This window comes from Arachis hypogaea, chromosome 16 (genome assembly GCF_003086295.3).
Source record: "Arachis hypogaea cultivar Tifrunner chromosome 16, arahy.Tifrunner.gnm2.J5K5, whole genome shotgun sequence".
Taxonomy (NCBI): Eukaryota; Viridiplantae; Streptophyta; class Magnoliopsida; order Fabales; family Fabaceae; genus Arachis; species Arachis hypogaea.
In genome coordinates this window covers 62,918,693-62,990,781 of record NC_092051.1, presented here as the reverse complement: position 1 = coordinate 62,990,781, position 72,089 = coordinate 62,918,693, and the positions used below count along the sequence as shown (strand labels likewise).

The window sequence follows — 72,089 nt, the reverse complement described above, 5'->3', positions numbered from 1 at the left end:
TCGTTCCCAATAGAGCCTGGGGAGTGGACTGACTATGCTTCATTGCATACTCTGTTGTTTGTCTCATGCGTATAGGATATCCCAGTGATATATGTTGCATGATTGTTTTTGTGTTTTTATTTTGGGAATGTTCACACTTGACTTGAAGTGTTAAGATTGATCACCTTAACAATGATTGTTTGGGGTGAACAGGACCACAATGGGTTCACGGAGACGAGGCGTACGAGAAGGAATTCTTAATGTTAACTACGAGGGGGAAAGGAAACGTTTATGGCTACCATGAACAACGTCGCTGAAGCAGTGCGTGAACTTGCGGTAGTAGCGGCTAGGGTTGTTGAACATCTTAGAGTGAGAAACGGGAATGAGAATGAATATAGAGAAGATAATGGGAATGATGAGAATAACTTAGGGCATCCTGAAAGACCTATGACCCTTGCTACCTTTCTGAAAGTTAACCCGCCTAAGTTCAAGGGTACACTCGTTGCGACTGACGCTGATAACTGGTTTCGAGGTATTGAACGATCACTGAGAGCGCAGCATGTTCCAGAAGGACAACATGTGGTGTTTGCTACTTATATGCTCGAGGGAGAAGCTGAGTACTGGTGGCAGGGGATACAGCGACTGCTACAACGTAATAAAGGTGACATTCCTTGGGATATTTCTAAAGATGAATTCTACAAGAAATATTTCCCAAGAGCAGTGCGTGATGCTAAAGAGATAGAGCTTATGTAGCTGAGGCAAGGGGATATGACTGTTGCTGAGTATGCTCGTAATTTTGATGACTTGTGTCGTTTCTCTAAGATTTGTCAAGGGAATCCTGCTGACTTTGAAGAATGGAAGTGCTTGAACTTTGAAGGAGGCCTTCGTGATGATCTGATGAGTTCAATAGTTCCGCTGGAGATACGTAATTTTGCTGAATTAGTCAACAAGAGCAAGTTAGTGAAAGAATGTATTAAGAAAGTGACTGTGGCCAAGGTGAGTCGCCAATGATTTCCACCAAGGCGTCTTAGCAATCGTCAGGCAGCTGGGAGAAGGGTGCATTTTAAAGCACGTGGCATACGACAGCATAAGAACCTACAAGTTGGTAACATTACTGATCACCGTACGGGTAAGAATGGAGGTAAAGTAAGGCAAGGCAATGGTAAACGAGCCCATCAGGCTTACGTAAACACTGCATGTAAGCAATGCGAAAAAGAGCATGATAACAGGTCTTGCCAGTTTGGATCACCTAACTGCTATGCTTGTGGAGAACTTGGACATATTGCCAAGGATTGTCCGAAGGGATTTACTCGAAATTCAGTCAGAACCCAGCAATAAGGACGAGTGTTTGCTATAATTATTGACGATGTTGTGTAATCGAACGCCCTCATTCATGGTCAGTGTTATGTCAAGAATCGATTTCTAACTATACTGTATGATTCGGGTGCATCGCATTCTTTATTTCTCTAACTGTTGCTCACGAGTTAGGATTATATTTCTTTAAATTGAATTTTCACTCGATTGTTCATACACCTGCATTCTAAAATACTTTGACCAGTTTAGTATACCTGCAAGTACCACTTGCTATTAGGAATAGGACTTTTATACATGATCTAATTTGTTTGCCTCTATGTGGTTTAGAAGCTATTCTAGGATTAGATTGGTTATCTAAGTATCATGTTTTCCTTGATTGCTTTGAAAGAACTGCTGTTATTCCATCCGATAGTCTACATACTAAACCGTTTCTATCCCACACCTTATATCTAAATTCTGTAAGAGTTACCTTAAACGGGAGTGATTGTAAGGGGTACGTTCTATTGGCGGCTAGCTCGAATGATAGTGAATTAAGCCTAGAACGGATCTGAGTGGTGAAGGAATTTCCTGATGTTTTCCCAGACGACATACATGATTTTTCCCCTCAGCGAGAGATAGAGTTCAGCATTGATCTAGTACCTGGAACCGGACCAATATCTATAGCACCATATCGGATGTCACCACTAGAACTTGCAGAGTTGAAGAAGTAGTTGGATGAGCTACTTGGAAAGAAGTTTATTCGTCCCAGTGCGTCACCATGGGGAGCTCCGATATTATTAGTAAAAAAAAAGAAGTCGGTGGAATGAGTCTCTGCGTGGATTACCGACGGTTAAATAAAGTTACTATCAAGAACAAGTATCAACTTCCATAGATTGATGATTTGATGGATCAGTTGAAAGGTGCAACTGTGTTCTCAAAGAGAGATTTGCGATCGGGTCATTACCAAATTCGAATAAGCGAGCTAGATATACCAAAGACGATATTCAGGACTCAGAAATGATGATGTTGCTGAGACGTATGGGAGTAGAGGAACCAAAAGCTGTGAGGCATGATCGTAGTACCCTATAGAGGTACAAGAACAGAATTTGTGTGCCTAACTCTGGAGAATTGCGACAAAAGATTCTTATTGAAGCTCACCAAAGTAGATTTTCTATGCATCCTAGAGTGGCAAAGATGTATCAAGATTTGAAACGAATGTTCTGGTGGCCGGGCTTAAAGAAAGAGGTAGTTGGTTCTGCCTCAAAATGTTTAACCTGCCAGAAGATGAAGGTGGAACATCAGAAGTTGTTAGAAACCCTGCAACCCTTAGAAATACCACAATGGAAATGGGAGCAGATCACTATGGATTTTATCACGATATTGCCAAGAACCTCAACAGAACGTGATGCTATTTGGGTGATTAAGGACAGGTTGACAAAATTGGCGTGTTTCTTTCCGATTCTAGTTGACTATACTTTAGAAAGGCTGGAACGAATATATATTCAAGAAATCATTGGACTGCACGGGATACCTTCGTAAATTGTCTCAGATCGAGTTTTGAGGTTTACTACTAGATTCTGGGGAGCTTTTCAGAAAGCGTTGGGAACATAATTGCACACGAGTACAGCGTACCATCCTCAGATAGATGGACAATCAGAGCAGACAATCTAGACGTTAGAAGACATGTTACGATCATGTATGATAGACAACCAAAGCAGCTGGGATAAGTATTTGCTGTTGGTCGAATACGTCTACAACAACAGTTACCAATAAAGTATCGGGATGGCACCATATGAAGCTCTCAACAGAAGAAGATGTCGGACACCATCATGTTGAAATGACGATGGAGAAGCTAGTGTCTTAGGTCCAGACTTAGTGTAAGAAACTACTAAGAAGACAAAGGAGATTCGTCGGAAGATTCGGACAGCACAAAGTCGTCAAAAGAGCTATGCCGATAATAGACGTAGATCCTTAAAGTTTAGTGAGGGAAACCATGTCTTTTTAAAAGTAACTTCGATTACTGGAATAGGTAGAGCCCTTAAGACTAAAAAGCTTAACCCACGATACATAGAACCTTTCCAAATACTTAAAAGAGTCGGTCTAGTAGCTTATCAAATAGCCCATCCTCCTTATTTATCAAACCTTCATGATGTTTTTCATTTCTCGTAACTTAAGAAATATGTTCCTGATGAGAGTCACATTTTACAACCAGAAACAGTACAGTTACGAAACGATTTGACATATCAAGCATCACCAGTTCGGATCGTAGAAAGGAGTGATAAGCAGCTAAGAGGCAAAACTGTTCGCTTAGTCAAAGTAGCTTGGGGACAAAGAGGAGAAGAAGAGCACACTTGGGAACTGGAAGATAAGATGAAAGCTGATTACCCGCATCTGTTCTTAGGTAAATGAAATTTTGAGGGCAAAATTCTCTTTTAGGAGGGAAGTATGTAACAACCCCGATTTTCGAGTACGTGAGATATTTTCTGAAAGTACGGATTTCTCCAGAAGATCATTAAGGGGAGAACCTCTACTATATCATCAAGAATCTCAATCCTCATTGTCATTATATTATCCTTAATTTAGGACCTTAGTGGAGATAAGCCCGACAACGCAATTGCGAAGAACCTAGTTTTTGAACCGTATCAATTATGAGTTTTGATCCGATTTTTCATAAATAGTCTCAGTTTGACGATCTCGATTCACGAGAGAAGAGAGATAATATGGTAATATTATCATTATATTAGTATTAGAAGCTTCTTGAATAATATTATAAGGTTACCTGGTCAGTTTTAGTTAAAAACAGAAAATCGGTTTAACCGGGTTCACAGTTTACTGGTGCAGCTTAGCACCAGCACTCTCTGATGACTTTAGCAATGCTAAGGCCTCATTATACATGTTTTATTCTCACAATAAATATGTTACCAGTGTCATTTATGCTAGTAGCTCAAAAAATATTTTTTAGAGATGTTTTTACAAGTGTTCCGATACATCTAGTTTTAGTAGTTATACACCTGAGATATTTTAATATTATTTTAATCCACCTCCAAGCCAACTAATCACAACTCACCCTACACCCCCAAGACACTCCAAGGCTGGTCATTTACTCCCTTTGGCCGAATATAACAAGAGAGAAAAGAGAGAAACTTTCATGAACACTTAATCTTCAAAGCTTGATTTCTTCTGAACTAACTCAAATCAAAATTCCGATTTCACCAAAATGATCCTCTCTTCTTCCTCTACAAAACCATGTAACTTATCAAGGCTGAAAATAAGGTGAGAAGGCTATTCCTTTCCCCTTTCAATTCGGTTTTCAAGGAAACATGCTTAAACATGTGTTTTCTTGATGTTCTTCCTTAGGAATCATGCTTAACTTGACTTGAGGGCCAAGAAACGTTAATTTTTAGAAAGTCTAAGGTGAGATATCCCTTCCTAACATGCTGTGAGATATTTGGTCAGTTGAGGGTTTGTGGATTTAAAGTTGTTCTTGATTTGATTTAGGAGGAAAAAATGCTTTAAGAACACTTCAAAGAGTAACCGGATTTGGAGCAGCAAATCAAGGTAGGGTGTCACGAAATTAATCTTGATTATTTGTGTTTGAATTGTGTGAATGTTGTAAGATTTGGCTGTGCTAAAAATTGGTTACATATATGATTGATTCTTGGTGAAAATTTGGTGAAATTTTGATGAAATTTGGTAAAATTCAAGCTTTAAAGTTCATGTTCTTGGGTCAGCTGGAAAAATGAAACCCTAGGCTTAAATTGAGGTTCAATTTGTGTTAAAATCATGTAGAAAAGATGGAGTTTTAGTGGCTGCTAATTTATTATGAATTATGGTAAAAATCGATTGCTGAAAAGACTGAAAAACGGGTAAAAATAGAGAAAGAATCTGAAGAATTTACGAAGAAAACCTTTTTGATCCATAAAAGGGCAAGAAAGTAAATATTTTGGGGTTTTGGGGGGGGGGGTATTTAGTAATTTCTAAAAGTTAGGGTGGTTAAAGTAGAAATATTAAAAGTTACCGGGGTAAAAAGTTAATTTTGAAAGTGAAAAGGTAAAGGCAAGGTAATTTTCAAAAATTTAATGATAAAATAATAAATAATAATAAAATATTAAATAATAATATTTAATTAAAAATAATATTTTAATAAAAATAATAAAATAATGCGGAAAATGCAGTTTTCTTTAAAAGCTTTAGAAAGACAACTTTAAGTGCAGAATCTCATAATTACCTTCATAAAACACTTAGGGAGTGGTAAGAACATATTAGTGAGGCAAAGATAAAAGAAAGATAAAATGTTAAAGGAAAGATGAAAACCAAAGAAAAGTCTGTAAAGTTTTAAAGACAGAAAACAGATAGAGATTAGTAAACGAACTAGGACAATATAGTTAGTCCTTGAGTTGCGACTAGGGTTAGGTATTATATGAAAAGTTAAACTGTTTCAGTATAGACTTAATGAACCTATACTTGGGGCAGAATAACTATTCATACCGAAATTTACATAAGCTTTTAAATACATACGTTAAGCAGAGAAATCAGAGTAAAGTAAAGAGATAAAGAGAAAAAGAGTGATATGGATACAGAAGAAAGAGTAATCAGAGAAAAGTAAAGAGATACAGAGAACAGAGTAACCAGAATAGAGTAAAGAGATACAAAGAGAAAAGAGTAATATGATAAAAAGAAATGGTTTAAGCCAAGATATTGTTAAAGTGAAACATGTAAAGTTTGTATAGTATGATTGAACAGAGAAAGAAAGAGATATTGCATAAGAATGTGAACGTGATGGCGAATAATGAGAATGATAATGAATGATGGTAATGAGAATGATTATGTGATGATTTGCTGCGTGAAGGCAGTCAGATAGATAGTGGTAGGACCACAGAACGTTTTCCAGTACTACACAGCTATTGAGAGCTATACCTGCAACTGATAACCTGGGATTACTTGCAGAGGATATTAATTTATACACGGCTAGAATGCCGCACCTGTAAGGCAAGGATTGCTTACAGAGGATATGATTTCATACACGGCTGGAATGCTGTCACCTGTAAGGCAGAGTCTGCTTACAGAGGATATGACACATACGTCAGTTAGTGAGAACTGTACCTATGCTGACTGGAAAACCATACCCATTTCAGCTGCTTCGGGTTACGTCGGGAGCGGGTAGAAACTGACAAATGAGCTCATTACCTGTGCTAGGGCTAGACATGCATCATACTTGGTTGCGCATTTCCTTTGTTATGATTGTGGTATGAATGTATGCTTTCCTCGTTTGTATTCTATTCTCTGTGTTTGTGTTGTATTTTCTTGTATTCTTCTGTTTGTGTTCTGTTTTCTATTTTCTCTATTTCCTCTATTTATCTTCATCTTCTATTTATTGCTTTTTGTATTTTGCTATTCATTTGCAAAACAACATATAATTAATGAACTTAACTAATAACCCCAACCCTACTAAGAACTCCCCAGTTCTTACCCTTTCTCTCTCCCTTCTCCCTTCAGATGGAAGCATGAGTACCCTTCCGTAGTTCGCTGACGATCGTTCCCAAAAAGGATTCCGCCCTAGGTAGTCTTCTGAGTCTAGGGTGAATCTCGTTTTCTATTTATATGTATATACTGTGAGACCAGCCAATGTCTGCACCCCGTTTGTACGTGAAATTTAACCTAAATCCTGTGTACGAGACTCCTGTTGCGTGGCTACTTGATGAGGTACCAGAGAGACGTCATATGGCAATGTCTGATCGTGTAGAGGAGTAACAAATGATGTTCTACCTTTTGATGATGTTCCACCTGACTTGAGTTTTGAAGACTTAGAACGTACTTTCCTTCGCTTTAGTAGTTTAAAGGGACTAGGTGAGTATAGAGTCTAGACTAGCCTGGGTGCCAGCTTAAGGACTTCTTGAACAGGTCAGGGCCTGGGATGTTGTATGTATATATATGTATATAGTTATTATCTAGCTATATCTAGGGGTGTTCTAACTAACAGTCTATACTGTAATAAAGGCTAAATCACCGAATGTTGTCTACTACTTGTGATGTATTTATGTGTGGTTGTATATAACTATTTTATCTGTTATTAATTGTGAATTGATTATAAATGATTCTATTTATTAATTCAAACGTTTTAAAAAAAAAAAGTACCTCGCAAACTAACTATGTTTTTAACAATGAATCAGGCTCATATAATAAATAATAGATAATAAATAGGATGACAAATTGGTAGCACTCAGTTTCCGGTGTGTCCTAGGCGTACTGAGAATTGGGTCGTTACAGCACGCATGATTGGATGAAGACAATAGGAAAGCAGAGGTTCAGAAGCAACAAAGCATCTCCAAACGCTTATCTGAAATTCCCACCAATGAATTACATAAGTATCTTTATTTTATTTTATGTTTTATTTATCTTTTAATTATCAAAACCTCATAACCATTTGAATCCACCTGACTAATATTTACAGGATAACCATAGCCTGCTTCAAGCCGACAATCTCCGTGGGATCGACCCTTACTCACGTAAGGTATTACTTGGACGACCCAGTGCACTTGCTGGTTAGTTGTGTGGAGTTGTGAAAAGTTTAATCACAATTTCGTGCACCAAGGTTTTGGCGTCGTTGCCGGGGATTGTTCGAGTTTGGACAACTGACAGTTCATCTTGTTGCTTAGATTCGGTAATTTTATTTTACGTTTAAGCTTTTTATTTTTAATTTCGAAAAAAAAATTTGTGTTTTCGAAAAATTCATTCAAAAATTTTTAAGAATGAATTCTAGAGCTTCATGAGATATGTTGAAACCTAGCTGGCTATTAAGCCATGTCTAATCTTTTGGACTGAGGTTTTCACTTTCCATTTTAGAAAGGACATGTCTGTATTTGTTATGCTAAAGCTTGGCTGGCCATTTGGCCATGTCTAATTCTTTTGGACCGAAGCTTTAGAATAACATTGCATGAGCCTTTGGATTCTTAAATCTGATATTGTTATTTACAGTGTTTTACTAAAGCTTGGCTGGCCATTTGGCCATGTCTAATCTTTTGGACTGGAGCTTTAGATTAACATTGCATGAATCCTGGATTTCTTATTAAAAATTTTGAATTTCTTTATTTTCCTTTTCCAAAATAATTTAAAAAAAAAAAATACAAAAATTTTTTAAAACCATAAAAACAAAAAAAAATTATGTTTCTTGTTTGAGTCTTGTGTCAAATTTTAAGTTTGGTGTCAATTACATTTATTTAATTTTCTTAAAATTTTTGAAAATTCATCATGTGTTCTTTCTTGATCTTCAAGTTGTTCTTGATGATTTTCTTTGTTTAATTTTGTGATTTTCTTGTTTTGTGTTTTTTGTTGTTTTTCATATGCATTTTCGAATTCATTGTGTTTAAAAGTAAAAAATTTTTAAGTTTGGTGTCTTGCATGTCTTTCTTTTCTTAAAAATTTTCAAAAATATGTTCTTGATGTTCATCTTGATCTTCAAAGTGTTCTTGGTGTTCATCTTGACATTCAAAGTGTTCTTGTATGTTCCATTTGTCTCAATCTTAAATTTTTATGTCTTGAGTCATTTTGTTGTTTTTCTCTTTCTTCATTAATTCAAAAAAATCAAAAATAATATCTTTTCCTTATTTTACTCATAAATTTCGAAATTTTGGGTTGACTTAGTAAAAAATTTTTAAAATTTAGTTGTTTCTTGTTAGTCAAGTCAAAATTTTAATTTAAAAACTTTATCTTTTCAAATCTTTTTCAAAAATAAAATCTTTTCCACTTTTCTTCTTAATATTTTCGAATTTCATTCTTAAAATTTTTTAAAATCTTTTTCTTATTTTTATTTCATATTTTCGAAAACTTTACTAATAATTAATGTTTTGATTCAAAAATTTCAAGTTTGTTACTTTCTTGTTAAGAAAGGTTCAACCTTTAAATTCTAGAATCATATCTTTTAGTTTCTTGTTAGTCAAGTCATCAACTTTAATTTTAAAAATCAAATCTTTTTAATTTCCTTTTCAATCTTTTTCAAAATAAAATTCAATCATATATTTTTCAAAATTTTAATTTCAAAATCTTTTTCTAACTTCTTATCTTTTCAAAATTTATTTTCAAATCTTTTTCAATTAACCACTTGATTTGCTTGTTTTAATTTTAAATAAGTTTACTATTTCTTATCTTTTTCAAAACCACCTAACTACTTTTTCACTTCTCATTTTCGAAAACTAACTAACAAGTTTTTCAAAAATCTTTTTAATTAATTAATTTATTTAGTTTTCAATTTGCTTTTATTTCTTTTCTTAAATTTCGAATTCTAACTTAATTAATTAAATAAAAATAAAAATATTTTCTTTTCCCTCTTCTTAAAATTTAAAACTCTCTCTCTCATCTCTTTCTATTTATTTATTTATTTACTAACACTTCTCTTCTATTCATAATTTGAACCCTCTCCCTCTCTCTGTGTTCGAATTCCTCTTATTCTCTCTCTACCTCATTCTTCTATTCTTCTATCCTTTCTACTCACATAAAAGAATCTCTATACTGTGACATAGAGGATTCCTCTTCTTTTCTGTTCTCTTCTTTTTTATATGAGCAGGAACAAGGATAAAGACATCCTTGTTGAAGCTAATCCTGAACCTGAAAGGACTCTGAAGAGGAAGCTAAGAGAAGCTAAAGCACAACACTCTAGAGTGGACCTTACAAAAATTTTTGAAAAAGAAGCAGACATGGCAGTCGAACCCAACAACAATGGTGGAGATGCAAGAAAGATGCTTGGTGACTTTACTCCACTAACTTCTGACTTCTATGGAAGAAGCATCTCAATTCCTACAATTGGAGCAAACAACTTTGAGCTTAAGCCTCAATTAGTTTCTCTAATGCAGCAGAATTGCAAGTTTCATGGACTTCCATTGGAAGATTCTCATCAGTTCTTAGCTGAATTCTTACAAATTTGTGACACTGTTAAGACCAATGGGGTTGATCCTGAGGTCTACAGACTTATGCTTTTCCCCTTTTCTGTAAGAGATAGAGCTAGGATATGGTTGGACTCACAACCTAAAGAAAGCCTGAACTCTTGGGAAAAGTTGGTCAATGCTTTCTTGACTAAATTCTTTTCACCTCAAAAGATGAGCAAGCTTAGAGTGGAAGTCCAAACCTTCAGACAGAAGAAAGGTGAATCCCTCTATGAAACTTGGGAAAGATACAAGCAATTGATCAGAAGGTGTCCTTCTGACATACTTTCAGAATGGAGCGTCTTATGTATATTCTATGATGGTCTGTCTGAATTATCCAAGATGTCATTGGACCATTCTGCTTGTGGATCTCTTTATCTGAAGAAAACACCTGCAGAAGCCCAGGAACTCATTGAAATGGTTGCAAATAACCAGTTAATGTATACTTCTGAAAGAAATCCTGTGAATAATGGGATGACTCAGAAGAAAAGAGTTCTTGAGATTGATACTCCGAATGCCATATTGGCTCAGAATAAAATATTGACTCAGCAAGTTAATATGATTTCTCAGAATCTGACAGGAATGCAAGCTGCATCCGGTAGTACTAAAGAAGCCTCCTCTAAAGGAGAAGCTTATGACCCTGAGAATCCTGCAATGGAAGAGGTGAATTACATGGGAGAATCCTATGGAAATACCTATAATCCTTCATGGAGAAATCATCCAAATTTCTCATGGAAGGATCAGCAGAAGCCTAATCAAGGCTTCAATAATAATAATGGTGGGAGAACTCAGTTTGGAAATAGCAAGCCTTTTCCATCATCTTCTCAGAAACAGACAGAGAAGTCTAAGCAGAGCCTCTCTGACTTAGCAACCATAGTCTCTGATCTATCTAAGACCACTCTCAATTTCATGACTGAAACAAGGTCCTCCATCAGAAATTTGGAGGCACAAGTGGATCAGCTGAGTAAAAGAGTTACTGAAATCCCTCCTAGTACTCTCCCAAGCAATACAGAAGAGAATCCAAAGAGAGAGTGCAAGGCCATCAATATACCCAAAGTAGCCGAACCTATAGAGGAGGAAGAGGCAGTGATTTCCAGTGAGGAAGACCTCAATGGACGTCCACTGACCACTAAGGAGTTCCCTAATGAGGAACCAAAGGAATCTGAGGCTCTTACAGAGACAATAAAGATTTCACTGAACTTACTATTGCCATTCATGAGCCCTGATGATTATTCTTCCTCTGAAGAGGATGAAGATATTGTTGAAGAGCAAGTTGCTCGGTATCTAGGAGCAATCATGAAGCTGAGTGCCAAGTTATTTGGTAATGAGACTTGGGAGGATAAACCTCCATTGCTCATCAATGAACTGAATGCCTTGGTTCAGCAGAAATTACCTCAGAAGAAACCGAATTCTGGAAGGTTCTTAATTCCTTGCACCATAGGCACCATGACCTTTGAGAAGGCTCTGTGTGACCTTGGTTCAAGTATTAACCTCATATCACTCTCTATAATGGAGAAACTGAGGATCTTTAAGGTACAAGCTGCAAGAATATCACTAGAGATGGCAGAAAAATCAATGAAACAGGCTTATGGACTTGTTGAGGATGTCTTAGTGAAGGTTGAAGGCCTTTACGTCCCTGCTGACTTCATAATCCTAGACACTGGGAAGGATGAGGATGAATGCATCATCCATGGAAGGCCCTTCCTAGCCACAGCAAGAGCTGTGATTGATGTGGACAGAGGAGAGTTAATCCTGCAACTGAATGAAGACTACCTTGTGTTTAAGGCTCAAGGATATTCCTCTATAACCATGGAGAGGAAGCATGAAAAGCTTCTCTCAATACATAGTCAAATAGAGTCCCCACACTCAACTTCTAAATTTAATGTTGGGAGGCCACCATCATGCTCTGAGTGTCTGTGAAGCTCTATAAGAGCTCACTGTCAAGCTATTGATATTAAAAAAGTATTTATTGGGAGGCAACCCAATCTTATTTACCTATGTTAATTACTTTTTCATTTTATTTTCTATTGTTATTTTATGTTTTCTTTAGGTTGATGATCATGTGGAGTTATAAAAACAGTTGCAGAATTAAAGCAAAATCAAAAATAGCATCAAAAACAGCACACCTTGGAGGGCAGGCTTACTGGCATTTAAACGCCAGTAAGGATAGCAGAATGGGCATTTAACGCCCATGTAGGTAGCATTCCTAAGATCCGGAAAGTCTAAACCTTGTCTGTGGTATTCCGAGTAGGATCTGGGAAGGATGACTGTGATGAGCTTCAAACTCGCGAATGTTGGGCGCAGTGACAGTGTGCAAAAGGATAGAGAGATCCTATTCCGACACTAGTGAGAACCGATAGATGATTAGCTGTGCGGTAGCTGTACCTGGTATTTTTCATCCGAGATGAGAAATCTGACAGTTGATTAGCCGTGCAGAAACTGTACCTGGTATTTTTCATCCGAGAGGATCATACAGCTTGCCATGGAAGGGAGCACGCATGATTGGAGGAAGACAATAGGAAAGCAGAGGTTTAGAAGCAACAAAGCATCTCCAAACGCTTATCTGAAATTCCACCAATGAATTACATAAGTATCTTTATTTTATTTTATGTTTTATTTATCTTTCAATTATCAAAACCTCAAAACCATTTGAATCCGCCTGACTAAGATTTACAGGATGACCATAGCTTACTTCAAGCTGACAATCTCTGTGGGATCGACCCTTACTCACGTAAGGTATTACTTGGACGACCCAGTGCACTTGCTGGTTAGTTGTGCGAGTTGTGAAAGGTGTGATCACAATTTCATGCACCAAGTTTTTGGTGCCGTTGCCGGACAGCATTCTGGGCGTTCAGAAAAACGTCCAGTAAAGAAGGATTCCTGGTGTTTAACACCTGCCAGGGTATCTGGTTGGGCATTAAAATGCCCAAAGAGGCAGTCTAGTGGGCGTTAAATGCCAAAATGGATAGCATTCTGGGCGTTTAACGCCAAGAAGACACAAGGCAGGTAATTTTGTTTCCGATTCGAATTTTTTCAATTTTTCATGTTTTAATTCATAATTTGTTGCATCAAACATATTTAAACATTCATCTTTCAATTTCTATTTTCAAAAATTAATAATCTTTCCAATTCTTTTTAATTCTTTTTCAATTTTTTTTCAACTCCTTCCAAAACGTTTTCAAAACTTACATATCTTTTCAAATTCTTTTCAACTCTTTTTAATTTTTCTTATATACAGTAATAAGTTTTCAAAATTAATTGCATCATTCTTCTTCTACTCTCTTCTATCTTATTTTTCTCGAGGACGAGCAAACCTTTTAAGTTTGGTGTGGAAAAAATCTCTGCTTTTTATTTTTCCATAACCATTAATGGCACCTAAGGCCGGAGAAACCTCTAGGAAGAGGAAAGGGAAGGCAGTTGCTTCCAACTCCGAGTCATGGGAGATGGAGAAATTCATCTCAAATGCCCATCACTAGAAAGAAGATGGAGGAAACAAGAGAGCCCACTCATGGACCTCACTAAGAGTACTCCATCATCCTCTATGAAATCAGAGAGGACCAAAAGACCATGAGAGAGGAGCAACAAAAGTAAGGAAGAGACATAGAGGAGCTCAAGAACTCCATTGGTTCTTCAAGAGGAAGAAGAAGCCACCATCACTAAGGTGGACCCATTCTTTAATCTCCATGTTCTTATTTTTCTGTTTTTCGGTTTTTATGCTTTATGTTTTGTCTATGTTTTTGTCTTTATTACATGATCATTAGTGTCTACTGTCTATGTCTTAAAGCTATGAATGTTCCATGAATCTTTCACCTTTCTTAAATGAAAAATGTTTTCTGAAAAAGAAAAAGAAGTACATGAATTTCGAATTCTATCTTGAAAATAGTTTAATTATTTTGATGTGGTGGCAATACTTTTTGTTTTTTGAATGAATGCTTGAACAGTGCATATTTTTTATAGTGAAGTTTATGAATGTTAAAATTGTTGGCTCTTGAAAGAATAATGGAAAAAGAGAAATGTTATTGATAATCTGAAAAATCATAAAATTGATTCTTGAAGCAAGAAAAAGCAAGCAGAAAAAGCCAATAGCTCTTTAAACCAAAAGGCAAGAGCAAAAATCCAATAACCCTTTAAACTAAAAGGAAACGGTAAAATGGATCCAAGGCTTTGAGCATTAATGGATAGGAGATAAAATCCTGGCCTAAGCGGCTAAATCAAGCTGTCCCTAACCATGTGCTTGTGGCGTGAAGGTGTCAAGTGAAAAGCTTCAGACTGAGCGGTTAAAGTCATGGTCCAAAGCAAAAAGAGTGTGCTTAAGAACTCTGGGCACCTCTAACTGGGGACTCTAGCAAAGCTAAGTCACAATCTGAAAAGGTTCACCCAATTATGTGTTTGTGGCATTTATGTATCCGGTGGTAATACTGGAAAACAAAATGCTTAGGGTCACGGCCAAGACTCATAAAGTAGCTGTGTTCAAGAATCAACATACTGAACTAGGAGAATCAATGACACTATCTGAATTCTGAGTTCCTATGGATGCCAATCATTCGGAACTTCAAAGGATAAAGTGAGATGCCAAAACTATTCAGAAGCAAAAAGCTACTAGTCCCGCTCATCTAATTGAAACTAATCTTCATTGATATTTTTGAAATTTATTGTATATTCTCTTCTTTTTATCCTATTTTGGTTTTAGTTGCTTGGGGACAAGCAACAATTTAAGTTTGGTGTTGTGATGAGCGGATATTTTATACCCTTTTTGGCATTATTTTTACATAGTTTTTAGTATGTTTTAGTTACTTTTTATTATATTTTTATTAGTTTTATGCAAAAATCACATTTCTAGACTTTACTATGAGCTTGTGTGTTTTTCTATAATTTCAGGTATTTTCTGGCTGAAATTGAGGGACCTGAGCTAAAGTCTGATTCAGAGGCTGAGAAAGGACTGCAGATGCTGTTGGATTCTGACCCTCCTGCACTCGAAGTGGATTTTCTAGAGCTACAGAAACCCAATTGGTGCTCTCATCTTGTACTTTCCAGAAATATATAATGGTCTATGCTTTGCCCGAGATTTGATGGCCCAAACTGGCGTTCAAACGCCAGCCAAAGACCCTTTTCTGGCGTAAAACGCCAGAACTGGCACCAGAACTGGAGTTAAACACCCAAACTTGCATCCAAGCTGGCGTTTAACTCTAGAAATGGCCTATGCACGTGTAAAGCTCAATGCTCAGCCCAAGCACATACCAAGTAGGCCCCAAAAGTGGATTTCTGCACTATCTGCACTTAGTTACTTATTTTCTGTAATCCCTAGTAACTAGTTTAGTATAAATAGCACTTTTTACTATTATATTCACAGACACTTTGGAATCGATCTTTTGACCTTTGAGGCTGGCCACACGGCTATGCCTAGACCTTTTTCTCTTATGTATTTTCTACGGTGGAGTTTCTACACCTCATAGATTAAGGTGCGGAGCTCTGCTGTTCTTCATGAATTAATGCAAGTACTATTGTGTCTCTTTCAATTCACGCTTACTTCTTCTCCAAGATATACTCTCGTACTTAATTCAGTTAAGTCAGAATGAAGGGGTGACCCGTGACAATCACCCACTATCTTCGTTACTCGCTTAGCCAAGATCCGCGTGCCTGACAACCACAAGCGGTCTACATGATGTTCAACGTAGTCATTGGACGACAGCTGGAGTATATTCTCATGGGTCTCTAATCCACGGACCGAGTCCGTGAGATTAGAACCTTCATGGTAGAAGCTAGAACCAATTGGCTGCATTCCTGAGATCCAAAAAGTCTAAACCTTGTCTGTGGTATTCTGAGTAGGATCTGGGAAGCGATGACTGTGACGAGCTTCAAACTCGCGAATGTTGGGCGCAGTGACAGTGTGCAAAAGGATAGAGAGATCCTATTCCGACGCTAGTGAGAACCGACAGATGATTAGCCGTGCGGTAGCTGTACCTGGTATTTTTCATCCGAGACGAGAAATCCGACAGTTGATTAGCCGTGCAGAAACCGTACCTGGTATTTTTCATCCGAGAGGATCATACAGCTTGCCATGGAAGGGAGCACGCATGATTGGATGAAGACAATAGGAAAGCAGAGGTTCAGAAGCAACAAAGCATCTCCAAACGCTTATCTGAAATTTCCACCAATGAATTACATAAGTATCTTTATTTTATTTTATGTTTTATTTATCTTTTAATTATCAAAATCTCATAACCATTTGAATCCACCTGACCAAGATTTACAGGATAACCATAGCTTGCTTCAAGCCAACAATCTCCGTGGGATCAACCCTTACTCACGTAAAGTATTACTTGGACGACTGATGTTCATACCCTAGGTCGAGCTGTCTGACCCGGGATGATTAGTGACAAGGCGACTGACCTCTTCAGGTCCAACTATCCGATCTCTTCAGGTCCGACTATCCGACCTCTTCTCAAAGAGATCGGCCAAATTGACAGGAAAGGACAATAAAGGGCCAAAATAGAGGAACACGACCCATATCCAAAGGCAGTCCAAGCCTATAGAGATAAAGGCGGTTTCCTTAAAGATAAGCTGACCTCACCCAAAGATAAGATAAGATAAGATAAGATAAGATAACTAACTTATCTTACTTAAGAAGGTCAGTCCACAACCATTATAAATACACTGGAGCACGCAGGTATAACTCATACTCTGATTCTACAAAAAAGCTGCTTACTACCCTTGCTAACTTAAGCATCGGAGTCCCTTGCATGTACCCGCACCCTCCGGTGATGAAGGATCAGTAGCATAACCAGTCCCCAAGTTGGATACAACAGCTCCGGCTGCCACTCACCAGCCAGACATGTCATCTCCGACCAGTATAGAAGATCTCGTCCAAGATCGACCTACAGTTTTAGGTAACCCTCGGAACATTGGCGCTGTCTGGAAGTCATCCCATCACCATGGCTGACGACCATGACAACGACCATGATTCAGATCTAGAAGATAGAACACCGCACAAAAACGCGGACACTACACTAAAAGATACCCCGAAATCTAACAGGGATAAAAACTCATCAAATCCGGGAGTATTAGAAGCACTTCAAGACCGTTTAAAGCAACTTGAAAAAGAAAGCCAGCATCAACGAGAAGTTGGGAAGGATGTACAAAAGGAGGTAAGGCGACGCCGAGAGTTAGAAGATAAACTTCTAAAACTCGAAGGCGATCTCAAAACCAAAGCTACTCGGTCCACTCCTGAGGACAACTCTCGCAAGGATCAAGATCCATTCACTAGGGAGATCATGAAGACCAAAATCCCTAAGGACTTCAAATTTCTGGATATGGCTTTGTACGATGGCACTACAGATCCCAACCATCACCTCAGCAATTTCAGAAGTAGAATGTACCTCATCGACGCCTTAGATGCAGTTCGCTGTAAAGCATTTCCAACAACTCTTACAAAGACAGCAATTAGATGGTTCGACAATTTACCTCTGAGGTCCATCTCAAGCTTTGACGACTTATCCAAAAAGATCCTGGCCAGATTCTCTATCCAAAAAGATAACCAGTCTATTAGAAATCAAGCAAGGAGATCGGAAAAGTCTTCGCAACTACATGGAAAGATTCAATAAAACATGTCTAGACATACAAAGCCTACCAACAGAGGCCGCCATCATGGGCCTCATCAATGGCCTACGAGAAGGACCTTTTAGCCAATCTATATCAAAGAAATACCCCACATCTCTGAATGAAGTGCAAGAACGAGTAGAGAAATACATCAACATGGAAGAAATTTCTCGACTAGGAGAGACCTCAAAATCCGGATTCACCTATCCCCCCCACCCAAGGATAAAGATAAAGAGTCCAAAAAGAAGGAAGATCGACATGGAGAAAAAATTAAAAAATATCATAATTATACCCCTCTTCGAGTGTCCCTTGTGGATGTCTACAAAGAAGTCTGCCACACATAAAAAATACCCCCAGCTCGACCACTCAAAGGCAAAAAAGGAGGAGGAAGTCGGACCGAATATTGTGAATACTATTGAGTCCGTGGGCATTCCACGAACGAATGTTTTGACTTAAAAAATGTCATAGAAAAATTAGTAAGAGAGGGAAAACTAGATCGGTATCTGGCCACCCGGGATGATGAGCAAAGAAAAAGGAGAAGGGACGAGGATGTTGGACGAACTGAGTAATCACCTCGTACACCAGAAAGACATGTCCATATGATACACGGAGGGTTTGCAGGAGGAGGAATCTCCAAATCATCTCGCAAAAGATATCTCAAAGAAGTATAACATGTTGAGGGAAAGGAGGAAGCACCCGACATCCCGGTAATTACGTTTACAAAAGAAGATGCATCAGGTGTCATCTCGGGACACGACGATCCCACGGTCATCACCATTATACTGGCAAATGCAAATCTTCACTGCACACTGATAGACCAAGGGAGCTCCGCTGACATCTTATTCAAAACTGCCTTCGACAAGCTCGGCTTAGAAGAAAAAGAGCTTAGAGCATATCCAAACAGCTTGTTAGGACTGGGAGACACCCCAGTGCAACCACTGGGATACATCTCACTACACACAACCTTCGAAAAAGGAAACCAATCCAAAACACTCAAGATAGACTACATCATGGTCGACGTGAGCTCAGCCTATAATGCCTTAATAGGTCGGACAACATTAAATCAACTCGGCGCAATAGTCTCAACTCCACATCTATGCATGAAATTCCCAACTGCAGAAGGGATAGCTACGATAAAAGCAGATCAAAAGATGGCGCGCTGCTGTTACAATGAAAGTTTAAACCTCAGAGGCAGAGGAGAAGAATTCCACACAATTGAACTTGGTGGATGATGAGCGGATAATTTATACGCTTTTTGGCATTGTTTTTACATAGTTTTCAGTATGATTTAGTTAGTTTTTAGTATATTTTTATTGGTTTTTAAATAAAATTCACATTTCTGGACTTTACTATGAGTTTGTGTGTTTTTCTATGATTTTAGGTATTTTCTGGCTGAAATTGAGGGACTTGAGCAAAAATCAGATTCAGAGGTTGAAGAAGGATTGCAGATGTTGTTGGATTTTGACCTCCCTGCACTCAAAGTGGATTTTCTGGAGCTACAAAAGTCCAAAAGGAGCGATCTTAATTGCGTTGGAAAGTAGACATCCAGGGATTTCCAGAAATATATAATAGTCCATACTTTGCCTGAGTTTAGACGATGCAAACTGGCGTTCAATGCCAGCTCTCTGCCCTATTCTGGAGTTACACGCCAGAAACAGGTTGCAAAGCAGAGTTAAACGCCAGAAACAGTTTACAAACTGGCGTTTAACTCCAAGGAAGACCTCTACACGTGAAAGATTCAATGCTCAGACCAAGCACACACCAAGTGGGCTCGGAAGTGGATTTCTACATCATTTACTTATCTCTGTAAACCCTAGTACTATTGTTTTTACATCTTTGGATTATCCTTTGTTCATCTCTGGACGTTTAGTTCTTAGACCATAGAGGCTGGCCATTTGGCCATGCCTGGACCTTATTCTTATGTATTTTCAATGGTAGAGTTTCTACACACCATAGATTAAGGTGTGGAGCTCTGCTGTTCCTCATGAATTAATGCAAAGTACTATTGTTTTTCTATTCAACTCAAGCCTATTTCTTCTCTAAGATATTCATTCGCAGATAAGAACACGATGAATGTGATGATTATGTGACGCTCATCACTATTCTCACCTATGAACGCGTGCCTGACAACCACTTCCGTTCTACATGCAAACAAGCTTGAATGTGTATCTCTTAGCCTTCTGATCTACGATCAGAGTCTTCATGGTATAGGCTAGAATTATTGGCAGCCATTCTTGAGATCCGGAAAGTCTAAACCTTGTCTATGGTATTCCGAGTAGGATCCGGGAAGGGATGACTGTGACGAGCTTCAAAATCGCGAGTGCTGGGCATAGTGACAGACGCAAAAGGATTACTGAATCCTATTCCAGTATGACCGAGAACAGACAGATGATTAGCCGTGCGGTGACAGCGCATCTTGGACCATTTTCACTGAGAGACGGGAAGTAGCCATTGATAACGGTGATGCCCTACATAAAGCTTGCCATGGAAAGGAGTAGGAATGATTGGATGAAGACAGCAAGAAAGCAGGGGTTCAGGAGGAACAAAAGCATCTCTATACGCTTATTTGAAATTCTCACCAATGAATTACATAAGTATTTCTATCCTATTTTATATTTTAATTTTATTTTAATTATCAATTCACCATAACCATTTGAATTCGCCTGACTGAGATTTGCAAGATGACCATAGCTTGCTTCAAGCCGACAATCTCCATGGGATCGACCCTTACTCACGTAAGGTTTATTACTTGGACGACCCAGTGCACTTGCTGGTTAGTTGTGCGAAGTTGTGAGAAAGAACTAAAATTATGAACGTGCGTATTATGTTTTTGACGCCGTTACCATGGAATGAACGATCACGACTTTGCATACCAAGTTTTTGGCACCGTTGTCGGGGATTGTTCGAGTTTGGACAACTGACGGTTCATCTTGTTGCTCAGATTAGGTAATTTTATTTTATTTTTAAGCTTTTTATTTCTTATTTTCGAAAATAATACAAATTTTTTTTTTCTTTTTCATTTTTCCCAAAATAATTTTCGAAAAAAACCAAAAAATTCTTATAAAATCATAAAAACCATAAATTTTATGTTTCTTGTTTGAGTCTAGTGTCAATTTTTAAGTTTGGTGTCAGTTGCATCTTTTTAACTTTTCTTAAAAATTTTCGAAAATTCATGCATGTGTTCTTCATGATCTTCAAGTTTTTCTTGATGATTTGCTTTATTTGATCTTTACATTTTTATGTTTTGTGTCTTTTCATGTTTTTCATATTGATGAGCGGATAATTTATACGCTTTTGGCATTGTTTTTACATAGTTTTTAGTATGATTTAGTTAGTTTTTGGTATATTTTTATTAGTTTTTAAATAAAATTCACATTTCTGGACTTTACTATGAGTTTGTATGTTTTTCTGTGATTTCAGGTAATTTCTGGCTGAAATTGAGGGACTTGAGCAAAAATCAGATTCAGAGGTTGAAGAAGGACTGCAGATGCTGTTGGATTCTGACCTCCCTGTACTCAAGGTGGATTTTCTGGAGTTACAGAACTTCAAATGGTGCGCTCTCAATTGTGTTGGAAAGTAGACATCCAGGGCTTTCCAGCAATATATAATAGTCCATACGTTTTCCGAGTTTAGACGATGCAAATTGGCGTTTAACGCCAGTTCCATGCTGCATTCAGGAGTTAAACGCCAGAAACAGGTTGCAAAGTGGATTTAAATGCCAAAAACAGATTACAAGCTGGCGTTCAACTCCAAGAGAAGCCTCTACACGTGTAAAGCTCAATGCTCAGCCCAAGCACACACCAAGTGGGCCCCAGAAGTGGATTTCTGCATCATTTACTTATCTTTGTAAACCCTAGTAACTAGTTTAGCATAAATAGGACTTTTTACTATTGTATTTACATCTTCGGATCATTTTTAAGTCTTGGTGATGCACGGAAAACTTGTCTCTCAACAAATCTCCCTTCGGCAAGTGTACCGAAGTTGTCGTCAAGTAAAAACTCACAATAGAGTGAGGTCGAATCCCACAGGGATTGATTGATCAAGCAACTTTAATTAGAAGAATGTTCTAGTTGAGCGAATCCAGAATTTGGGTTGAGAGTTACAGAAAATAAAATGGCGGGAATGTAAATAACAGAAAAGTAAATGCTAGAATTAAAGGACTGGAAGTAAATGACTGAAAATAAAATGCAGAATTGTAAATGGGAATGGGGGATTTGCTCATAAAAGTAAATGGCAGAAATTAAAGAGAATGGGTAAGATCAGAGATGGGGAGTTCATTGGGCTTAGGAGATGTTGCAATTCTCCGGATCAAGTTCATTTTCATCTTTTTCTCAATCAATGCACTCATTGATCTCCTTGGCAATCTTAAGTGATTGAATTACAATTTCTTGCAATTCAATCTCTCAAATCTTGATCAATAGCCAATTCCTTGGTCAATTGCTCATGAGAAGAGATTAAGTATGGTCACTGATTATACCACATGCATTTCCCAAATCAAGTATTGAGAGGGTTATAGTCACATACCCATCCAAACCCAATTTGGTCCAGCATGAGAAAGCATTTCTAGCTTGATCTCTTCATTCCTCTTTCAAGGTTCAAAAGAGATCCAAGTTTGAATAGCTTCTCTTCCAAGATAACTACTCAATTGGATGAAGATCGAAAGCTTTCAAGTAAAATCAAGAGGAAAGATAGAAGAAGAATAATGAAAATTAGTATTGATCCATCAAATTACAACAGAGCTCCCTAACCCAATGAAAGGGGTTTAGTTGTTCATAGCTCTTGAAAATGAAAACAAAGATGGAGAATACATCATAAAACTAGAAATTGCAAAGAAAGTAAAATACAGAGAGTAGTTCTCTTTTTCCCAGCCTCCAGAACTTGTTCTCAATTCAAAGCTACTCCTATATATACTACTCTTCTCAGCTTCTAGTGTGATTCTTCAAGTCTTGGGCCTTTGGATCTTGAGTTTGAAGCAGTTCCTTTCTTTATTTGGGCTTGGCTTTACTTGCAGAGAGAAAGTGCGAAGTGGGCGGAGACTTTAGTTCAGGACGTTAGGGGTGTTAATATTTATTGAGAATATAAGTTCGAGAACATTAGTGACACTTAACATTGTCACTAACGTTCCAATGCACCCCTTTGCCTCATGTTAAAACTCACGTTAACTAGGTTAACGTGGCTTTTAACGTTGCCTTGTGAACCTTCGAGAACGTTAGTGACACTCAACATTATCACTAACATTCCAGTGTGCCCCTTCTTGCTTCACGTTAAAGCCCACGTTAACTAGGTTAACGTGGCTTCTAACGTGACCTTTGCCATCCTTCGAGAATGTTAGTGACATTCAACATTGTCACTAACGTTCATATGTGCCCCTAGGTCTCACGTTAGAGTCCACGTTAACTAGGTTAACGTGGCTTCTAACGTGGCCATCCTTAGCCATCCCAACGTTAGTGACAATGTTGAGTGTCACTAACGTTGGCTCATCCTTCATTCCTCATCGTTAGCTTCCACGTTAACCAAGTTAACGTGACTCTTAGGGGTTGTGTGGTTGCTTCAACGTTAGTGACAATGTTGAGTGTCACTAACGTTGTCGACAACTCTTCATCCCTTACGTTAGTTCCCACGTTAACCAAGTTAACGTGGGAGTAAACGTGGTACTTTGTATCATAGGCCAACGTTAGTGACAATGTTGAGTGTCACTAATGTTGGCTCAACTTCTCTTCTCCACGTTAGAGTTCACGTTAACTTAGTTAACGTGACTCTCTAACGTGGGCATTGATGGCTTTTTGAGAGTGTTATTGGCAATCACTTTTCTCATTAACCTTGCAAGTTACCTCCCTTTTTCTTGCTTCCTTTTGGTCCTGAAATCAAGCAATAAAGTGCATCAAAGCTCTAGTCCAAGTCATGAGTAATGCAACATAATAATTGTCACTAAACTTATGCAAAATCCTCATGAAATTATGTAAAATGCACAATGTATGCTTGAATCAAGGCATAAGTGAATATCTACCCAAAACTAGCTTATTTCCTAAAGAAATGCATGAAACTAACCTAAAAACAGTAAAGAAAAGGTCAGTGAAACTGGCCAAGATGCCCTGGCATCACTTGGTAACTCCGGTTCCCCTCTAGGTCCGAGACCAATGAACTCCATTATCACTTATGTATTTTCAACGGTAGAGTTTCTACACACCATTGATTAAGGTGTGGAGCTCTGCTGTTCCTCATGAATTAATACAAAGTACTATCGTTTTTCTATTCAATTCAAGCTTATTCTGATTCTAAGATATTCATTCGCACTTCAATATGAATGTGATGATCATAACAGTCGTCATCATTCCCAACCTATGAACGCGTGCCTGACAACCACTTCCGTTCTACCTTAGATTGAACGAGTATCTCTGGGATTCCTTAATCAGAATCTTTGTGGTATAAGTTAGAATCCATGGACAGCCATTCTTGAGATCCGGAAAGTCTAAACCTTGTCTGTGGTATTCCGAGTAGGATCTGGGAAGGGATGGTTGCGACGAGCTTCAAACTCGTGAGTGCTGGGCGTAGTGACAGATGCAAAAGGATCAATGGATCCTATTCCAGTATGATCGAGAACCGACAGATGATTAGGCATGCAATGACAGCACATTGGACCATTTTCACTGAGAGGACAGGATGTAGCCATTGACAACGGTGATGCCTAACATACAGCTTACCATAGAAAGGAGTATGAATTATTGGATGAAGACAATAGGAAAGCAGAGGTTTAGGAGGAATGAACGCATCTTCATACGCTTATCTGAAACTCTCGCCAATGAATTACATAAGTATCTCTATCTTTAATTTACGTTTAATTATATTTTAATTATCAAATATCCATAACCATATGAATCTGCCTTACTGAGATTTACAAGGTGACCATAGCTTGCTTCAAGCCGACAATGTCCGTGGAATCGACCCTTACTCACGTAAGGTTTATTACTTGGACGACTCAGTGCACTTGCTGGTTAGTTGTGCGAAGTTGTAACAAAGAACTAAGATCATGAACGTGCGTATTGAGTTTTTTGCGCTGTTACCAAGGAATGGAACCGTCACGATTTCTGCGCACTAAGTTTTTGGCGCCGTTGCTGGGGATTGTTCGAGTTTGGACAACTGACGGTTCATCTTGTTGCTCAGATTAGGTAATTTTATTTTAATTTTAAGCTTTTTATTTCTTATTTTCGAAAAAAAAAAAATTTTTTACTTCTTTTTCGTTTTTCGCAAAATAATTTTCGCAAAAAAAACCAAAAAAATTAATTTGATGTTTCTTACTTGAATCTTGTGTCAGTTTTTAAGTTTGGTGTCGATTTCATGTTTATCCCTTTCTTGCATTTTTCTAAAATCCATGCATTGTATTCTTCATGATCTTCAAGTTGTCTTTGGTAAGTCTTCTTGTTTGATCTTTAAAATTTCTTGTTTTGTGTCTTTTCTTGTTTTCCATATGCATTTTCAATTTGTTATCGTCTAAAGTTTGAAAATTTCTAAGTTTGGTGTCTTGCATGTTTTTCTTTTCTTCAAAATTTTCAAAAATAAGTTCTTGGTGTTCATCTTGATATTCAAAGTGTTCTTGGTGTTCATCTTGACATTCATAGTGTTCTTGCATGCATCATTTGTTTTGATCCAAAATTTTCATGCATTGAGTCTTTTTGATGTTTTTCTCTCTCATCATTAAAATTCAAAAATCAAAAAAATATCTTTCCCTTTTTTCTTCTCATCAAATTTGAAAATTTGAGTTGATTTTTTCAAAAATTTTTAAAATTTAGTTGTTTCTTATGAGTCAAATCAAATTTTCAATTTAAAAATTCTATCTTTTTCAAATCTTTTTCAAAAATAAAATCTTTTTCATTTTTCTTTTATGAATTTCGAAACTTTCAAAATTATTTTCAAAATCTTTTTCTTATTTTTATTTCATATTTTTGAAATTAATACTAACAATTAATGTGATTGATTCAAAAATTTTTAAGTTTGTTACTTACCTATTAAGAAAGGTCCAATCTTTTAGTTTCTTGTTAGTCAAGTAATCAAAAATAAGTTTCAATCATATCTTTTTAAATTTCAATCACATCTTTTTCAAAATCAATTTCAAAATCTCTTTCTAACTTCTTTTCTAACTTCTTATCTTTTCAAAAATTGATTTTCAAATCTTTTTCAATTAACTACTTGACTTTTTGTTTGATTTTAAAAAGTTTACTATTTCAATCTTATCTTTTTTAAAACTACCTAACTAATTCTATCTCTAATTTTCAAAAATCCCTCCCCTCTTTTTCAAAATTTCTTTTTAAATTAGGTAATTGTTTTAAATTTAATTTAATTTGATTCAATTTTCCTTTCTTAATTTTTGAACTTTAATTTTTATTTTTTATTTTAATTTCAAATTAAAAACAAAAATATTTTAATTTTAATTTATTTAATTTTTGAAAATTCTTCTCTCTCACCTCCTTCTAATTATTTATTTATTTACTAACACTTCTCTTCATCTAAGAATTCGAACCTACTCCTCTCCCTTGTATTTGGATTCTTATCTTTTTCTTCCTCCATTATTCTCTTCTTATACTTACATAAGGAATCTCTATACTGTGACATAGAGGATTCCATATTTTCTGTTTTCTTCTTTTTCATATGAGCAGGAACAAGGATAAGAACATTCTTGTTGAAGCTGATCCGGAACCTGAAAGAACTCTGAAGAGGAAGCTAAGGGAAGCTAAAGCACAACTCTATGGAGAAAATCTGACAGAAATTTTCGAAAAAGAAGGAGACATGGCCGAAAATAATAATAATGCAAGGAAAATAATAATAATAATTGGAGCAAACAATTTTGAGCTAAAACCTCAATTAGTTTCTCTGATGCAACAGAACTGCAAGTTTATGGACTTCCATTAGAAGATCCTTTTCAGTTCTTAACTGAATTCTTGCAGATCTGTGATACTGTTAAGACCAATGGGGTTGATCCCGATGTCTACAGGCTTATGCTTTTCCCGTTTGCTGTAAGAGACAGAGCTAGAGTATGGTTAGACTCTCAACCTAAAGATAGCCTGAACTCTTGGGATAAGCTGGTCACGGCTTTCTTAGCTAAGTTCTTTCCTCCTCAAAAGCTTAGCAAGCTTAGAGTGGATGTTCAAACCTTCAGACAAAAAGAATGTGAATCCCTCTATGAAGCTTGGGAGAGATACAAGGAACTGACCAAAAAGTGTCCTTCTGACATGCTTTCAGAATGGACCATCCTGGATATATTCTATGATGGTCTGTCTGAACTATCAAAGATGTCATTGGACCATTTTGCAGGTGGATCCATTCACCTAAAGAAAATGCCTGCAGAAGCTCAAGAACTCATTGACATGGTTGCAAATAACCAGTTCATGTGCACTTCTAAAATGAATCCTGTGAGTAATGGGACGCCTCAGAGGAAGGGAGTTCTTGAAATTGATACTCTAAATGCCATATTGGCTCAGAATAAAATATTGACTCAGCAAGTCAATATGATCTCTCAGAGTCTGAATGGATTGAAGGAATCATCCAACAGTACTAAAGAGGCCTCTTCTGAAGAAGAAGCTTATGATCCTGAGAACCCTGCAATAGCAGAGGTGAATTACATGGGTGAACCCTATAGAAACACCTATAATCCCTCATGGAAAAATCATCCAAATTTCTTATGGAAGGATCAACAAAATCCTCAGCAAGGCTTTAATAATGGTGGAAGAAACAGGTTTAGCAATAGCAAACCTTTTTCATCATCCACTCAGCAACAGACAGAGAATTCTGAGCAGAATCCATCTAGCTTAGCAAATATAGTCTCTGATCTATCTAAGGCCACTGTAAGTTTCATGAATGAAACAAGGTCCTCCATTAGAAATTTGGAGGCACAAGTGGGCCAGCTGAGTAAAAGAGTCACTGAAACTCCTCCTAGTACTCTCCCAAGCAATACAGAAGAGAATCCAAAGAGAGAGTGCAAGGCCATTGATTTGACCATCATGGCCGAACCTACAAGGGAGGAGAAGAACGTGAATCCTAGTGAGGAAGACCTCCTAGGACGTTCAGTGACCAGTAAGGAGTATCCCTTTGAGGAACCAAAGGAATCTAAGGCTCATCTAGAGACCATAGAGATTCCATTGAACCTCTTTCTGCCCCTTTATGAGCTCTGATGAGTATTCTTCCTCTGAAGAGGATGAAGACATTACTGAAGAGCAAGTTGCTAAATACCTTTGGTGCAATCATGAAGCTGAATGCCAAATTATTTGGTAATGAGACTTGGGAAGATGAATCTTCTTTGCTCACCAATGAACTAAATGCATTGGATAGGCAGAAATTACCTCAAAAGAAACAAGATCCAGGAAAATTCTTAATACCCTGTACCATAGGCACCATGACCTTTGAGAAGGCTCTATGTTACCTGGGGTCAGGAATAAACTTAATGCCACTCTCTGTAATGGAGAAACTAGGGATCTTTGAGGTGCAAGCTGCTAGAATCGCATTAGAGATGGCAGACAACTCAAAAAAATAGGCTTATGGACAAGTAGGGGACGTGTTAGTAAAGGTTGAAGGCCTTTACATCCCTGTTGATTTCATAATCCTAGACATTGGGAAGGAAGAGGATGAATCCATCATCCTTGGAAGACCCTTCCTAGCCACAGCAAGAGCTGTGATTGATGTGGACAGAGGAGAGTTGGTCCTTCAACTGAATGAGGACAACCTTGTGTTTAAAACTCATGGATCTCCTTCTGTAACCATGGAGAGGAAGCATGAAAAGCTTCTCTCACTGTAGAGTCAACCAAAGCCCCCACAGTCAAACTCTAAGTTTGGTGTTAGGAGGCCACAACCAAACACTAAGTTTGGTGTTGAACCACCACATTCAAACTGTAAATTTGGTGTTGGGAGGTTCCAACCTTGCTCGATTATCTGTGAGGCTCCATGAGAGCTCACTATCAAGCTATTGACATTAAAGAAGCGCTTGTTGGGAGGCAACCCAATGTTATTTAATCATATCTATTTTATTTTCTTTTTGTTATTTCGTGTTTTATTAGGTTGATGATCATGTGAAGTCATAAAAACTACTGAAAAAATAAAAAACAGAATGAAAAACAGCATTGAAAATAGCACACCCTGGAGGAGAGCAGTCTGGCGTTTAAACGCCAGAAATAAGCATCTGTCTGGCATTTAACGCCAAAAACAGGCACCAAGCTGGCGTTTAACGCCAGAAACAAGCATCTGCCTGGCGTTAAATGCCAGAAACAAGCTACATTTGGGCGTTTAATGCCAGAAACAGGTAGCAGTCTGGCGTTAATCACCAGGATTGCACAGCAAGGGCGTTTTACATGCCTAATTGGAGAAGGAATGTTAAGTCCTTGACCCCACTTGATCTGTGGACCCCACAAGATCCCCACATCTTCTTCTCTCCTCTTCACACCTTTTCATAACTCTCTTCCCCAAATACCCTTCACCAATCACCTCAATCACTCTTTTCCATCACCTCTTCACCACTCATCTCCATCCTCTCTTCCCCATAAACCCCACCTACCTTCAAAATTCAAACTATTTTCCCTCCCAAACCCAACCCTACACCCCCCCTCACTCCTATATAAACCCCTCACTCCTTCTTCATTTTCACACAACACAACCCTCTCTTCTTCTCCTTGGCCGAATACATCTTCTTCCCCCATCTCCTCCATTTTCTTCTTCTTCTACTACTTTCTTTCTTCTTTTGCTCGGGGACGAGCAAACATTTTAAGTTTGGTGTGGTAAAAGCATAGCTTTTTGTTTTTCCATAACCATTTATGGCACCTAAGGCCAGAGAAATCTCTAGAAAGAGGAAAGGAAAAGAAATTGCTTCCACCTCTGAGTCATGAGAGATGGAGAGATTCATCTCAAAGGTCCATCAAGACCACTTCTATGAAGTAGTGGCCAAGAAAAAAAGTGATCTCTGAGGTTTCTTTCAAGCTCAAAAAGAATGAGTATCCGGAGATCCGACTTGAGATCCAAAGAAGAGGTTGGGAAGTTCTCACCAACCCCATTCAACAAGTCGGGATCTTAATAGTTCAAGGGTTCTATGCAAACGCATGGATCACTAGGAACCATGATCAAAGTGTGAACCCGAATCCAAAGCATTGGCTCACCATGGTTCGGGGGAAATACTTAGATTTCAGTCCGGAAAATGTAAGGCTGGCGTTCAACTTGCCAATGATAGAAGAAAATGCACGCCCCTACACTAGAAGGGTCAACTTTGATCAAAGGTTGGACCAAGTCCTCATGGACATATGTGTAGAAAGAGCTCAATGGAAAATTGACTCAAGAGACAAGCCGGTTCAATTAAGAAGGCATGACCTCAAACCAATGGCTAGGGGATGGTTAGAGTTCATTCAACGCTCAATCATTCCTACTAGTAACCGGTCTGAAGTTACTATAGACCGGGCCATCATGATCCATAGTATCATGATTAGAGAGGAGGTGGAAGTTCATGAGATTATACCTCAAGAACTTTACAAGGTGGCTGACAAGTCCTCCACTTGGGCAAGGTTAGCCTTTCCTCACCTCATATGCCACCTCTGCAACTCGGCAGAAATTGACATAGAGGGAGACATCCTCATTGAAGAGGACAAGCCCATCACTACGAAAAGGATGGAGCAAATAAGAGATCATGGACCTCAACATGAGCATGAGGAAATTCCTCACCATGAAATCCCTGAGATGCCTCAGGGGATGCACTTTCCTCCACAAAACTATTGGGAGCAAATCAACACTTCCCTAGGAGAATTAAGCTCCAACATGGGACAACTAAGGGTGGAACACCAAGAGCACTCCATCATTCTCCATGAGATTAGAGAAGATCAAAGAGCTATGAGGGAGGAGCAACAAAGACAAGGAAGAGACATAGAGGAGCTCAAGAGCACCATTGGTTCTTCAAGAAGAGGAAGAGACCATCCTCACTAAGGTGGACTCATTCCTTAATCTCCTTGTCTATTTATTTTCTATTTTCGGATTCCATGCTTCATGTTTAATTATGTTTGTGTCTTTACTATATGATCACTAGTGTTTAAGTGTCTATGTCTTAAAGCTATGAATGTCCTATGACTCCATCACCTCTCTTAAATGAAAAATGTTCTGAAAACAAAAGAACAAGAAGTACAGGGTTTCGAATTCATCCTTGAAATTAGTTTAATTATTTTGATGTGGTGACAATACTTTTTGTTTTCTGAATGAATTCTTGAACAGTGCATATGTCTTTTGAAGTTGTTGTTTATGAATGTTAAATATGTTGGCTCTTGAAAGAATGATGAAAAGGAGACATGTTATTTGATAATCTGAAAAATCATAAAAATGATTCTTGAAGCAAGAAAAAGCAGTGAATACAAAAGCTTGCAGAAAAAAAAAGCAAAAAAAAAAAAGTAAGAAAAAGAAAAAAGCAAGCAGAAAAAGCCAAAAGCTCTTTAAACCAAAAGGCAAGAGCAAAAAGCCAATAGCCCTTAAAACCAAAAGGCAAGGGTAAATAAAAAGGATCCAAGGCTTTGAGCATCAGTGGATAGGAGGGCCTAAAGGAATAAAATCCTGGCCTAAGCGACTGAACCAAGCTGTCCCTAACCATGTGCTTTTGGCGTGAAGGTGTCAAGTGAAAACTTGAGACTGAGCGGTTAAAGTCAAGGTCCAAAGCAAAAAAAGAGTGTGCTTAAGAACCCTGGACACCTCTAATTAGAGACTTTAGCAAAGCTGAGTCATAATCTGAAAAGGTTCACCCAGTTATGTGTCTGTGGCATTTATGTATCCGGTGGTAATACTGGAAAACAAAGTGCTTAAGGCCACGGCCAAGATTCATAAAGTAGCTGTGTTCAAGAATCAACATACTGAACTTGGAGAATCAATAACACTATCTGAACTCTGAGTTCCTATAGATGCTGATGAGCGGATAATTTATACACTTTTTGGCATTATTTTTAGTATGTTTTTAGTACATTTTAGTTAGTTTTTATTATGCTCTTATTAGTTTTTAAATAAAAATCACTTTTCTGGGCTTTACTATGAGTTTGTGTGTTTTTCTGTGATTTCAGGTATTTTCTAGCTGAAATTGAGGGACCTGAGCAAAAATCTGATTCAGAGGCTGAAAAAGGACTGTAGATGCTGTTGGATTCTGACCTCCCTGCACTCGAAGTGGATTTTCTGGAGCTACAGAAGCTCAATTGGCACGCTCTCAATTGCGTTGGAAAGTCGACATCCTGGGCTTTCCAGCAAAGTATAATAGTCCATACTTTGCCCGAGATTTGATGGCCCAAACAGGCGTTCCAAGTCAGCTCAAGAATTCTGGCGTTTAACTCCAGAACTGGCACAAAAGCTGGAGTTAAACGCCCAAACTGGCATAAAAGCTGGCGTTTAACTCCAAGAAATGTCTCTACACATGAAAGCCTCAATGATCAGCCCAAGCACACACCAAATGGGCCCCGGAAGTGGAATTTTACAATAAACACCCTAGCTTACTCATTTTCTGTAACCCAAGGTCACTAGTTTACTATAAATACTACTTTCAGTGATTCATATTGTACCTCATGACATTATACACATTTCATATTGTATCCTCTACGGCATAAGTCTCTAAACCCCATTGTTGGGGGTGAGGAGCTCTGCTGTTCTTCATGAATTAATGCAATTACTACTGTTTTCCATTCTATTACGCTTGCTTCCATTCTAAGATATTCATTTGCACTTCAACTTGATGAATGTGATGATCCGTGACACTCATCATCGTTCTCACCTATGAACACGTGCCTGACAACCACCTCCGTTCTACCTTAGATTGAATGCATATATCTTAGCCTCATGATTCAAATCAGAGTCTTCGTGGTATAAGCTAGAATCATTGGCGGTCATTCCTGAGATCCGGAACGTCTAAATAATGTCTGTGGTATTCTGAGTAGGATCTGGGAAGGGATGACTGTGACGAGCTTCAAACTCGCGAGTGTTGGGCATAGTGACAGACGCAAAAGGATTAATGGATCCTATTCCGACATGATCGAGAACCGACAGATGATTAGTTGTGCGGTGACAGCGCATTTGGAACATTTTCACTGAGAGGACGGGATGTAGCCATTGACAACGATGATGCCGAACATAAAGCTTGCCATGGAAGGAGTCTTGCGTGCATGAAGAAGAAGATAGTAGGAAAGCAGAGGTACAGAAGACAAAGCATCTCCAAAGCCTCAACCTGTTCTTCATTACTGCATAACAAGTATTTATTTCATGTTCTTTTACTTTTTACAATTAAATCTGAGAATTATTGATATCCTGACTAAGAGTTACAAGATCACCATAGCTTGCTTCAAGCCGACAATCTCCGTGGGATCGACCCTTACTCACGTAAGGTATTACTTGGACGACCCAGTGCACTTGCTGGTTAGTTGTGCGGAGTTACAAAAGTGTGATTGTAATTTCGTGCACGAGATGCCAATCATTCTGAACTTCAATGGATAAAGTGAGATGCTAAAACTATTCAAGAGGCAAAAAGCTACAAGTCCTGCTCATCTGATTGGAGCTAAGTTTCATTGATATTTTGGAATTTATAGTATATTCTCTTCTTTTTATCCTATTTGATTTTCAGTTGCTTGGGTACAAGCAACAATTTAAGTTTGGTGTTGTGATTAGCAGATAATTTATACGCTTTTTGGCATTATTTTTACATAGTTTTTAGTATGATTTAGTTAGTTTTTAGTATATTTTTATTAGTTTTTAAATAAAATTCACATTTTTGGACTTTACTATGAGTTTGTGTGTTTTTCTGTAATTTCAGGTAATTTCTGGCTGAAATGAGAGACTTGAGCAAAAATCAGATTCAGAGGTTGAAGAAGGACTGCAGATGCTGTTGGATTCTGACCTCCCTGCACTCAAAGTAGATTTTCTGGAGCTACAGAACTCCAAATGGTGCCCTCTCAATTGCGTTGGAAAGTAGACATCCCGGGCTTTCCAGCAATATATAATAGTCCATACTTTGCCTGAGTTTAGACGATGCAAATTGGCGTTCAACGCCAGTTCCATGCTGCCTTCTGGAGTTAAACGCCAGAAACAGGTTGCAAAGTGGAGTTGAACGCCATAAACAGATTACAAGCTAGCGTTCAACACCAAGAGAAGCCTCTACACGTGTAAAGCTCAATGCTCAGCCCAAGCACGCACCAAGTGGGCCCCAGAAGTGGATTTCTGCATCATTTACTTATCTTTGTAAACCCTAGTAACTAGTTTAGCATAAATAGGACTTTTTACTATTGTATTTACATCTTTGGATCATTTTTAAGTCTTGGTGACTCCGGTTGCCCTCTGGGGCTGAGACCAATGAACTCCATTATCACTTATGTATTTTCAACGATAGAGTTTCTACACACCATAGATTAAGGTGTGGAGCTCTGCTGTTCCTCATGAATTAATACAAAGTACTATCATTTTTCTATTCAATTCAAGCTTATTCTTATTCTAAGATATTCATTCGCACTTCAATATGAATGTGATGATCGTGACAGTCATCACCATTCCCAACCTATGAACGCGTGCCTGACAACCACTTCTGTTCTACCTTAGATTGAATGAGTATCTCTGGGATTCCTTAATCAGAATCTTCGTGGTATAAGTTAGAATCCATGGACGGCCATTCTTGAGATCCGGAAAGTCTAAATCTTGTCTGTGGTATTCCGAGTAGGATCTAGGAAGGGATGGCTGTGACGAGCTTCAAACTCACGAGTGCTGAGCGTAGTGACAGACGCAAAAGGATTAATGGATCCTATTCCAGTATGATCAAGAACCGACAGATAATTAGCCATGCAGTGAGAGCGCATTGGACCATTTTCACTGAGAGGACAGGATGTAGCCATTGACAATGGTGATGCCTAACATACAGCTTGCCATAGAATGGAGTATGAATGATTGGATGAAGACAATAGGAAAGCAGAGGTTCAGGAGGAATGAACGCATCTTCATACGCTTATCTGAAACTCTCGCTAATGAATTACATAAGTATCTCTATCTTTAATTTAAGTTTTAATTATATTTTAATTATCAAATATCCATAACCATATGAATCTGCCTGACTGAAATTTATAAGGTGACCATAGCTTGCTTCAAGCCGACAATCTCCGTGGGATCGACCCTTACTCACGTAAGGTTTATTACTTGGACGACCCAGTGCACTTGTTGGTTAGTTGTGCGAAGTTGTGACAAAGAACTAAGATCATGAACGTGCGTATTGAGTTTTTAGCGCCGTTACCAAGGAATGGAACCGTCACGATTTCTGCGTACCACATATGCATTTTCAATTTGTTAGTGTCTAAAGTTTGAAAATTTCTAAGTTTGGTGTCTTGCATGTTTTTCTTTTCTTAAAAATTTTCAAAAATAAGTTCTTGGTGTTTATCTTGACATTCAAGGTGTTCTTGATGTTCATCTTGACATTCAAAGTGTTCTTGCATGCATTATGTGTTTTGATTCATAATTTTCATGTGTTTGAGTCTTTTGGTTGTTTTTCTCTTTCTTCATTAAAAATTCAAAAATAAAAAAATATCTTTCCCTTATTTTCTCATAAATTTTTGAAAATTTCAGTTGACTTTTTCAAAACTTTTTAAAATTTAGTTGTTTTTTATGAGTCAAGTCAAATTTTCAATTTAAAAATTCTATCTTTTTCAAATCTTTTTCAAAAATCAAATCTTTTTCAATTTTTCTTTCATAATTTCGAAATTTTCAAAATTTATTTTCAAAATTTTTTTCTTATTTTTATTTCATATTTCCAAAATTTATGCTAACAATTAATGTGATTGATTCAAAAATTTTAAGTTGTTACTTGCCTAGTAAGAAAGGTTCAATCTTTAAATTTTTAAATCATATCTTTTTTTTTCTTGTTACTCAAGTAATCAACTTTAATTTTCAAAATCAAATCTTTTTAAATTTCTTTTTCAAATCTTTTTTAAAATAAGTTTCAATCACATCTTTTTCAAAATCAATTTCAAAATCTCTTTTAACCTCTTATCTTTTCAAAATTGATTTTCAAATCTTTTTCAATTAATCTTATCTTTTTGTTTAATTCTTATCTTTTTCAAAACTACCTAACTAATTCTCTCTCTCTAATTTTCGAAAATCACCTTCCTCTTTTTCAAAATTCCTTTTTAATTAACTAAATGTTTTAAATTTTAATTTAATTTAATTTAATTTTTCTTTTTTTTTAATTTTTGAATATTAACTTTAAATTAAAAACAAAAATATTTTTTATTTTTGATTTTATTTAATTTTCGAATTCTTCCCTCCCACATCTACTTCTAATTATTTATGTATCTACTAACACTTCTCTTCATCTCAAAATTCGAACCCTCTCTTCCTCTTGGTGTTCGAATTCCTCTTCTTCTATTCTTCTCTTCTTATACTTACATAAGGATTCTCTATACTGTGACATAGAGGATTCCATATTTTCTTTTGTGTTCTCGTCTTTTTCATATGCGCAGGAACAAGGATAAGAATATTCTTGTTGAACCTGATCCTGAACCTGAAAGGACTCTGAAGAGGAAGCTAAGGGAAGCAAAAGCACAACTCTCTGGAGAAAATCTGACAGAAATTTTCGAAAAAGAAGGAGACATGGCCGAAAGTAATAACAATGCAATGAAGATGCTTGGTGACTTTACTGCACCAAATTCCAATTTACATGGAAGAAGCATCTCAATCTCTGCCATTGGAGCAAACAATTTTGAGCTAAAGCCTCAATTAGTTTCTCTGATGCAACAGAACTGCAAGTTTCACGGACTTCCATCAGAAGATCCTTTTCAGTTCTTAACTGAATTCTTGTAGATCTGTGATACTGTAAGACCAATGGGGTTGACTCTGAGGTCTACAGGCTTATGCTTTTACCGTTTGCTGTAAGAGACAGAGCTAGAATATGGTTGGACTCTCAACCTAAGGATAGCCTAAACTCTTGGGACAAGCTGGTCACGGCTTTCTTAGCTAAGTTCTTTCCTCCTCAAAAGCTTAGCAGGCTTAGAGTGGATGTTCAAACCTTCAAACAGAAAGAAGGTGAATCCCTCTATGAAGCTTAGGAGAGATATAAGCAACTGACCAAAAAGTGTCCTTCTGACATGCTTTCAAAATGGACCATCCTGGATATATTCTATGATGGTCTGTCTGAATTATTTAAGATGTCATTGGACCATTCTGCAGGTGGATCCATTCACCTAAAGAAAATGCCTGCAGAAGCTCAAGAACTCATTGACATGGTTGCAAATAACCAGTTCATGCACACTTCTGAAAGGAATCCTGTGAGTAATGGGACGCCTCAGAGGAAGGGAGTTCTTGAAATTGATACTCTGAATGCCATATTGGCTCAGAACAAAATATTGACTCAGCAAGTCAATATGATTTCTCAGAGTTTGAATGGATTGCAAGCTGCATCCAACAGTACTCAAGAGGCATCTTCTGAAGAAGAAGCTTATGATCCTGAGAACCCTACAATAGCAGAGGTGAATTACATGGGGAAACCCTATGGAAATACCTATAATCCCTCATGGAGAAATCATCTAAATTTCTCATGGAAGGATCAACAAAACCTTCAACAAGGCTTTAATAATGGTGGAAGAAATATGTTTAGCAATAGCAAACCTTTTCCATCATCCACTCAGCAACAGACAGAGAATTTTGAGCAGAATCCATCTAGCTTAGCAAATATAGTCTCTGATCTATCTAAGGCCACTCTAAGTTTCATGAATGAAACAAGGTCCTCCATTAGAAATTTGGAGGCACAAGTGGGCCAGCTGAGTAAAAGAGTCACTGAAACCCCTCCTAGTACTCTCCCAAGCAACACAGAAGAGAATCCAAAAAGAGAGTGCAAGGCCATTACCTTGCTTGGTGTGGCCGAACCCAAAGAGGAGGAGGAGGTCGTGAATCCTAGTGAGGAAGACCTCCTGGGACGTTCACTAACCAATAAGGAGTTTCCCTTTGAGAAACCAAAGGAATCTGATGCTCATCTAGAGACCATAGAGATTCCATTGAACCTCCTTTTACCATTCATGAGCTTTGATGACTATTCATCTCCTGAAGAAGATGAAGAGATTGCTGAAGAGCAAGTTGCTCAATATTTAGGAGCAATCATGAAACTGAATGCCAAATTATTTGGTAATGAGACTTGGGAGGATGAACCTCCATTGCTCATCAAGGAACTAAATGCCTTGGTTCAGCAAACTCTACCTCAAAAGAAACAGGATCATAGTAAATTCCTAATTCCCTGTAACATAGGCACCATGACCTTTGAGAAGGCTCTGTGTGATCTGGGGTCAGGCATAAACTTAATGCCACTCTCTGTAATGGAGAAACTAGGAATCTTTGAGGTACAGGCTGCCAGAATCTCATAAGAGATGGCAGACAACTCAAAAAAAAAAAGGCTTATGGACTAATAGAGGACGTGCTAGTAAAGGTTGAAGGCCTTTACATCTCTACTGATTTCATAATCCTAGACACTGGGAAGGATGAGGATGAATCCATCATCCTTGGAAGACCCTTCCTAGCCCCAGCAAAAGCTGTGATTGATGTGGACAGAGGAGAGTTAGTCCTTCAACTGAATGAGGACAACCTTGTGTTTAAAACTCAAGGATCTCCTTCTGTAACCATGTAGAGAAAGCATGAAAAGATTCTCTCACTACAGAGTCAACCAAAGCCCCCACAGTCAAACTCTAAGTTTGGTGTTGGGAGGTTCCAACAATGCTCTGAACATCTGTGAGGCTCTATGAGAGCTCACTGTCAAGCTATTGACATTAAAGAAGCGCTTGTTGGGAGGCAACCCAATGTTATTTAATTATATCTATTTTATTTTATTGTTATTTTATGTTTTTTTAGGTTGATGATCATGTGGAGTCACAAAAACTACTGAAAAATAAAAAACAGCTTTAAAAACAGCTCACCCTGGAAGAAGAACTTACTGGCGTTTAAACGCCAGTAAGAAGCATCAAACTGGCGTTTAACACCAGAAAGAAGCATCAAGCTGGCGTTAAATGCCAGAAACAAGCACCAGACTGGCGTTTAACGCCAGAATAGAGCATGGAAGTGGCGTTAAACACCAGAAACAGGCTACATTTGGGCGTTTAACGCCAGAAACAAGCAGCAAGCTAGCGTTTAACGCCAGACATGCATACTAAGGGCGTTTTACATGCCTAATTGGAGCAGGGATGTTAAGTCCTTGACCCCACTGGATCTGTGGACCCCACAGGATCCCCACCCACCCTACCTCTTCTTTTCTCCTCTTCACACCTTTCCATAACACTCTTCCACAAATACCCTTCCCCAATTAGCTCATTCTCTCTTCCCCATCACCTCTTCACCACTCTCCCCTCCCAAACCCACCCACACATGGCCGAACCACTCACCTCCCTCGATCTCCACTATTTTCTTCTTCTTCTACTACCTTCTTCCTTCTTTTGCTCGAGGACGAGTAAACCTTTTAAGTTTGGTGTGGTAAAAGAATTTCTTTTTTTTCATAACCATTTATGGCACCTAAGGCCGGAGAAACCTCTAGAAAGAGGAAAGGAAAGACAAAAGCTTCCACCTCCGAGTCATGGGAGATGGAGAGATTCATCTCAAGGGTCCATAGCTCAGTAGTAGAGCATTTGACTGTAAAATAAGAGATCATGGACCTCAACAAGAGCATGAGGAAATTCCTCACCATGAAATCCCTGAGATACCTCAGGGGATGCACTTTCCTCCACAGAACTATTGGGAACAAATCAACACCTCCCTAGGAGAATTAAGTTCCAACATGGGATAATTAAAGATGGAGCACCAAGAGCACTCCATCATCCTCCATGAGAATAGAGAAGATCAAAGAGCTATGAGGGAGGAGCAACAAAGACAAGGAAGAGACATAGAGGAGCTCAAGAGCACCATTGGTTCTTCAAGAAGAGGAAGACGCCACCCTCACTAAGGTGGACCCGTTCCTTAATCTCCTTGTTCTTATTTCTCTGTTTTTCATTTACTATGCTTTATCTTTATTTATGTTTGTGTCTTATTACATGATCAATAGTGTCTAAGTGTCTATGTCTTAAAGCTATGAATGTCCTATGAATCCATCACCTCTCTTAAATGAAAAATGCTTTAATTACAAAAGAACAAGAAGTACATGGTTTCGAATTCATCCTTGAAATTAGTTTAATTATTTTGATGTGGTGACAATACTTTCTGTTCTCTGAATGAATGCTTGAATAGTGCATATGTCTTTTGAATTTGTTGTTTATGAATGTTAAATATGTTGGCTTTTGAAAGAATGATGAAAAAGGAGACATGTTATCTGATAATCTAAAAAATCATAAAATTGATTCTTGAAGCAAGAAAAAGCAGTGAATACAAAAGCTTGCGAAAAAAAAGAAAAAAAATGGCGAAAAACAAAAGAAAAAGAAAAAGCAAGCAGAAAAAGCCAAAAGCTCTTTAAACCAAAAGGCAAGAGCAAAAAAGCTAATAACCCTTAAAACAACAAGGCAAGGGTAAAAAGGATCCAAGGCTTTGAGCATCAATGGATAGGAGGGCCTAAAGGAATAAAATCCTGGCCTAAGCGGCTAAACCAAGCTATCCCTAACCATGTGCTTATGGCGTCAAGGTGTCAAGTGAAAACTTGAGACTGAGCAGTTAAAGTCGAGGTCCAAAGCAAAAAGAAGAGTGTGCTTAAGAACCATGGACACCTCTAATTGGGGACTCTAGCAAAGCTGAGTCACAATCTGAAAAGGTTCACCCAGTTTTGTGTCTGTGGCATTTATGTATCCGGTGGTAATACTGGAAAACAAAGTGCTTAGGGCCACGGCTAAGACTCATAAAGTAGCTGAGTTCAAGAATCAACATACTGAACTAGGAGAATCAATAACACTATCTGAATTCTGAGTTCCTATAGAAGCCAATCATTCTGAACTTCAAGGGATAAAGTGAGATGCCAAAACTATTCAAAGGCAAAAAGCTACTAGTCCTGCTCATCTGATTGGATCTAAGTTTCATTGATATTTTTGAATTTATAGTATATTATCTTCTTTTTATCCTATTTGATTTTCAGTTGCTTGGGGACAAGCAACAATTTAAGTTTGGTGTTGTGATGAGCGGATAATTTATACGCTTTTTGGCATTGTTTTTACATAGTTTTCAGTATGATTTAGTTAGTTTTTAGTATATTTTTATTATTTTTTAAATAAAATTCACATTTCTGGACTTTACTATGAGTTTGTGTATTTTTCTGTGATTTCAGGTATTTTCTGGCTGAAATTGAGGGACTGAGCAAAAATCAGATTCAGAGGTTGAAGAAGGACTGCAGATGCTGTTGGATTCTGACCTCCCTACACTCAAAATGAATTTTCTGGAGCTACAGAAATCCAAATGGCACGCTCTCAATTTCGTTAGAAAGTAGACATCCAGGGCTTTCCAGTAATATATAATAGTCCATACTTTTTTCGAGTTTAGATGACGCAAACTGGCGTTCAACGCCAGCTCTCTACCCTATTCTGGAGTTAAATGCCAAAAACAGGTTACAAAGCAGAGTTAAATGCCAGAAACAGGTTAGAAACTGACGTTTAACTCCAAGGAAGACCTCTACACGTGAAAGCTTCAATGCTCAGCCCAAGCACACACCAAGTAGGCCCGGAAGTGGATTTCTATATCATTTACTTATCTCTGTAAACCCTAGTAACTAGTTTAGTATAAATAGAACTTTTTACTATTGTTTTTAAATCTTTGGATTATCCTTTGTTCATCTCTGGACGTTTAGTTCTTAGATCATGGATGCTAGCTATTCAGCCATGCCTGGACCTTATTCTTATGTATTTTCAACGGTAGAGTTTCTACACACCACAGATTAAGGTGTGGAGCTCTACTGTTCCTCATGAATTAATGCAAAGTACTATTGTTTTTCTATTCAACTCAAGCCTATTTCTTCTCTAAGATATTCATTCACACACAAGAACATGATGAATGTGATGATTATATGACCCTCATCACTATTCTCACCTATGAACGCGTGCCTGACAACCACTTCCGTTCTACATGCAAACAAGCTTGAATGTGTATCTCTTAGCCTTCTGATCTACGATCAGAGTCTTCGTGGTATAGGCTAGAATTATTGGCGGCTATTCTTGAGATCCGGAAAGTCTAAACCTTGTCTGTGGTATTCCGAGTAGGATCTGGGAAGGGATGGCTGTGACGAGCTTCAAACTCGCGAGTGCTGGGCGTAGTGACAGACGCAAAAAGATTACTGAATCCTATTCCAGTATGACCGAGAACTGACAGATGATTAGCCGTGCGGTGACAGCGCATCTTGGACCATTTTCACTGAGAGGATGGGAAGTAGCCATTGACAACGGTGATGCCCTACATAAAGCTTACCATGGAAAGGAGTAGGAATGATTGGATGAAGACAGCAGAAAAACAGGGGTTCAGGAGGAACAAAAGCATCTCTATACGCTTATCTGAAATTCTCACCAATGAATTACATAAGTATTTCTATCCTATTTTATATTTTAATTATATTTTAATTATCAATTCACCATAACCATTTGAATCCGCCTGACTGAGATTTGCAAGATGACCATAGCTTGCTTCAAGCCGACAATCTCCGTGGGATCGACCCTTACTCACGTAAGGTTTATTACTTGGACGACCCAGTGCACTTGCTGGTTAGTTGTGCGAAGTTGTGACAAAGAACTAAAATTATGAACGTGCGTATTAAGTTTTTGACGCTGTTACCAAGGAATGAACGATCACAATTTTGCATACCAGTGGAGTTCAGAGGCGAGAAGAACTCCGTCCATAACCTGAAGGTGAAGTAGAGAAAGTCCAGATCAGAGACATCCCGGGCAAAACAACCAATATTGGTACGATTCTAAGAGGAGACGTGAAAGAATCACTTGTACAGTTCTTACGAGATAACATCGATCTCTCTGCATGGAAAGCTGCAGACATGCCAGATATAGACCCCAAACTAATCTGCCTCAAGTTGGCGGTCTACCCAGGATCTCGGCCAGTACAGCAGAGACAAAGAAAACTCGGGCCAGAATGATCCCAAGCTGTGGAAGAGCAGGTACAAGCCCTACTGGAGGCAGGATTCATAAGAGAAGTCAAGTACCCACTATGGCTAGCTAACGTCGTCTTGGTGAAAAAGTCAAATGGGAAGTGGCGAATGTGCACCGACTACACTGATCTCAACAAAGCCTGCCCAAAAGATCCCTATCCACTCCCAAGTATCGACGCTCTGGTAGATGCCTCCTCTGGATATAAATACCTCTCGTTTATGGACACATATTCAGGATACAATCAAATCCCAATGTTCCACCGGACCAAGAAAAAACCTCGTTCATAACACCAAATACAAACTACTGCTACATCGTAATGCCTTTTGGTCTTAAAAACGCGAGAGCTACTTATCAAAGGATAATGAATAAAGTATTTTCAGATCATATCGGAAAAATCATGGAAGTCTATGTGGACGACATGTTAATAAAGACACAAAGTGAAGAGACATTATTGTCCGACCTGGTCCAAGTGTTCGACACTATAAGAAAGCATGGCATGCGATCAATCCTACAAAAATGCACCTTTGCAGTAGAAGCTGGCAGATTCTTGGGTTTTATGCTCACACAAAGAGGAATCGAGGCAAATCCGGATAAATGCCAGGGCATACTCGACATGAAAAGCCCAACTTGTGTCAAAGAGGTACAACAACTCAACGGGAGGTTGGCAGCCTTGTCCAGATTTCTAGCAGGATCAGCAATAAGGTCTCTCCCCTTCTACACCACTCTAAGGAAGGGAAAGATGTTTGAATGGACAACAGAGTGTGAGCAGGCTTTCCAAGATTTCAAAAGATTCCTGGGACAACCACCTATCCTAACTCGACCACGAGAGAGAGAGCCACTCATATTGTACCTCGCAGTAGGAAGTCGAGCAGTAGCCTCAGCACTAGTTCGAGAGGACGACAAGGGGCAACAACCTGTATACTTCATCAGTAAAGCACTACAAGGGTCCGAGCTGAACTACAAAAAAATCAAAAAATTTGCCTATGCTCTCATACTAACATCTCGACGACTTTGCCCGTACTTCCAAGCTCACACCATTAAGGTTCGGACCAACCAGCCTATAAAAGGGATATTGCAGAAAACAGATCTAGCAGGTAGAATCTTGCAATGGGCAGTCGAGTTGTCCGAGTTCGACCTTCAATACGAAGCTTGGACAGCCATCAAATCACAATACATGGCCGACTTCATTGCAGAATTTACAGACACCCCGAAATCCCCCACAGAATGGAATCTCTATGTGGACGGTTCCTCGAATAAAACTGGAAGTGGTGCAGGTGTGATAATTGAAAGCAACCAAGGAACCCAAATCGAACTTTCCCTTAAATTCGGGTTCCCTGCCTCAATCAACCAGGCGGAATATGAGGCACTACTAGCTGGTTTGAAGCTGGCTAAAGAGGTCGGAGCTCAAAGACTCATTATCTTCAGCGACTCACAGATGGTCACTTCACAAATAACAGGGAGCTACCAAGCCAAGGATCCCACTATGAAAAAGTACCTGGGTAAAACCAGGGAACAGCTCGGACAACTCAGGGAATATGAGATCCACCACATACCCCGCGAACAGAATGCCTGAGCTGACGCACTCTCAAAGCTAGCCAGCACCAAACCAGGGGGCAATAATAGAAGCCTCATCCAAGAAATACTGCAGAGTCCGTCAATCTCGGAAGAAGAAAAGTCCTAGCCATAACAAGTCAAGATCAAGGATGGATGGCCCCCATAATTAACTACCTCAAAACAGAAGCACTCCCTACAGGTGAAAAGGAGGCAAAGAGGTTAAAACGAGAGGCACAACATTACACCATCATAAACAATACTCTATACAAGAGAGGGATTTCAATACCTTTGTTAAAATGTGTGCTGACTTCCAACACAAAGGAAGTTTTAGAAGAAGTACACAGTGGCATTTGTGGCAATCATCTCGGAGCACAAGCTCTCACCAAAAAAGTACTTAGGGCGGGATTTTATTGGCCAACTCTACAAAAGGAAGCTATAGAGTTTGTAAAGACATGTCTACCATGCCAGAAACATGCCAACTTTCACATCGCCCCGCCAGAGGAACTCATCAGCGTGACCTCACCATGGCCATTTGCAAAATCGGGACTCGACCTTCTCGGATCCTTCCCTCAGGGATCGGGACAAGTTAAATTCCTCATCGTAGCTAATGCCACTGCTCAAAGAAGTAGAAAATTCCTATATAGAAATATTGTCACAAGATTCGGGGTCCCATACTCCATCACCACAGATAATGGCACCCAATTCACAGATGCAGGCTTCAAAAAGTTAGTGGCTGACTTGAATATAAAACACCAATTCACTTCCGTAGAGCATCCTCAAGCCAATGGCCAAGCTGAAGCTGCCAACAAAGTGGTATTGGCTGGGCTAAAACGAAGATTACAGGACGCAAAGGGAGCCTGGGCTGAAGAGCTCCCACAAGTCCTATGGGCATATCGAACAACGCCACATTCTACCACAAAGGAATCACCCTTCTGGTTAGCATACGGAATGGAGGCAATGATCCCAGTAGAGATCGAAGAAGGGTCGCCTAGAGTGATCCACTATAATGAAGAAGCTAACCTCCAACTCCAAAGGGAAGAGCTCGATCTACTTCCTGAAGTCCAAGAGAGAGCTCGGATCAGGGAAGAAGTACTAAAACGTCGAATGGGCTCCAGATATAATCAAAAGGTAGTGCCGCGAGGTTTCACCGAGAATGATCTCACCTTAATCCAAAATGATATAGGAACAACTCGACCTGGAGAACGAAAGCTGGCAGCAAACTGGAAAGGACCCTACCGAGTCATAGAAGTACTTGGGAAGGGCGACTACAGATTGTCCGAACTCGATGCACGAGAGCTTCCTAGGTCATGGCACGCCTGCAACCTAAGAAGGTACTATAGCTAGGGATGGTAAAGGATCTCAACATAAGATGCACTCTTTTTCCTGAAAAGGTTTTTTAATGAGGCACCAAGCTGAGATCCACAAATTATCCGACTTAAAAGGATAAAAACTCCGCATGTACATATTTGCATTTTCTTTTAAATAAAATATATTAGATGTTCTACAAGTTTTCAAGACGCATTAATCTGAAAAATTCATCGTCCGATTATAAAGCAACAGATCGGCCGAAAGTGAAAAACAAATTCACTGCATGATCACGATAAAGACCAACTGAGATGAAAACCAAATTCATCCAAAGGTCGACCAAACAAGGATTGAACCCAACTTCTACAAATCGGCAAAGATGAAAACAGAATAATACAAGAAGTTATCGAAAGTGATCCGGAGAAAGGACCTGACGAGGTCTTGATAAGATGGATTGCTAAATAATAACTTAAAGACTGGCCGACGTTAAGAAGTCGGACCAGTCGACCAAAGTTATAAGTAAACCCTGGAAAGAGGTCTGGCTAACCCTATAAAAGAGGATTACTATAACTTAGAAGGGCACGACATGACGAAGTCGGCCCAAAATATAAAGTTATAAAAAGTAATCCCTAAAAGAGACCTGCACAAGGTCCAAGAAAGAGGATTACAAAAATAACTCGGAAGGGCCCGACATGACAAAGTCGGCCCAAAATATAAAGTTATAAAAAGTAATCCCTGAAAGAGACTTGCACAAGGTCCAAGAAAGAGGATTACAAAAATAACTCGGAAGGGCTCGACATGACAATGTCGGCCCAAAATATAAAGTTATAAAAGTAATCCCTGAAAAAGACCTGAACAAGGTCCAAGAAAGAGGATTACAAAAATAACTCGGAAGGGCCCGACATGACAAAGTCGGCCCAAAACATAAAGTTATAAAAGTAATCCCTGAAAGAGACCTAAACAAGGTCCAAGAAAGAGGGTTACAAAAATAACTTAAGAAAGGACCCGACATAACGATGTCAGCCCACATAAAATGCTAAAGTTATAAAAAAGTAATACCTGGCAGAGACCTCATAAAAGCTCCAAACAAAACAGGATTACTAGAAATAACTTTCAGAAGCCTCAAAGGAATCAAAGCCACAAATACTAAAGCAATCCAAATAGGTCGAGCAAACAAGGCTCCAACATTCCTAAAACATAGAAAGGTGCCAAGTCGAGTACAAACAGACATAATATAGAAACATAAAGTTATAACAAGCCTCAGAGGCCACCAAAATCAGCCCCAAAAGCTTGAAAACTACTTTTGTTTTTCGAAATAAAGTTGCTAAACAAGCAACTAAATGAGTGTCGACAGTCAGCAAACATCATTTACAAAAAGAGTTTTAAAGAGCCCACAAGCCGGGCTATCTACACAAATAGTTAAGAAAATTCAACTAACATCCGAGGGCTTCTCGGCAGCCTCAGTACAGGGCGAAGGAGGGCGAGTCTGGAGAGGCACTGCATCCACAGTCCCATCATCCCGGTTCAAGATTCGACAATCAGGTTCTAACTCGGGATGACCGGCACCAGCTGAAGGAACTGAAGAAGTCCGTAACACAGAGGTCTTGGCAGCAGGCACTGAGGGAGGCTCAACATCCTCATCATCAGGGTCATCAGGGACAATCTTGCCATCTTTCACAATATTATCCAAACTAAATAGAGCAAGGTCGACCTCCGGGGCGAGAACCCGAACCTGTTCCTTCAGGTTCTCATAAGCAGCATTCACGCTGCCTACAAGATGACCCTGGAGCTCGGAATAATCAACCCGGGCCGACTCTAATTCCTCCCTAAGACGCATCACTTCCCGGTAGGTCGTGACGTAGCTATCTTTATGCCTCAATGCCGTGTCCTCAACCAACCTCACAGAAGCCGACAAGGCAAGGGAGCTAGCCTTCTCGCTCTCCAGCTCCTTCTCCAGTTTGGTCACCTTCACTTCAAGCTCCTCCTTCAGACCCTTCATCCGGTCGAACTCTCGCTTAGCTTCCTCCATAAAGGCCTTGGTAGCATGTAGAGGAAGGTTCTGGGTAGTTCAGTACAGGGCAGCTCCCATATGCGCTATCTTAATGCTACTCCGAGTTATAAAGTCTAAATGGTGAAGGAGTGATACATCATCCATAAGGAAGGCACCGTAAGGGCCGATCTGCTGATCTACAAACTCAACCGCGTCAAAGTCAGGGGCATCGAGGTTAAAAGGCTCAATTGTTTTTTGTTTTTTATTGGGAGGAGCACCAGAAGTGGCAATAGAAACTTGAAGAAGATCAGCCAAATGGACCCGGGGAGTAGGGATTACCTTCCTCGCCTCCGGTGAGCTTGGTACGGCCGGCTTCGACTGAACCTGGGACGATCCCTCCCCGGCCGCCTTAGCCGAGACGTTTTGGGCTGCAGTAGTTTTCCTCGCCCTTTTGAAGGCCTTCATAGATTCATTATTCTTAATCATCTCTGCCAAACAAAACATCGCAGTAGGAAACCAAGTTACAAATATGAAAAAAAGAGCTCGTAAAGAAATAAACTCGACAAGACAAGGAAAGCCAAAATTAAACACTACCCAACTCAGCCCGGAGGAGTGAGGGGTCCCCTAAGAATTTCTTGGTATCAAGATAGGGAGGCTCCCCCCAATTCTCCTCCAACACAGTCACAAAGGCCTGCTCGACCTCGTCCAACATCTCCCAGGAATACCTCGACACAACAATGCTCTTTTGCCACTCTAAAGGCTCATCATTCTCATCAAGAAAAAAGGGACGAGCTCCTTCAACAGCTCGGACCTTGAAGAAATAGTTCTTAAAATCACGAAACGACTCGTCACACGTAGAAAAAACTTTCTTCCCTTGCGAAGCTCGGAAAGAAACCCATGCAGCCTTTTTCTTCACTACCCCAGGTTTTGTCAAGACAAACAAATAAACAAAAAGGGATTGCGAAGCAGGGACGTCAAATTCACGACACAGCAATTGAAAGATTTTTATAAAACCCCAAGAATTGGGGTGAAGTTGGGATGGAGCTACATTACAAGACCACAACAGGTTGGTCTCAGAAGGAGTAAAAGGAAGGGTGATATTCATCTGGCCAAAAAAGAAATCGTATGCATAGAAAAAAGGACGGTCTCCAGCAACTCGAGTAGAGAAACAAACTCTCTCTTTAGGAGTGGGGGGTACAAGCTCATAATTGTTTTCCTCACTACCGCTACTACAAACCCTATGAAATTGCCTAAGTTGCTGACAAAATTCGGAATCAACCAAAGAAACACACAAAAGAACCATCGAATCCACCCAATCAGCCATGCTCTCAGGGACTCGGGAAGATGTCTCAACAATGTTCTTGCGAGAAGACATGAGGTCAACTAGTCCTACAGCAAGAAAAGAAGAAAATAGATTACTAACCCAAACGTCTCAGAAAAAGTCAAAAACAAATCATATCAAAACAGCTCGGACAAGCATGACACAGAGCAATACAAGCAACAAAAGAAAACCCCAGGACCCGCACTAAAGATCCAGGGGCACCTTTTGGAGGCAAGTAATGGAACAAGGACTCAGGGAAATCTATAAGTCTATATCTCTACGTGTCCTAACAGGAAAATAACACTCTGAGAAGAAAGCCACGAGCTACAAATCAAACGAAGTCATCAAAATAACTACCTCTCAAAATTCACAGTCGCAGACGGGACTACCAAGCAATGTTTGTATCAAGAAGAAGTCATCAAAGACGCCACCTTTTTCATAAAATTAACACCCCAAACAAACAAAATTCACGGAGAAAATAAAAACAAGCCACTAGAAAAAATCGTCACTTTCTACAAAAGTTCATCAGTAAAATCATCAACATAGCGAAAATCATCAACCTTTTGGGTAAAGTAAACAGGTTCATAAAAACCAGAAATACATGCAGCACAGCGACAAGCAAGCACGATGGCGCAAAAAGATTTCAAGCTTTCCAACATACATTCAGAATCAAAGTTTTACCAGAAAAATGGTGAGAACAAGAAAGTAAGAAGAAACCAACCTGGAAAAAGAAAGCCTCGAGAGAAAGTTGAAGAAAGGAGCAGAATCTAGAATCGCCCTTCCACAGTCAGAAGGAAAGAATGACCAAGAAATGTTGCAAGGAAAGAGGCAAAAGCTACGAACCCCAGGAAAAAATAGAAAGAGAGAAAGAACAGGGAGGTTACGGAGAAGAGAAACCATTTTTCTGAAATGTGAGATTCAAAATAAAGAGGCTAAGAGAAACGGGGCAATTAAAACCAATTAATGGGGGTATTAAATCCTCGCACGTTCCCAAGAACAGAGCACTAATACAAAAGCGCGCGCTTTCAGAAGAAAACATTCCGCATTCAAAAAAGAGGATTCTACAAAGAAAGAAGTCGACAAATGCTCGAGTTCGGCTTCACCCAAGAAGGATCGAAGTCCTAAGACTAAGACTCGATCTCAAAAAGAAAAGACCGAGCTCGAGCAGGGGCACTGTTCATACCCTAGGTCGAGCTGTCTGACCCGGGATGATTAGAGACAAGGTGACCGACCTCTTCAGGTCCGACTATCCGACCTCTTCTCAAAGAGATCGGCCAAATTGACAGGAAAGCCCAATAAAGGGCCCAAATAGAGGAACACGACCCATATCCAAAGGCAGTCCAAGCCTATAGAGATAAAGGCAGTTCCCTTAAAGATAAGCTGACCTCATCCAAAGATAAAATAAGATAAGATAAGATAACTAACATATCTTACCTAAGAAGGTCAGCCCAAAACCATTATAAATACACTAGAGCACCCAGGTATAACTCATACTCTGATTCTACAAAAAACCTGCTTAATACCCTTGCTAACTTAAGCATCGGAGTCCCTTGCAGGTACCCCCACCCTCCAGTGACGAAGGATCAGCAGCATAACCAGTCCACAAGTCGGATACAACAGCTCTGGCTGCCTCTCACCAGCTGTACACGTCATCTCCGACCAGTATAGAAGATCTCGTCCGAGATCGACCTACAGTTTCAGGTAACCCTCAGAACAACTGATAAACCCCATTTTTAGGGCTTATCCTATGCTTAATCTAGTGGATTTTATCCATTATTCTCACACTTATTCATACAATTCGCTTGTTTTACGTTTTTCTTCCTGATTTTGTGCTATGATTGAAAACATGCTTCTTTGGCCTTATATTTTCTAATATTAATCCTCTCTTATTAACATTCGATGCCGTGATATGTGCATTAAGTGATTTCAGGGATTACAGTGCAGGAATGGCTTGGAGGATGGAAAGGAAGCATGCAAAAGTGGAAGGAATACAAGAAATTGAAGAAACTGCAAAGCTGTCAGCTCTGACCTCTTCGCACTCAAACGATCATAACTTGAGCTACAGAGGTCCAAATGAGGTAGTTCTAGTTGCGTTGGAGAGCTAACATCTGGGACTTTGAAATGATATATAATTTGCCATAGTGGCCGTACATCTAGGTGATGTGCACGTGTCATATCACGCGCACGTGTCGCTTTGACGGAAAACCAGCGTATTAAGATTCGCAACCAGCGATTTTTGGGTTATTTTTTACCTAGTTTTCGGCCCAAAAAACACAGATTAGAGGCTACAGAGTGGAGGAATCATCAGACACTTTTTAATCACATAATTTTAGGTTTTAGATGTAGGTTTTTAGATTGAAATTTTCTCTCCTCTCTTTAGGATCTAGGATTCCTAGTTTTATGCTTTTGAGTTGGATATTACAGAGATACTACCTCCATTGAAGACTTTATCATTCTAGTTTGTTTTCTGTTTCCTTACTCTTTTAATCCCTATTTACTTTTTTCAGGGTTATAATTGGATTATTTTCATGGATTGTTAATGCAAAGATTACTTTTCCATTTAAATCTATTATATGTTTAATTGTTTCCAATTGAATTTTAATTACCATGTTCCCTTTTTACTCCCTTTATATGGTGTAATGGCATTCATGTTAGTAGAGTAGACTCCCAACTTGACTTGGGAGTTGATTAATAGGAGACCCTTGAGTTGGAATACTCAAGAGCCTGGTGGTAATTAAAAGTTATAGACTGGCCTTCTGATCAATAACACTAGACCTTCCCAAGGGAGCGGACTAGGACTCGTGACAGACGTTGGTTCATGTACTTAACTTTCCCTTATTCGGTAAGGGTTAACTAAGTAATAACAACAATCTTTTACCATTACTCTTGAGAGATTCCAACAAGGATGTAACTTCCAATTAATCTTCTCATGGTCAAGGCATTTTTATTCAAATAGATTTTCTTCTCTTGGCTTTGGTTGAGTAATTGGTGACACTTGAGTTATCAAACTCCTTAGTTGATTGACAATTGAAGGTTGCTAATTGGTTTGGATTTCACTAAAGCTAGTCTTCCCTTGGGAGTTGACTAGTACTTGAGGAATCAAACTTATTCATACACTTGACTTTTCTTCGTAATTAGAGGGTTAACTAAGTGGTTGCAACCAACAATTCTCATCACTATTGAGGGCGATAATAAGGATAGAACTTCCAATTTTCATTCCTTGCCAAGAGCCTTTTATAATTATTAGTCAGTTTCCTTCGCAATTCACTTTTCTGATCTCTTAATCCAAAACCCCAATTTACACAACTCATAACCAATAATAAGAACACCTCCCTGCAATTTCTTGAGAGACAACCCGAGGTTTAAATACTTCGGTTATCAATTTTATTAGGGGTTTGTTACTTGTGACAACCAAAATCTTTGCACGAAATGATTCTTTGTTGGTCTAAAAACTATACTTTCAACGAGACTATATTTGTGAAATTCTTTACTAGCAAAAAAACCGTTCGTCAAGGACCCAGTGCACTTGCTGGTTAGTTGTGCAGAGTTGTGAAAAGTGTGATCACAATTCCGTGCACCAATATTGCATAGCATGCTTGTTTGTGAGTGCCTGTTTTGGATAATTGAAGCACTAGGCTTTTGATATTGAGACTGATTACCCTGATATCGATTGTTTGGTGTAGACAGGAACCCTAATGGCCACTCGTGGACGAGGTTGAGCACGTTCACGAGAAAGTAGAAATGCGCAACCGGCTGACAACCATGCCGAATTCATGGCGGCTGTGGCTAATCTGGCAAACACTATGGAGGCTAATGCTGCTGTGACTCTACAAGCTGTGCGGAGATTGGGCCAACTTGCCAGAAACGGAAATGGGAATGGTGAAGGGAATGCTCATGATAATGCTGAGGGAAACGGCGATAATGCGGGAGGTGTTCCGATGACCTTGGCGACGTTCCTCAAGGTTCATCCGCCAATTTTCCGAGGCTCAACTACTCTAACAGAAGCAGACAACTGGTTCCAGGCCATGGAGTGTGCTTTACAGGTGCAGCACGTTCCGAATAATCAGTATGTTGAATTTGCTGCTTATCAGCTGGCGAGAGAGGCCCAGCAGTGGTGGCAAGCAGAGTGTCGCTTGCTACAGCTCCAAAACGCTGATGTCCCTTGGGATGTATTTCAGACGGCCTTCTACAAAAAATATTTCTCTGAGTCTACAAGGGAAACAAAGAAAATGGAACTTATGCAGCTGAAGCAAGGTTTCCTTTTTGTGGCAGACTACACAAGCAAGTTTGAGGAACTCTGTAGGTTTTATAGGGTATGTCAGGGTGCCCCGGAGACTTATGAGAGTTGTAAGTGTATTAAATATCAAAGGGGGCTGAAGGACAACATTATGACTGCTTTGGCTCTTATGGAGATCCGTACTTTTTCTGATTTGGTGAACAAAGCAAGGGTGGTGGAGGAGTATGCCAAGACTATAGCTGCATCCAAGGACACTCATGGAGGAAGTTCTAGTCGGAGACATGGCAAGTATTTCCATCTGAGGGGTCAAAGCTTCAAGACAGGAGGATATGCGCCTCAAGGTTAAGGAGGCTTCAGAAAGAGCACTCAGGATCAGTTTCAGCATGGCAAAAGAAGAGAACATCAGAGTAAGGATTCTCCGAATTTGACTTGTGTGCGTTGTGGACGATTTCACCCATATGACTCTTGCAAGATTGGTTTAGGTGGATGTTTCAACTGTGGCTTGCCTAGTCATATTACGAGGAATTGCACTCGTGGGAAGAATTCGAATGCGGGTCAAGGTCAGCATCATGGTCGAGTCTTTGCTGTGAACGCCAAGGATGCTTCCAAGGCGGATCCGTTGATAAGAGGTATATGTTTAATTGGTGATAAAACATTAATTGCATTGTATGATACTGGAGCACTGTATTCATTCATTTTGTTTGCTCAGGTTGAGGAACTAAGCTTGAAAATGTCAGAGTTAGCTTTTGATCTGTATGTACATACTCCGCATCAGACGGTTATAACTAAGTCAGGGTGTAGGCAAGTAAGTTTCAAGCTTGAGGGTAGAGACTTTGTGCATGATTTGATTTGCTTACCAATGGTTGGGTTGGAGATGATTTTGGGGTTTGATTGGTTGTCGAAGAATCGAGTGTTGTTGGATTGCTTTGAGCGGTCAATTAATTTTATGCCAGAAGGAGAAAAGGGAGCAGTGATAGCTGAGGGCTATTACTTGAACTCTGTAATGGTGTACTATAGTAGAGAGGAGTGTCGGGGTTATATCTTATTAGCTGCTAATGCGTTGGGTGATGCCCAGAACTTGGATCAGATTCCGGTGGTAAGAGACTTTCCTGAGGTATTCTCGGAAGATATTCTTGAGTTTTCACCTCATAGGGAAATTGAGTTCGCGATTGAATTGGTGCCGGGAGCCGGACCAGTGTCGATTGCGCCGTACAGCATGGCTCCGATAGAGCTGGCAGAATTAAAGACTCAGTTGGAAGAGCTTTTGAATAAATGGTTCATTCAACCAAGAGTATCACTGTAGGGAGTGCCAGTTTTATTGGTAAAGTTGAAGGATGGAGGAATGCGACTGTGTGTGGATTACCAACAGTTAAACAAAGTAACTGTGAAGAACAAGTATCCTCTGCCATGGATAGATGACTTGATGGATCAACTGCGAGAAGCCAGAGTGTTTTCCAAGATCAATTTGAGATCCGGTTACCATCAAATAAGGGTGAAAGAGGATGATATCCCTAAGACTGCATTTAGGATATGCTATGGACATTACGAGTTTGCGGTATTGTCCTTTGGGTTAACGAATGCTCCTGCTGTTTTCATGGATTATATGAATAGGGTCTTTAGTCCTTTTCTGGAAAAATTCGTGGTGGTTTTCGTAGATGACATCATGGTTTACTCTAAGACGGTGAAGGAGCATGAAGAACACTTGAGGATTGTGTTGCAAATCTTAAAGGAGCGAAGATTGTATGCTAAGCTGTCGAAGTGTGAGTTTTGGAAGGAGGAGGTAAAGTTCTTAGGCCATGTGGTAAACAAAGGAGGGATAGCTGTGGATCCTTCTAAGGTAGAAGCAGTGATGGAATGGGAAAGACCAACTATGGTGATGGAAGTCAGAAGCTTCTTGGGCTTAGCCGGATATTACCAGAGATTTATTGAAGGATTTTCCCGGATTGCACTACCGATGACTAAGTTGACAAGGAAGGAAGTGCCTTTTGTATGGACGTCAGAGTGTGAAGAGAGTTTTCAAACCTCGAAGCAGAAGTTAACTTTAGCGCCGGTTTTGATTTTACCAGAACCGCATGAACCGTTTGAAGTATACTGTGTTTCTTCTCTGAAGGGTTTAGGTTGCGTGTTGATGCAACACTGGAATGTGGTGGCTTACGCATCACGTCAGCTAAGACCGCACGAGGTAAACTACCTAACTCATGACTTGGAATTAGCGGCGATTGTGTTTGCACTAAAGATTTGGAGACACCACTTGTACAGAGTGAGGTTTAGCGTCTTTTCTTATCATAAGAGTCTCAAATACATCTTTGATCAGAAAGAGCTTAATATGCGTCAGAGGAGGTGGATGGAGGTGTTAACTGATTATGATTTTGAACTGAGTTATCATCCTGGAAAGGTGAATGTGGTAGTAGACGCATTGAGTCGGAAGTCTTTAACGATCACTTGGATGAGAATCAAGGAGGAGGAGTTAGTGGGTAAGTTTATGGATCTTAAGTTGGATATTAGTGAAGTTGTCGAAAATGCCTGCTTGAATAAGTTACATATCTCAAGTGACTTTAAATCTGAACTCCTAAAGGCTCATCAAAATGATGATGTGTTACCTAAGGTATTACCAGCTATCAAACAATGGAAGCAGTGGAGAGTGTCATGGGATCAAGATGGATTGTGGAGATTCAAGGGTAGAATCATTGTGCTGGATGTTGGGACTTTGCGGCAAGATATATTGAGAGAAGCACACAAGAGCGGGTTTTCTATTCACCCTGGGAGTACTAAGATGTACCACGACCTGAAGGTTATGTTCTGGTGGCCTGGTATGAAGAAAGATGTGGCGAAATATGTCTCAAAGTACTTAACTTGTCAAAAGGTGAAGATAGAGCATCAGAAACCATCGGGAATGCTACAGCCACTTGAGATTCCTCAGTGGAAGTGGGAAGGAGTTGCGATGGACTTTGTGATCGGTTTACCGAGGACTAGGTCGGGATTTGATGCAATTTGGGTAATCGTGGATCGCTTAACCAAATCCACTCATTTTCTGCCTATTCGAGTGAACTGTTCTATGGAGAAGTTAGCAAGGTTGTACATCAAGGTGATATTAGGTTGCACGGTATACCGTCGAGCATAGTGTCAGATCGTGATCCCCGATTCACATCAAGGTTTTGGGGAGCTTTCCAAAGAGCTTTTGGTACGAAGCTATGTCTCAGTACTGCGTATCATCCACAAACAGATGGACAGTCGGAAAAGACTATTCAGACATTGGAAGATATGCTGAGGGCATGTGTATTGGATCAACAGGGAAGTTGGGACCGTTACATGCCATTGGTGGGGTTTGCGTACAACAATAGCTTTCATGCAATGATACAAGGATTTATACCGGTTCGGAATTCCACAAAATAATTCCGTTGTTAGTATAGTCCAAACCAATAGTCAATCCTCAAATCAAATTAAGTTTGAGTTATCACAAGTACAAACCCCAAATAAAAATTAACCGAAGTATTTTAAACTCTGGGTCGTCTCACAAGGAATTGCAATGAAGTGATCAATTATTGGCTATGAAAATGCAAGGGGGTTTGACTTTTAATTGGCAAGAAAATAAATGGGCAAGAATTTAAATGACAAGAAGAATAAATCAAGCAAGAAAGTAAACAACAAGAACTAATAAAATAAATGAAAGAACTCTTGGCTAGACATAGGTAATTGAGATCACCATCCTTGTCTACATACCAAATATTGACAATTATGAGAGGCCAACCTATTAAGTCTACTTCCAAAAGCCTTAAGTACGTAATATCTACTCCTAGGCTTGAAGTACGTCAAATAGGTTTGATCACATCAACCCATAAGTCCCAACCTATCTACTAATTGAATTAGTAGTGGGTTAGTATCAATGGATATCAAATTGATCATCAAGGGTTCTCAAATCACCAATTCAATGAGACCCAATGACTCAAGGTCACTCAATTCCCTTAGCCTAGGCCAAGAATAAAGAAAACTACTCAAAATTTAGAGAAAACATTTCATCAAATACCTAGAGTGCAATAAAAGTAAACATAACAAAATGCTAGAATTAATGAAACCCATAACTACCACAAGCAAGAAATCAACAATAGCAATTAAGATGAACATAAAAAGGACATAGAAACATAAAATTGCATTAAAGAAAATTAAGATTCAACAATGGTTCATCAACATAAAAGAGAGTAAAACAAGAAATTAACAAGAAAAACTAAGAAGATTGAGATAATAGAACACTAAAATATAATGAGAACTAAAACCAAAACAAGAATTGAAAGAGAAATTTGAGAGTGATTAACCTAAGTTTACCTTAATTTCTATCCTAAATCTAGTGAGAGGAGAGAGCCTCTCTCTCTAGAATTCTATCCTAAAACATGATAAAAACTAAACTATGACTAGGTTCATTCCCTCCTCAATCCTTGGGTTCAATAGCATCAGAAATGAGTTGGATTGGGCCCAAAATGAGCTAGAAATTGCCCTCAACGAGTTGCTTAAAGTGGACCCACGCAGCTCCATCGGGCGCACACATACAGTGCACGTGCCTGCCCCTATACGTCAGGCAACTATAAAAAAATTTATATCATTTCGAAGCCCCAGATGTTAGCTTTCCAACGCAACTAGAACCGGCTCATTTGGACCTCTTTAGCTCAAGTTATGGTCGATTGAGTGCGAAGAGGTCAGGCTTGACAGCTTTACGGTTCCTTCATTTCTTCATGAGTTCTCCCACTTTGCATGCTTTTCTCCTCACTTCTTCCACCCAATGCTTGCCTTATGAACCTGAAATCACTCAACAAACACATCAAGGCATCGAATGGAATTAAAGTGAATTGAATTTAGCTATTTTAAGGCCTAAAAAGCATGTTTTCACATTTAAGCACAAATCAAGGGAGAATTGCAAAACCATGCTATTTTATTGAATAAATGTGAGAAAATGTGATAAAATCCCCTAAATTAAGCACAAGATAAACCACAAAATCGGGGTTTATCAAATCTCCCCATACTTAAACCAAGCATGTCCTCATGCTAAGAATAAAGAAGGACAAGAAAAGGGGTATGAACATTTATTCAATGCAAGGAAACTATATAAACCTATCTACATGCATGCAACTAAATGCAAAATGCTTCTACCTACTTGGTCAAAAGCAAATCAATCTCCAAGAACACATATGCACATGTAGGGCTAAGTAGTATGATGACTCATGAATCCTACCAATTCAAATATCAAAATAAAGTACAAGTAGACTTGCAAGAAGAAAAGCTCATGAAAGCCGGGAACAAGGAATTGAGCATCAAACCCTCACCGGAGTGTATCCGCTCTAGTCGCTCAAGTGTATAGCGTCAATTCACTCAATTCCCCTCTAATCATGCTTTCCAAGATTTGTTTTTCATCTAACAATCAACAATTATTCAATGCATGCATACATTCATCATAAGGATTTATTCATAGGTTGTAATGGGGCTAGGGTAAAGGTAGGTGTTCATACCCTGGGTCGAGCTATCCGACCTGGGATGATTGGCGATAAAGCGACCGACCTCTTCAGGTTAGGCTACCCGACCTCTTTTCAAAGAGGTCGACCAAATCGACAGGAGAGCCCAATAATGGGCCCAAATAGAGGAACACGACCCAAATCCAAAGGCAACCCAAGCCCATAGAGATAAAGGCGGTTCCCTTAAAGATAAGCTGACTTCACTCAAAATTAGATAAGATAAGATAAGATAACTAACTTATCTTATCAGAAAGGTCAGCCCACACTACTATAAATACACCGGAGCACTGGTGCACGAAATTGTGATCTCAGGCAACGGCGCCAAAAACTCAGTACGCACGTCTTTAATAAATCATTTTTTCATTCACAACTTCGATACAACTAACCAGCAAGTGCACTGGGTCGTCCAAGTAATAAAACCTTACGTGAGTAAGGGTCGATTGCACGGAGATTATTGGTATGAAGCAAGCTATGGTCATCTTGTAAATCTCAGTCAGGCGGATATCAAATGGTTTTGGAGTTTTCGAATAATAATAATAAATAAACAAAAAATAAAGATAGAAATACTTATGTAAATCATTGGTGAGAATTTCAGATAAGCGTATAGAGATGCTTTTGTTCCTCTGAACCTCTGCTTTCCTGCTGTCATCATCCAATCATTCCTACTCCTTTCCATGGCAAGCTTTCTGTAAGGCATCTGATGCACGAAAAACTTGTCTCGCAACAAATCTCCCTTCGGCAAGTGTACCGAATTTGTCGTCAAGTAAAAACTCACAATAAAGTGAGGTCGAATCCCACAGGGATTGATTGATCAAGCAACTTTAATTAGAAGAATGTTCTAGTTGAGCGAATCCAGAATTTGGGTTGAGAGTTGCAGAAAATAAAATGGCGGGAATGTAAATAACAGAAAAGTAAATGCTAGAATTAAAGGACTGGAAGTAAATGACTGAAAATAAATTGCAGAATTGTAAATGGGAATGGGGGATTTGCTCATAAAAGTAAATGGCAGAAATTAAAGAGAATGGGTAAGATCAGAAATGGAGAGTTCATTGGGCTTAGGGGATGTTGCAATTCTCCGGATCAAGTTCATTTTCATCTCTTCCTCAATCAATGCACTCATTGATCTCCTTGGCAATCTTAATTGATTGAATTACAATTTCTTGCAATTCAATCTCTCAAATCTTGATCAATAGCCAATTCCTTGGTCAATTGCTCATGAGAAGAGATGAAGTATGGTCACTGATTATACCACATGCATTTCCCAAATCAAGTATTGAGAGGGTTATAGTCACATACCCATCCAAACCCAATTTGGTCCAGCATGAGAAAGTATTTCTAGCTTGATCTCTTCATTCCTCTTTCAAGGTTCAGAAGAGATCCAAGTTTGAATAGCTTCTTTTCCAAGATAACTACTCAATTGGATGAAGATCGAAAGCTTTCAAGTAAAATCAAAAGAAAAGATAGAAGAAGAATAATGAAAATTAGTATTGATCCATCAAATTACAACAGAGCTCCCTAACCCAATGAAAGGGGTTTAGTTGTTCATAGCTCTAGAAAATGAAAACAGAGATGGAGAATACATCATAAAACTAGAAATAGCAGAGAAGGTAAAATACAGAGAGTAGTTCCCTTTTTCCAACTTCCAGAACTCTTTCAACAATTCAAAGCTACTCCTATATATACTACTTCTTTCAGCTTCTAGTTGGCTCTTCAAGTCTTGGGCCTTTGGATCTTGAGTTTGAAGCAGTTCTCTTCTTCATTTGGGCTTGGCTTTACTTGCAGAGAGAAAATGTGAAGTGGGCAGAGACTTTAGCTCAGGACGTTAGGGGTGTTAACGTTTAGTGAAAATATAAGTTCAAGAACGTTAGTGACAATCAACTTTCTCACTAACGTTACTAAGTAAAAGCCACGTTAACTTCAACGTTAGTGGCATAAACGTTGCCACTAATGTTGCCTCTAAGTCCTTCGCACACGTTATTGAGACTTAACATTTCCAATAACTTTGAAAAGCCCCTTTTGTTCCCACGTTAGAGCCCACGTTAACTTAGTTAACGTGGCTCTTTAACGTGGGCTTGCCATCCTTCGAGAACGTTAGTGACACTCAACATTGTCCCTAACGTTCCAAGGTGCCCTTATGCCTCACGTTAGAGTCCACGTTAACTAGGTTAACGTGGCTTCTAACGTGGCCATGCTTAGCCATCCCCAACGTTAGTGATAATGTTGAGTGTCACTAACGTTGGCCATTCTTTCACTCATCAACGTTAGCTTCCACGTTAACTAAGTTAACGTGGCTCCTTGGGGGGTTGTGTGGTTGCTTCCAACGTTAGTGACAATGTTGGGTGTCACTAACGTTGTCGACCATGCTTGCTTCTTTCGTTAGCTCCCACGTTAATCAAGTTAACGTGGGAGTTAACGTGGTATGTTTCTCCTTAGGCCAACGTTAGTGACAATGTTGAATGTCACTAACGTTGGTGTTTCTCCCCCTTTCTAACGTTAGAGGCCACGTTAACGTGGACTCTAACGTGGCCACTTATGAGCATTTGCCAACGTTAGTGACAATGTTAAGTGTCACTAACGTTGGCTCAACTTCCCTTCTCCACGTTAGAGTTCACGTTAACTTAGTTAACGTGACTCTTAACGTGGTCAATGATGGCTTTGAGAGCGTTATTGGCAATCACTTTTCTCATTAACTTTGCAAGTTACCTCCCATTCCTTGCTTCCTTTGGTCCTGAAATCAAGCAATAGAGCGCATCAAAGTTCTAGTCCAAGTCATGGGCAATGCAACATACAATTTGTCACTAAACTTATGCAAAATCCTCATGAAATAATGTAAAATGCACAATGTATGCTTGAATCAAGGTGTAAGTGAATATCTACCCAAAACTAGCTTATTTCCTAAGGAAATGCATGAAACTAACCTAAAAACAGTAAAGAAAAGGTCAGTGAAACTGGCCAAGATGCCCTGGCATCACAACACCAAACTTAAAGCTTGCTTGTCCCTAATGAAGTACTGGAACAAGAGAATGATGAATGGAATGCCAAGAGCAATGAGTCATTCTTGTGGAAGTCATATCACTGATTTTATGGTGGTTTCATGCATAGCAACTTAGGTTCATTCCTGGCTTTCAGACCTTTATCATGTCTTAAAACACTCACTTTGCTTACATCCCATGAGACTTTTATTCATTGATCCCTTTATTGTCATTTCAGAGCTTATTGGTGTTCTTAGGCTAAGTGCTCTGTAAGGGGGCAACTTTTTAAGATAAGCTTTCAGCCAACACTCCCGAACCAGTTGGTTCAAGGTGCTAGGTGTTGAAGCACCCCTAAGGACTTACTCCCTCAAGTCTCTCCCCCATACATACACACCACAGGCATATAGTTCATTTATTTTCCTTCTTGAGACCTTGGTGTCCAACACCTCTTTGGGTTACTAAATGCTCTGTGGTGAGGGTTACTCTTGATAATAGACTTTCAGCTGATAATCCCGGGTTAGTTAACCCAAGTTACCAGGTGATAAAGCACCCCTAAGAGCTTATTCATCCAAGTAGATCCTTCACACAGGAACACCACAGACACATATCTTAAGATCAAAACCATTGGTGCCTAGCCTTATTGCTTACTCTTTTTCTTTTGTTTCTTTCCACTTTCATTATTCTTTTCTCTTTCTCTTATTAGGATCTTGTCATATGCTTAGTCTCATGAGTATATTCAAAGCAAAGTATTCAGGCCAGATAGTTGTCATCCCACCTTATGGTTGAACTAACTTAGCTAACTTATGATCATACCACAAACTCATGAATGTACTCCATAGTATGAACTCCTCTCTGGTCTTTTGAAACATAAACATTCTCTCTTCATTTGATTAAAAGGGGCAAGCATACCAGTAGGTAAAGTAGGGATGCAGTGACATAAAGACTAGTGCACATAGACCTATTCAGAAAGAAAACTTAAAAGACAGAATTTAAAAAGGGTTCAACTACGAGTAACTACAAATCAAAAGTGCATTCGGACTTCCAACTTTCAACAATTCTGAGTATAATGGAATTAAGTAACAATACAACCTTCGGGTGATGATTTCTGGTTGCCCTCTCTCTTTGTCATCATCCTAGTTTTTGCTGCCTTGCTTCTTTGGTTGGAGGTGCACCATTTCCTCATAAGATTCCTGCAAGGTTACTGGAAGTTGCTTGTTCCCAAAGCACTTGAGACATAGTTAGCTTGCATGTATGCTGGTGCTTTTTGAACTCAATTTGGTGTGTGAACACCAAACTTAGTTCCTTGCCCAGTGCAAAGCATTGCACATATGTAGAGAACCCCATATCTTGTTGTCAACAAAGCAATGATCACCTATAGTCTAACTACATCTAAGTTGTTTCTCTTGATTGGATGGAGCTAGCAATATTCTTTTAGAGTGGAGTGTAATTCTAACCAATGTCCTTTGGTGGAACACCAAACTTAGAATTACACCATCACTCTTGGATTGTTCTAGTGTGGAACACCAAACTTAGCTCCTTACAATAGAGGGGAAACGACTTGTGACTTTTATTGAAATAAAGATGAAAGTGAAATTACCTGAGGTTGGGTTGCCTCCCAACAGAGCGCTCTTTTATCGTCGCTAGCTCGACGAGTCCTTAATTACTTGAGATGGTACTTTACTCTGGGGTTTTCCCCCATGTTGCCCAGATAATGCTTGAGTCTTTGTCCATTCACTGTAAAAGTCCTCTCTGAACCTTCATCCGTGATTTCGATGTGGCCATATGGTGATACTTTCATAACCATGAAAGGTCCGGACCACCTTGACTTGAGTTTTCCTGGGAACATCCTTAATTTAGAATTGTAAAGGAGTACTCGCTGCCCCTTTTCGAAACTCCTGGGCGCAAGATGCATGTCATGTTTTCTCTTTGCCTTTTCTTTATACATCTTAGTGTTTTCATAGGCTTGTGACCTGAATTCATCCATCTCTTGCAGCTGTAAGATTCTTTTTGCACCAGCAGCAATGCTGTCAAAATTTAGTATCTTGATAGCCCAGAGAGCTTTGTGTTCCAGCTCCAGTGGTAAATGACAAGCCTTCCCATAGACCAGTTGATATGGAGACATTCCAAGTGGAGTTTTGAATGCTGTTCTGTATGCCCAAAGAGTATCATCCAGCTTCTTCAACCAATCCTTTCTAGATGCACCCACAGTCTTTTCCAGGATCCTCTTCAGCTCTCTGTTGGATATCTCAGTTTGCCCTCTTGTTTGAGGATGGTAAGGTGTGGCTACTTTGTGTTTTACCCCATATTGTAGGAGGAGAGATTCTAATGGTTTGTTACAAAAGTGGCTCCCTCCATCACTGATGAGGGCTCTTGGGACTCCAAACCGGCTAAAGATATTCTTCCTGAGGAAGTTCATGACTACCTTGTTATCATTAGTTGGGGTTGCAATAGCCTCTACCCACTTGGAAACATAATCCACTGCTACCAGGATGTACTTGTTTGCATATGAGGTTGGGAATGGTCCCATGAAATCTATTCCCCACACATCAAACAGTTCCAGTTCCAAGATGAAATTTTGTGGCATGGCATTTCTTTTGGGCAAGTTTCCAGATCTTTGGCATTCATTGCAGCTTTTTACTAGTTCCTTGGCATCCTTGAAAAGGGTGGGCCAAAAGAATCCGCTTTGTAACACTTTTGCTGCAGTTCTGTCCCCTCCAAAGTGCCCGCCATAACATGAACCGTGGCAATTCCACAGGACTTCTCTTCCTTCTTCTTCCGAAACACATCTTCTAAGAATTCCATCTGAACATTTCTTGAAGAGATATGGCTCATCCCAGACAAAGTATTTTGTATCATTCATGAGCTTCCTTTTTTGATGTTTATTGATCCCTGGGGGTAATGCCCCAGTTGCCTTGAAATTTGCAATATCTGCAAACCATGGTGCTTTGTGAACTGTCATCAACTGCTCATCAGGGAAGAGCTCGTTTACATTTGTATCATTTCCTCCACCTTGATCATGAGGGATTCTGGATAGGTGATCTGCCACCTTGTTCTCCACTCCTTTCTTGTCTCTGATTTCAATATCAAATTCATGCAATAGTAAGATCCACCTTATTAGTATTGGCTTTGATTCTTGCTTGGCAAACAAATATTTAAGTGCTGTGTGATCTGTAAAGACAATCACTTTAGCACCAATGAGGTATGATCTAAATTTGTCAAATGCAAAAACTATTGCTAGCAACTCCTTTTCAGTAGTGGTATAATTTCTTTGAGTTTCATTAAGGACTTTGCTAGCATAGTATATCACACAAACTAAGTTATCTTTCCTTTGTCCTAACACTGCCCCAACTGCAAAATCAGATGCATCACACATCAATTCAAATTGTAGGTTCCAATCAGATGGGGAAATGATAGGAGTAGAGGATAACCTCATTTTCAAATGTGCAAATGCTAGCATGCATGTTTCATCAAAGATGAATGGTGTATCAGATACAAGGAGAGACCTTGTGACCAAGAACTATTCCTCCTGTCACCATGAAGTGGTATTTTTCCCAATTCAAGACCAAATTGGTCTCTTGGCATTTTTTCAATACCAAGGCGAGGTGATGTAGGCAACTAGGAAAGGAATCTCCGAATACCGAGAAATCATCCATAAAAACTTCAATGAATTTTTCTATCATATCCGAAAAGATAGACAGCATGCAGCGTTGGAAAGTTGTAGGTGCATTACATAGCCCAAATGGCATGCGCCTATAGGCAAACACTCCATACGGACAAGTAAATGAGGTTTTCTCTTGGTCTCTGGGATCAACCACTATTTGGTTATATCCTGAATAACCGTCGAGGAAACAATAATATGCGTGCCCTGCAAGTCTTTCCAACATCTGATCCATGAATGGAAGGGGAAAATGGTCTTTTCGTGTAGCCTCATTGAGTTTTCTGTAGTCTATGCACATCCGCCATCCTGTGACGGTCCTTGTAGGTATGAGTTCGTTCTTCTCATTGGTAACCACAGTGATTCCTTCCTTCTTGGGCACAACATGTATGGGGCTAACCCTAGGGCTATCCGAAATTGGGTATATGACCCCTCCTTGCCAAAGCTTCATAACCTCTTTCTGTACCACTTCCTTCATGATTGGGTTCAGCCTTCTTTGGGATTGAATGGATGGCTTAGCATCATCTTCCAACAGTATTTTATGCATGCATATGGCTGAACTGATTCCCTTCAAGTCAGCAAGGGTCCATCCAATGGCATCCTTATGCTCCCGCAGAACCTTGAGTAGCTCGTCCTCTTGATCTTGACTGAGGGATGAATTTATGATCACTGGGTAGTTTTCATTTTCTCCTAGATATGCATATTTGAGAGTGGGTGGCAATGCTTTGAGTTCAAGTTTGGGTGCTTCTGACTTGTCGTTCCCTTCCTTTGGTGCATCTGGTATATGTATTTCTGCTGTGGCCACCTCTTCACTTGATTCAGATTCTTCCTCCACCAACCTCTCGTCCTCTTCAGGTTCTTCTTCTTCAAAATTCTCCTGCACTTCATCCTCAAGTGCATCTAACCTCATGCATTCCCCCAATTGTTCTGGTGGGTAACTCATGGCCTTGAACACATTGAATGTCATCTTTTCATTGTGTAATCTCAGGGTGAGGTCACCCTTCTGAACATCAATGACAGCTCCAACAGTGGCCAAGAATGGCCTTCCCAAGATGATGGAGGTCTTGGCGTCTTCCTGCATGTCCAGCACCACAAAATCTGCTGAAAATATGAAATCTCCCACTTTTACCAGCAAATCCTCTACTATCCCGTGAGGGAATTTGAACGATCGATCTGCCAGTTGTAGGGCCATTTTTGTTGGTTTAGCCTCCTCAATTTTCATATTTCTCATCATAGCTACTGACATCAAATTAATGCTGGCCCCTAAGTCACAAAGAGCCTTCTCTACTGTGATTTCTCCTATAATACAAGGGATCTGAAAACTCCCAGGATCCTTCAGTTTCTGGGGTAGTTTATGCTGAATGATAGCACTACACTCTTCGGTTAGTATCACAGTCTCATTGTTCTTCCAGCTTCTCTTCTTAGTCATTAGCTCCTTCAAAAACTTGTCATAGAGTGGCATTTGTTCTATGGCTTCAGCAAAGGGTATGTTGATTTGTAGTTTCTTGAAGATTTCCAAAAATCTCAAGAACTGGTTGTCATCTTCCTTTTTCTTCAATAGCTGGGGATATGGAGCTCTTGAGATGTTCAGTTGTGGCATCCCTTTTTCTTTCTGCGGACATGGCGTGGGAGGTTGAACTCCATCTTGCTCTTCTCCCTTTTCCTTTGAGCCTTCTTCTTGTGGTTTTTGGGGCAGTTCCTTCAGTTCCTTCCCACTCCTAAGTGTGATAGCTTGACACTCCTCCCTTTTGCTTGAATTAACATCATAGCAAAGGTTGTGGTTAGGAAGCTGCTTAAATAGATAGCTGATTTGTGTCTCCAGTTTCTTGATGGCAGCATTTTGATTCTGCATGTTTGACTGAACTTTCTCTCTGAATGCTTTACTGTTTCGAATGTCTTTGCATACTCCTTTAATTAAGGTTTCGATTTTAGAGAGCTTGTCATCAATTGATGGGTGATTCAGAGCAGATGTGCTATTTTGGTTTTGATAGGCGTGTGGATAAGTGTTGTTGTGGGGGTTGTAACGTCTCTGGTCTAGGTTTTGATCTTGCTCACTTCCCCACCCAAAGTTTGGGTGGTTTCTCCATCCAGGGTTATAGGTCTTGGAGTATGGATCATAGTTTTTCCTTAGTGAATTCCCAATGTAGTTGGCTTCCTCCTGACTACCCTCTGCTTCTTCATTCACTCCTTCTTGGGTTGTTGATGAAGTGGAGATTGCTGCTACTTGATTCATCTCCATCTTCTTGGTGAGGTCAGCCAGCTACTGGGTAATGAGCTTGTTTTGGGCCAACAGAGCATCTACATTGTTTAGCTCCATTACTCCTCTTGTGTTCCCTCTTTCGGAAGCATAGAAGTAGTCGTTCTCTACTACTGTTTCAATAACATCTATGGCTTCCTCAATAGTCTTCTTCTTGTTCAAAGATCCTCCGGATGAATGGTCTACGGCCTTCTTTGACTCATAAGAGAGCCCTTCATAGAAAAGGTGCAGCTGCACCCATTCGTTGAACATATCTGGTGGGCACCTCCTTGTTAGGTCTTTAAACCTCTCCCATGCTTCATATAGAGTCTCACCGTCTTGTTGCCTGAAAGTTTGGACCTCAGCTCTCAGCCTATTGATTCGTTGAGGAGGGTAAAATCTTGCTAAGAATTTGTTCACCACGTCTTCCCAAGTTGTCAAGCTTTCCCTTGGGAAAGATTCCAGCCACTTGGCTGCTTTGTCCCTAAGTGAGAATGGAAATAAGAGCAGTCTATAGGCGTCAGGATGAACACCATTAGACTTCACTGTGTCACATATTCTCAGGAAGGTGGTTAAATGTTGATTGGGGTCTTCTTGAACACCTCCTCCAAACGAACAGTTGTTCTGAACAAGGGTGATGAGCTGTGGTTTAAGTTCAAAGTTGTTGGCATGGATTGTTGGCTTTTGGATGCTACTTCCACAATTGCCTGGGTTTGGATTGATGTAAGAGCCCAAAACTCTTCTATCCTCCCCAGCATGATTTGCTCTACCTCCTCCCCCATGGTTGTGATCCTCTTCTTCATGATGGTTTTCCATGTTGTCTTCCATGTTTGTTTCAAAGAATTCCTCTTCTTCCTCAACACCAACCACTTTCTTTCCTCTTGCCTCTCTCCTTAATCTAAGGAAGGTCCTCTCAGGTTCAGAATCGAAGGAAGTTGAACTCCCGCTTCTTCTCCCTGTCATACAACCATCAAGTGCAAGCAAGAAAAGATAGGTGCAGAAAGTATTTGTGTCAGAATTACTGTTAGTTGTGGGTGATGCAATATATCAAACAGTTAGTGGGTTAGCAAACAGAATTGAAAATAACAAAGAAAAACAAAAAAAATAGAGGGGGAAGGGAAGAAGTTTAACTAAAACAGAAAGTAAATCACTCAAACAGAAAATGAAATTCACAAAATAAAAATGCTCAATCTAGTGATCTTCCAATTTAATCATTGTTGATGCACAATCAATCCTCGGCAATGGCGCCATAAACTTGATGCACGGAAAATTTGTCTCGCAACAAATCTCCCTTCGGCAAGTGTACCGAATTCGTCGTCAAGTAAAAACTCACAATAGAGTGAGGTCGAATCCCACAAGGATTGATTGATCAAGCAACTTTAATTAGAAGAATGTTCTAGTTGAGCGAATCCAGAATTTGGGTTGAGAGTTGCAGAAAATAAAATGGCGGGAATGTAAATAACAGAAAAGTAAATGCTAGAATTAAAGGACTGGAAGTAAATGACTGAAAATAAATTGCAGAATTGTAAATGGGAATGGGGGATTTGCTCATAAAAGTAAATGGCAGAAACTAAAGAGAATGGGTAAGATCAGAAATGGATAGTTCATTGGGCTTAGGAGATGTTGCAATTCTCCGGATCAAGTTCATTTTCATCTCTTCCTCAATCAATGCACTCATTGATCTCCTTGGCAATCTTAATTGATTGAATTATAATTTCTTGCAATTCAATCTCTCAAATCTTGATCAATAGCCAATTCCTTGGTCAATTGCTCATGAGAAGAGATGAAGTATGGTCACTGATTATACCACATGCATTTCCCAAATCAAGTATTGAGAGGGTTATAGTCACATACCCATCCAAACCCAATTTGGTCCAGCATGAGAAAGCATTTCTAGCTTGATCTCTTCATTCCTCTTTCAAGGTTCAGAAGAGATCCAAGTTTGAATAGCTTCTTTTCCAAGATAACTACTCAATTGGATAAAGATCGAAAGCTTTCAAGTAAAATCAAGAGAAAAGATAGAAGAAGAATAATGAAAATTAGTATTGATCCATCAAATTACAACAGAGCTCCCTAACCCAATGAAAGGGGTTTAGTTGTTCATAGCTCTAGAAAATAAAAACAGAGATGGAGAATACATCATAAAACTAGAAATAGCAGAGAAGGTAAAATACAGAGAGTAGTTCCCTTTTTCCAACTTCCAGAACTCTTTTAACAATTCAAAGCTAAAAACAGTAAAGAAAAGGTCAGTGAAACTGGCCAAGAAGCCCTGGCATCAGCATCGTGATGCCAGGGCATCTTGGCCAGTTTCACTGACCTTTTCTTTACTATTTTTAGGATAGTTTCATGCATTTTCTTAGGAAATAAGCTAGTTTTGGATAGATATTCACTTACAGCTTGATTCAAGCATACATTGTGCATTTTACATGATTTCATGAGGATTTTGCATGAGTTTAGTGACAAATTGTATTCTGCATTACCCATGACTTGGACTAGAACTTTGATGCACTCTATTGCCTGATTTCAAGACCAAAGGAAGCAAGGAATGGGAGGTAACTTGCAAAGTTAATGAGAAAAGTGACTGCCAATGACGCTCTCGAAGCCATCATTACCCACGTTAAGAGTCATGTTAACTAAGTTAAGGTGAACTCTAATGTGAAGAAGGGAATTTGAGCCAATGTTAGTGACACTTAACATTATCACTAACGTTGGCCAATGCTCACAAGTGGCCACGTTAGAGTCCACGTTAACTTAGTTAACGTGGCCTCTAACGTTAAAAGGGGGAAAAGAAGCAAACGTTAGTGACATTCAACATTGTCACTAACGTTGGCCTAAGTGCACAATGCCACGTTAACTCCCACGTTAACTTGGTTAACGTGGAAGCTAACGTGAAGAGGCAAGAGTGGTCGACAACGTTAGTGACACCAAACATTGTCACTAACGTTGGAAGCAACCACACAACCCCAAGGAGCCACGTTAACTTCCACGTTAACTTAGTTAACGTGGAGGGTAACGTGAGAGAAAAAGGTGATGGCCAACGTTAGTGACACTCAACATTGTCACTAATGTTGGAAGGAGCCACACAAGCCACTATGAGTCACGTTAACTCCCACGTTAACTTAGTTAACGTGGAAGCTAACGTGGATGAGGAATGATGAGCCAACGTTAGTGACACTCAACATTGTCACTAACGTTGGGGATGGCTAAGCATGGCCACGTTATAAGCCACGTTAACCTAGTTAACGTGGATTCTAACGTGAGACATGGGGGCACATTAGAACGTTAGTGACAATGTTGAATGTCACTAACATTCTCGAAGGATGGCAAGCCCACGTTAAAGAGCCACGTTAACTAAGTTAACGTGGGCTCTAAGATAGGAGCAATGGGGGCTTTTCAATGTTATTGGGAAAGTTAAGTCCCAATAACGTGTGCGAAGGACGTAGAGGCAACGTTGGTGGCAACGTTTGTGCCACTAACGTTGAGGTTAACGTGGCTTTTACTTAGGAATGTTAGTGAGAAAGTTGATTGTCACTAACGTTCTTGAACTCATATTTTCACTAAACGTTAACAACCCTAACGTCCTGAGCTAAAATCTCTGCCCACTTCACACTTTCTCTCTGCAAGTACAGCCAAGCCCAAATGAAGAAGAGAACTGCTTCAAACTCAAGATCCAAAGGCCCAAGACTTGAAGAGCCAACTAGAAGATGAGAAGAGTAGTATATATAGGAGTAGCTTTGAATTATTTTGGGGGGTTGCTGAGAGTTGGAAAATAGCATAGAACTACTTCCTGTATTTTACTTTCTTTGCTCTTCTAGTTTTCATTATGTATTCCCCATCTTTGTTTTCATTTTCCAGAGCTATGAACAACTAAACCCCTTTCATTGGGTTAGGGAGCTCTGTTGTAATTTGATGGATCAATACTAGTTTTCATTATTCTTCTTCTATCTTTTCTCTTGATTTAACTTGAAAGCTTTCGATCTTCATCCAATTGGGTAGTTATCTTGGAAAAGAAACTATTCATACTTGGATCTCTTCTGAACCATGGAAGAGGAATGAAGAGATCAAGCTAGAAATGCTTTCTCATGCTGGACCAAATTGTGTTTGAATGGATATGTGACTATAATCCTCTCAATGCTTGATTTGGGAAATGCATATGGTATAATCAGTGACCATACTTCATCTCTTCTCATGAGCAATTGACCAAGGAATTGGCTATTGATCAAGATTTGGGAGATTGAATTACAAGAAATTGTAATTCAATCACTTAAGATTGCCAAGGAGATCAATGAGTGCATTGAGTGAGGAAGAGATGTAAATGAGATTGATCCGGAGAATGCAACATCTCCTAAGCCCAATGAACTCCCCATTTCTGATCTTACCCATTCTCTTTAATTTCTGTCATTTACATTTATGAGCAATTCCCCCATTCCCATTTAAGATTCTGTAATTTACTTTCTGTCATTTACTTTCCCGCATTTAACTTTCTGCAATTCAC

At 39.3% G+C, this 72,089-nt stretch overlaps 2 non-coding genes across 2 annotated transcripts; both read right to left on the bottom strand.

Annotated features, from left to right (window-relative positions):
• Positions 1-26,905: 26,905 nt before the first annotated feature.
• On the bottom strand, positions 26,906-27,013 carry LOC112760593 (small nucleolar RNA R71). Its single transcript, XR_003181026.1, has one exon. It is a non-coding gene; the product is annotated as a small nucleolar RNA R71 (small nucleolar RNA).
• Positions 27,014-36,775: 9,762 nt separating this feature from the next.
• Positions 36,776-36,883, bottom strand: LOC112761515 (small nucleolar RNA R71). Its single transcript, XR_003181907.1, has one exon. It is a non-coding gene; the product is annotated as a small nucleolar RNA R71 (small nucleolar RNA).
• Positions 36,884-72,089: the final 35,206 nt, after the last annotated feature.